Source organism: Panthera onca, chromosome C1 (genome assembly GCF_046562875.1).
Source record: "Panthera onca isolate mPanOnc1 chromosome C1, mPanOnc1 haplotype 2, whole genome shotgun sequence".
NCBI lineage: Eukaryota > Metazoa > Chordata > Mammalia > Carnivora > Felidae > Panthera > Panthera onca.
The window spans coordinates 6,239,192-6,311,070 of NC_138346.1; the positions used below are offsets into that span (position 1 = coordinate 6,239,192).

The window sequence follows — 71,879 nt, forward strand, 5'->3', positions numbered from 1 at the left end:
TCGGTCGCTCAACCGACTGAGCCACCCAGGCGCCCCGTGTGACTTCTTTTTAAACAGACAAGGATGCCCTCCTAGGGGCGAGCGAGGTGTGCGAGTGATTAATAATGTACCACTTTATCTTTGAAATCTTTGTATCATTTGCATTTCTCTCAGCTGTGTCAGGGCCACCTCGGAAAGGCGGGTTTCTGACTGGTTGACAGAAACCACACAGGGGTGGGTGCGTGTGTCCGCTGGGGCGCCCAGCCTCCCCTGAGCGCCTCCCAAGGATGTGGCTTCTGCCGGCAGGTGGATTTCGAAGTCCCAGAAAGGTGGGAGGTGGGCCTGTTCCCACACAAAGCGGGCGGTGGGGGTGAAAGCGGGCGAGGGAACCGAGTGTCTGCCCCTGCCCTCCATGACAGTCCTGCCCGTGTGCATTTGGTGAGGCAGAAACTCCCTGGGAAGCCCGCTTTCCCGCTGAATGCGAATAGTTCCAGAGAACCCGACTCCGTGTGGCCTTCCTTACTTCTTCCCCAGGTGGCCCAAGCCTGGTCTTTCCATGAGGTGGGAAGGCTAAAGGGCAGGGGAAAACCTGGGAAGATTCCAGAAGAAGAGCAGAGTTCTGGGAATTCGGCCCCAGGGCGTCACGGCCCAAGCGCGTTGGGTCCTAGGCCCTGACCAGGACCCTTGGTTCACAGGGAGGCAGTGGGTCAGCCCTCCGCCACATTTTCCCCCCCGCCGGGGGCTGCGCCCCAGGAGGGGACCCAAGGCCTCAGTTCCCCAAACGCACCCCCCTCCAGCCCTCGAAGCCCCTGCAACACCCAGCTGTCCAGGGAACCTTCCGTGGGCTGCACTCCACAGACCGTCCTCGCCCGAATCCCGCTGGTCTCCCGTGGAGCCTCCTGCGGCCTGACCTGCCCTTCCCCCACTATCACCAGGGAGACTTGGGCCAAGTATGACCCTGAGTGCCTTTCCCCAGCCATCTTCTTGCAAGAGGACTCCCCCCTTCCCCTTCCACTGGGGCCTGAGGCCCATCGTGCCAGCGGGGGGCCAGGGGGGGCCTTGGATTCTGGAATGCACGTGGAGTTCACTTGTTTGGTGGCTCAGTGTAGCTCACGTCCACGTGGGTTCCACTTCCTAATTTCGAAGGATACCAGAGTCTACGGGGCAGCATTTATAGTGCGAACTTATATCCCCGCGGATCAAAGCTTCTAGCCCTCTTACTCTCTCTCTCTCTTTTTTTTTTGTTATGTTTTATTTTATATTTGAAAGGGAGAGAGAGCGTGTGCAAGCAGGGGAGGGGCAGAGAGACAGAGACAGAACCCGAAGCAGGCTCCAGGCTCGGAGCTGTCAGCACAGAGCCTCGGACTCAAGGTGGACGCTCAACCGACCGAGCCACCCAGGTGCCCCCTCTTTTCTTTTTTTTGTTTTAACTATTTGTTTCGAGCCCTCTTATTCGATGACCGCGTCCGTCTTTTCCCCATCCGAGAGCTCTTGGCTCTCGCTGGGAATCTCTGCCATCTCCAATCAAAATTCATTTTTACTCCTGTGATCGACTCGCTTTTCTCCCCTGATGCTTTGTGAGCTTTTTGCCACGGCTTCCGAATGTTTCTCTGGTTTCTAAACGTCTTGCCTCTGTTCAGCCATCTTGATACTTCTTGGAACTTTTGAATTTTGAATCGGCGAGTAGGTATCCCATCTGCAGAGAGTCCTTCAAAGAGCAAAGAGAGACCATTGCAAGTCAGAAATATTTTCGATGCACCGTGGTAAATTCAAAACCAGTGACGTGCTTAGAGTTAACGCGTGACAGAATTCCTAAGTTCAAATTTCAAAAAGCGTCGGTAAGAACACAAGCACATGCAATTCACGTGTAAGGTGTCTACGTTCCTCTCAATGTCGGTCCTCACGAAAGAGTGTGACCTTGGCCACGGTCACATGAAAGCCGTGCTCTGCTGAAGATCGGGAAGCATAACTGTCACATGCTTGAAATTGGCTCTTGCGCCCTCGTCGCCACGAAAGCCGTGCGAGTCCACACCTCCTGCGTGCTCCTTGGGTGGCCTTCCATCGTGACTACCCGTCCCTCGCCTGTCTGTCCTTCTTCGTGTCCCATTTCCTGCTATGTGTCTGATCTCTCCCCTCGTGCCTTCTGCTAACTGCTCTGTTGATGGCTTCTCTGCTCTTGACCCCTAAGGAGTAAATTTGTCCCAGTGTCCCGAGTTTGAACTGGCCTCAAAGAAGAGCTTCATGGCTCCATCGATTGTCGACCAGTGTGGGCAGAACTTTGCATAGGCTGCTGGACTGAGAGACACGTACCTCTGGAACTTTCTGCCCACTCTCTGGATTTCATCTTATAAGAGGAAATTAACGTTCTTGGGGCTCCTGGGTGGCTCAGCCGGTTGAGCATCTGACTTCGGTTCAGGTGATGATCTCACGGTTGGTGAGTTCGAGCCCTGCGTCGGGCTCACTGTTGTCAGGGCAGAGCCCGCGTTGGATCCTCTGTCCCTCCCCCACTCGTTCTCTCTCTCAAAAATAAACAAACATTTTTTTAAAGTCTACTATTAAAAAAAGTTCACGTTCTTATGGCTTAAGCCATTTCAAGCTGGGGTTTGCTCTGATTGGCGAACAAACGCATCCCGCCGGTGTGATATTTGTTTCACGGCTATGCCTTCCTGTATGTGGGTCCTGCTGGGGTGATCGTGTACACAGGGGGGTGAAACCATCCTGGGGGAAGCCCGGGGAAGCTCAGTGTTCACTGTCAACGCGAGGCAGGGTGGTTATCACTGCTCACGCACCCCCACAGGGAGGGAAACTCCAGGGATTGCTGGGGAAATAATGAAAAGGAGTTGCTTTTTATGAACTCACCTACCACTTACACGATAGTGCCAGGGTCTCTAAGGCTTCCCTTCCTTTGCGAGTAGACTCTAGCTGAAGGGGATATTCTGAAGTTACATTTCCATCCACCCAGACAGGCCCCGACCTTCTCCCAGCAGGGGAAATGGTGGGGGGGGGGGGGGGGGGGGGAGGAGACTTCTTTCTAAAAATTACCTCCTAGTAGCCTCTCTATTGCAGTCTGGCCAAAGTCACGTTTGGTTTGCAGTTAATAAGGAACAGTATAACTGGAGACCCATAGCCCTGGAGTTCGGAGGCTACTGCTCTTCCTTCCAGTCCACCACTCCTGCTATTTGGTTTGGGGGCCAGTCTTCTGGGTATCCACCCCACCAGAAGTGATGAAGCATTTCTATCCGGTTAATATTATGTGACAACTTGGGTTAGGCTATGGGGCTCAGATATTTGGTCAGACAGTAGGGTAGATATTGCTGCAAAGGTATTTATTTAGGTGAGATTAACATTTAAATCAGTCAACTTGGAGTAAAACAGATTACCCTCCAGAATGTGGGTGGGCCGTGTCCAATCAGTTGAAGACTTTAAGAGAAAAAGACTGAGGCTCCCCCAGGAAGAAGGGATTCTGCCTGCAGACTGCCTTAGACTCCAACTGCAACATCGACTCTTCCCTGAGTCTCCAGCCCACCCTGCAGACTTCAGGCTCGCCAGCCCCCACAATCACATGGGCCAATTCTTTAAAATAAATCTAACTACATACACACATACACTCTCCCCCCCCGACACACCCACCCACACACACTGTATTCATTCTGTTTCTCCGTAGAATTCTAACACACTATCCAACAACATTTTCCTTCTTGAAATTATATTTAACCTGAGTTAACCATGAGAATAACATCAGACAAGCCCCAGTTGAAGGACATTCTATAAAATGCCTGACCACTAGTCAAAACCGTCAAGGTCACTAAAATCAAGGAAAGTCAGAGAAACTGTCAAACCAAGAGGATCCTAAGAAGACTTGACAAATGGACGCATTGTGGGGTCCCGGATGGGATCCTGGGGCAGAAAAAGGACATTAGTAAAAACTAAGAAAATATGAATTAAAGTCTGGTCTGTAGTTAACAATAGTGTTTAATATTAGTTCATTTGTTGTGATAAACAAATCATAGTAACACAAGTTGTTCATAACAAAAGAGGGAGTGTAGATTATATGGGAATTCTCTGTGCTTTTTTAAAAATATTTTTATTTTATGTTTTTATTTGAGAGAGAGAGAGAGAGAGATCAAACACAAGCAGGGGAGGGGGCAGAGGGAGAGAGAGAGAATCCCAAAGAGACTCCATGTTCAGTGCAGACCCTGACACAGGGCTTGATCCCATGACCCTGGGATCATGACCTGAACCGAAATCAAGAGTCAGATGCTCAACCAAGTGAGCCACCCAGGCACCCCTAAAAAGCAGGTCTTAAAAACGTATTTATTACTTTAGTTTCCATACATGCAATTCGTTAACAAATGTGCGTGAATAATAGAATACTGTATTTTAAAATTTATTTACTACTTTACTTTTTTCACGCGTGTAATTTGTCCAGAAAATGTGTCTTGAACACTTGGCCGTCTGCCAGACATGATGCCAAGTGCTGACGGTTGCGATGGGCGGGATGAACAAGAGGCCTGCCGGCGGGGGAGGGGAGGCACTGACAGTCGGCCAGAGACAACAAACTCGGGAGCACACAGGTAAAGGTGTGAGGGGGCTGGGAAGGCAAAGAACAGGTGATCTTCTACAGAAAGTGCTCCAGAAGGTCCCAGGAAGGAGTGTAAGGCTAAGAGGAAGCAGGGCCACCAGAAGTGTTGGAGCGAGGCGTTGGGGGGGGGGGAGTTTCAGGGACAGTGATCCAGGCAGAGGGAACAGCATGTGTGTGGCCTCTCAGCAGGACAGAGAGGGCCTCTTGGGGAAACTGAACAAGGCCTGTGGGGAAGGGAGGGTGTTCAGAGATGCAGAGAAAGCAGGCAAGGGCGAGGCTTGCACTTGACCTTTCTGAGTTTGGAATGTTTTTTTCAGCTGCACAGGAAGCCATCCTCGGGTGACACAATCCGACTTACCTTATAAAATACATATTCGTTATTGAAACTTTAGAATATACAGAAAAAGATAAAGAAGGAACGTCTGTGGTCCCTCTATTTTGAAATAACATTTGTTAACCTGTTAGGATGTTTCCTGCCATTTTTTCTTATTCTGTTGTCTTCTTGGTCTCATTTTTTTAAGTATATATTATTATACTATGAAGGATTTCCCCAAACCTAAAATAGCCTACAAAATCATCCGTCTGCATAATATTCCAATACATACCTATGCCCTAATTTATCTAGCCGTTCCCCTGTTTTTGTTGGTTTCTTTTCTTTTCACCACTGCAAATGGCATTAGGCTGGGCCTTCTTGTACGCAAAGCTGTTCTATCCATGGTAACTTTATGGTGGTCACTGTTAGTCCTGCTTGACCAAATTCTGGAAACATGTTTTTCAATGTGTAATGATATATGCCCTTCAATAGCCCCCACCAACCGGACTGGCATCTCGTTTAGGCCCCAGATCTCGATTCACAAGGCCATGTACGCATGGCCACGGCAAAGTCCCATCAGCGATTCTTACACGGCCCGGAGCCTAATTACTTTGTGAAAAGCTGTAACCATGGAAAATACATTTTCTTTTAGAAAAAAAAATTTTTTTAATGTTTATTTATCATTGAGAGAGAGAGAAAGAGTGCGAGTAGGAGAGGAGCAGAGAGAGAGGGAGACACAGAACCCAAAGCAGGATCCGGGCTCTGAGCTGTCAGCACACAGCCCAACAAGGGGGTTCAAACCCCTGAACTGTGAGATCGTGACCTGGGCCGAAGTTGGACGCTTAACCGATTCAGCCACCCAGGCGCCCCCAGTGTGATTCATTTTCATGTGGTTGCTTTGGGGCAGATGACAGTGGATGGGGAATAGACAGGTGGGCAGAGACAAAGGGTAATGACTCTGTCAACCCATGAGGGATGTCGGCAGGGCCACCGTTATTCTACACGTGATGTTAACATCACGAATGATGCTGTGCTTGATGTGGAAACCCGAGAAGTCCCCCCACTGCGCTCACCAGTTGTCAAGAAGCTAAGGCAGGTGTTGGTGAGGAGAAAACTTCCCAACAAAACCATCAGCCGTGCAGGCGTTGTTACCCCCCGCCCCCCGCCCCTGTTCCAGGCTCTGCTCAGCTCCTGGCACAGAGTGGCCGGGAGAGGCGTGGCAGTCTGTGGGGGGCACCGCCGTGGCCAACCCTAGAACGGCCATCCCTGCGTTCACTTGCCATGTTACACGAGGGACGGTGTTCACACGGGGGACACGGGAACATGTTCTTACGGGTCCGCTCAGATTTTCTAGGTTTGCACTTGGGCAAATCACACCATGTAGATTTTATCAAGATTATCAAGACATGAAGTACTTTCACTTTAATTTTTTTAATGTTTATTTTTTTGAGAGAGACAGAGCATGAGTGGGGGAGGGGCAGAGAGAGAGGGAGACACAGAATCGGAAGCATCTCCAGGCCCGGAGCTGTCAGCACAGAGCCCGAGGCGGGGCTCGAACTCAGGAACAGTGAGATCATGACCTGAGCCGAAGTTGGACCTTTAACCGACTGAGCCACCCAGGCGCCCCTGACATGAAGTACTTTACAAACATAAGACTAATTATGATGTTTCAAGGTGTGTGTGCGTGTGTGTGTGTGTGTGTGTGTGTGTGTGTGCACGCACGCATGACTAGGCTTTTCCGGCTTTTCGAAGTGAACTTTTAAGGAAATATTTTTCTTACAATTTGTCGCTCTTTTCCTGTTTTACCAAATCCGCACGCAACAGGTGGCATGAATAAAGAAAACAGGTCTATGCTCTTTCGAAGGCTAAGCAGATATCACCCTCAGGTTATGGTGAAATTACACACGGGGACTTGACCAATCTTGTTTTATCAAACGGCCAATGATACATTACTGTCATTGCGTCCCTGGCTTGGCTTTTCCACCACTCGTGGCCGACATTACTTCCTTTCCTCCTTGTCTTGGCTCCTTCTCGGCACTGCCCTGGTTCCCCCTCCTACTTACAGGATTGCTCCTCGGGCCAGGACTTCGAAACGCATCTGCTGGCAGCGACTTGCCAACGTGTCATCTCTAACTTCCACAACTCTGGAGCCGTGTCCCCTACGGGTGCCCAGTTGTGATCACAAACGCAAGATGGCCAAAACACAGCCCCCGACTCCCATCCCGCCAAAGCTCTCCTTCCCCATGTGTGACCGCCTTTCTCTCCTCAGTCCCGCGTCCCACCCGTGTGCCTTCAAAACATACCCAAACTTACCCAACTTCTGTCTTTGTTACTTCCGTCCTGGTCCAAGGCACAACCCGTTCACCCTTGGCCGAGCGAAGTGGCTTCCTCCTGGTCTCCTGGATCCATTGTGCTTCCCACAACCTGCTAAAATGTGGTCTCCCCCAGCCCATAAAAACCCTGGAATTAGAGTCTCCCAGTCCTGGGCTTGTATCCTTCTGATGGGCCCACACAGCACGGACAAAGCCAAACTCCCACCTGGCTTCCAGAGCCCTGGCCCTCCCTGGCTGCCCCTGGCCTCGCTGAGCCCATCTCATTTTTCCTCTCCAGCCTCGCTCTGTGCTCTGGTCTCTGGCCATCCACGGCTCTTCCCCCACGGCAGGCTCTCTCCCTCCAATGGACCTTTGTATTAGCTCTTCGCTCCGCCTGGAACGTTCTCTGCCGCTTCCTTACTCGGCCGACACTGTCCTCTGGGTCCGGCTCCAGGCTGCGTGCTCACACTTTCTCCTTCACCGCAGCCAGGGTAGCACTGTCACATGCCTTCGTTTTAGTTCCCTTACAGCCCCCCTCACCTCCTGGTGTTTTGACCGGTTGGTTGGTCGGTCGTATATTTACTGGCGGTCTTACGGCCAACAGAGCTTGTTCACACGGAGCAGGGCCCTCCTAGACGCCAAAGTCAACGCCTAGAGGGTGACGGTGAAAGAAACGGAGGGTTTCGTCTTCATGGATATGTTTTCACTGCCACGGAAATGTTCGTGACGTTGCTGGACTCAGCAGCCCCTGGCTCCTCCTGCATCGGAAGGCGGACCCAAGGTGAGACCAAGAAGAGAGGCCATAGCCGTTCCTTCCCGTGGGCTCCTCCAACACGGAGGAAATGGGTGGGGGTGGGGGAGATCTTGGGCTGGCGTGCAAGCCGTAGCTCCGTGTGTCACACAAGCAAACCTCTTGGCACCGGGGTAGAGCATAGATCGCTGATTTAGAAACGTTCTGAATTACAGCCTTTCTAATTTAACATGGTATTATTGGGTGCGTCCCGTATACCACCATTTGGTCTGTTCCTGAAGAGCTCTTTCTCCACTGTTACTACTGGGGTTTCTTTGACGTCACACCCCACAGCGATGTAGAAAATCCACATGACTCGTTCAATTCTATCAGAAGGGGACAAAATCTCTCAAAGTCTTTCTTGGACCGATCTATATATTTCCACTTAGCTAAGTCATGAATAAAATAATAATTTGACGGTTCTTTACAGAATGTAAGAAATTGAGTGACACACAAGCACCCCACGATTGTGCTCTGGGATAATAGATGCCTTTTAAAAGTTGTATTTGTCCTCTTGGCTTGTTTGGGGTTTTATTTTTTTAACGATACAGGCAACCTCTGCCAAAGACTTTTTCTGTTACATTTTGTAATCAAAGTAAAACGATTATAGGTGTTTATTTGCTACCATGTACATGGTCAGTCTTTTTAAGCCACATCTTGGTCCATCTTTCATCTTTTATTTTTTAGGGGCACCTGGGTGGCTCAGTCAGTTAAGCACCCGACTTCGGATCAGGTCACGATCTCGCGGTTCACGAGTTCGAGTCCCGCATCGGACCCTGTGCTGACAGCTCGGAGCCTGGAGCCTATTTCCCATTCTGTGTCTCTGTCTCTCTCTGCCCCTCCCCAGCTCGCACTCTGTCTCTCAAAAATAAATAAACATTAAGCAATATTTATTTTTTAATATTTTCAATATTTTTAATTTTTGAGTCATCTTTGATCATTTGCTTGGGAGCTTAACCAAAGGCTCATTATTTGAGTCCTTGCGCACCTGAGACTGACCAACAGAGGACAGCTTGGTCGCGTGCACGGCTCTTCAATCAGTTTGCAAAAAACCAATTATATTGTGACTTTGAATTTATCATTTTTGTAAAGCCCAGAGCTTTGTGATTCTTTGTCTGGGTTTCTTTTTTCTTCTATTCTAGCCCTAAATTAAATCATTCCAGAGATAAGTGGACAGGGACAGAACAAGTTGGCCGCTCGTGTGCAAGTTAGCATGCTTGGGGTACCGCTTAAATCATTTATCACATTAGCTACAAAACATTGTTGTGACATTTCGGCAGCCTTCCATTTGACTGGGGTCCAATGTACAGCGCTAATTAATCCATAGTTGATGCTGATCATTTCCCATCTGTCTCTTTTGCTGGCACTATTTTTTAGAGACAGAAGACCTTGCCAAAGGATTAGGTTATACCATTCTCCCTCTAATTCCATGCATAGAGTCTTTGACCTATGCCTCCGGATACACCTCTGGCAGCCTGTGGACAAATTCGGATGGCCCTCTGTGGTTCACTGTTACCCACTGTGGCCCCAGGACGTGTTTCTCTGTACAAACCGTTCGTATCTGCGCATAAGGAGAGACCACGTAGGAGGTCATCCTTGGACTTGGAATAAGATCCAACTACATGAGAAGAAGCCAACAATTTGGACAGGATTCATACTCAGTGGCTTCTGTGGCCAGTGTCCAGAGTTTGGGCTGTACCTCCCCTCCAGGGTCAGATCCTCTCCCATCAGATTTTCATAAACTGGTTTTCCTCCTACGTGCCCCACCTCCACCCACCTCCTTCCTTAGAGATCAGCAGCTTTTCGAATTATTACTTTTATGTGCTACTGTTTCTTCTCTGCCTTTCCTTCCTATCGTGAAAATATTAGCCACGTACATTAACCACGTACGATCCATGTACCTGTCGCCTCCCCCCAAAATGCGGCGACTGGGGAAAAATCTCTCATCAGCTTTGTTCAGGGATCATAGCAATGAAACGAATCAGCAGAGGACAGCAGGCATGTCCTCCCGACGGAGGTCACGCCGACCCAGAGACCCAGAGACCCAAGTCCAGTGGGTTGATGTTGGGGCCAGAAATCCGCCTTTTTTGAAAGCTTCTGGATATCTTGATCATCAGTCCCATGGGGGGAAACCAGAGAATTTCTGCATCTGAGGTCTGTAAGTGCCTGAGGGATTAAATAGTTCAAGCCTCCGAAGGGAAACAGAAGCCCAAGACCACATAGCTAATGGCTTTGTTAAAACATACAGAGACTCGCTCAGTATTTCCAGCACACTCACTTAAGAAAGACTGGAACGTTTCTGTTACATCTTAGGAAAATTTGCATCAATGTGGCTTAAATTTAAATCTTCTAAAAATTGCTCCCGAAGAGGCAAACCCTCTCACACCATGAAAATGCCATCACTCCCTCCGGAGATGATTTCCCGGGATTCCAACGAGCGTGGGTTTCCCCAAGAAGTGAGGGTGGTGTCTAAATCGGTGACCTCGCTGCCCCAAGTAATCACAACATAATTATTTGCATTTTTACTTTGATCCCCGAGCATCAGTCTGAAAACCTAACGTGGGGGTGGGCCGTGGACAGTGAAGTCTATTTGGAACATGGCACAAAGTCTCAGAAAAAAATGACTGGCTAAGTGTAATCCTACCGAGAGCACTCACACACTGGCCAGCGGCTGGATGTTTTTCAGGCCACCTGGAAACCCACTGAAATAAGAGGGGAAGTACGATCTCTTCTTTGTTTCTATTCTGTTGGGTGATTGAATCACACACGTTTACCGTGGGGGCCAATCATTTCTAGAAGGCTTGTTGATGTTTTTGAGAACGTAACGTTAACTGTGGTTTGTCATGTGTGGCTTTCTTCTTTTGTTCAAATTGGATTCTTAACTCACATCGGGGTCAGCATGGGCTTGCAAATATCCATGGAGGAGTTGAACCAACTCTAAAAAAGATAAAAAGCAAACAGTTAATGTTTGGAACGCATCTGAGCATGCGTGGGTTGAATTCTTGCATTTATCCGTCAGCCACAGAAACAAAGTGACACCGGGTCAAATTTTTAAAAACTCACGCGTTGCTGGGCGCTCTCGTGGGACCAAGTCTCTGGCAGCCGTGATTATATTCCTTTCTAGAGTAGGTGCTCCAGCGGGGGGAATGCTAACTATGCAGACAAGCAGGAGAGGAATGTGGTCACCTCTTAGCCCTGACCTGGGGGGTCAGAGGGAGACATCCCGGGAAGCAGAGCTTTGAAAGCAGAAGATAAACGTGATGGATGGTGGGGGACTTGAAAGGGAGCAGAGGCAGCTGGCCGCCCTGGGGGTGCACAGACTCCCCTTACTCAACGCCTTGCCTGAGCCCCCAGGCTGTGGGCCCTTTGTGCCCGCTTGCGCAGACTTTCCCGACAGGGGAACTGGACGCTTGTAGGGGAAGGGTCTGTCCAGGGTGCAGGGCTGGTGACTTGGTCTGTGGTTGATCTGCCTGCCCGTCTCGCTGTCACCATTCAAAATGCCTAGAAGACTCTCAAATTTTTAATCTCGAAATCTAAAGGCGATGGAGAGGGGCCTCGAGTTGCAACAAGCATCTCCTGTGGGGATCAGTCAGGGCGCAGGGCTTTGTTTCGAAGGCGGTAAGCTGGGGCGGAACCTGCTCACGCTGCTGGTTCAGGACCCGTTAGGAGAAGCTGCAGGCTCTGCCCTCTGTCTGTCACTGCCCGGGCCAAGGGCAGAAGGGACCCTTGAGGACTCCGTTGAAGCCCACCTGCTCGCACGGTCATTCCGGGCTCTTGACGCTGTGGCTTCTGCTTCTCCTCTTAAAACTCCCTGCACGGCCACCGCAACCCAGAGAACCAGACTCCGTGCCGGGTTCCCACGACTTCCCTGCACGCTTCCTCCCTCCGACATTTGTCCAGGACCCATCCCTCCCTCCCAGCCCTCCTGACGAATTCTTTTTTGATATAATTCTTTTTAACGTTTACTTATTTTTGAGAGAGACAGAGTGCGAGCGAGGGAGGGGCAGAGAGAGGGAAGCACAGAATCCGAAACAGGCTCCAGGCTCTGAGCCGTCAGCACAGAGCCCGACACGGGGCTCAGACCCATGAACCGTGACATCACGACCCAAGTCGAAGTCGGACACTTAACCGACTGGGCCACCCAGGCGCCCCATCTCCTGAGGAATTCTACCCTGTCCTTCAGAGCCCAGCTCGTTCACCTTTCGAGGACCCTGTCCTCAGACCCCCCGAGGGCATGCTGTTCCCATCCCTTTCCACTCTCTGCCTCCTATGGTTCATCCACCCAATTAATTCCAGTGAATATATTTACTTACTCAACAGTTATCATGTGACCCTCGATACATCCTCTAATGAGGATCGGTTAGCCTTTGGGGGCAACCCTAAGAATCCGTGGATTGATGAGTTAATCTGTTACCGTCATTGTTTTCATCGGAGCGCAGGTGGCTGCCTCTGAGGCAGGCGGGGGCCTCCCCGGGGGTGGCGGTGAGTCCTTGAGGCTCACTTCTGGCCTTTAATAACCTCCTCGCTCTTTTGCATGACGCCATGTCCCCGAGTCACTCGCCTGCCCTGTACCTGGGTCAGCCATTTCTCCAAGCATCTCTGCTTTCCTTTGCTGTCACACTTCCGAATTTCCCTGAGCTGGAGGCTGGAAAATGGTACCTTGTCTGCCTACGATCTAGATCTCTCGGATACTCTATAATATTGTGACGTCTTCATGTATTTGTTCAACAGTCATGCTTTCTCCCTCGCGATGCCTGGCCATGATTTCGTCCAATTTACACGAGTGATGCATATGCGTGTATGTTAACGGACTCATAGTTCATTATTTATTCCACACGGCAATCCCTCGATAATTGCGTGTTTCACGAACATCTTCCCCTACTTCGCGGTTTCTCTCGTCTCTTTATTAGGGTTCCTCTCCCGGGACAGAACATTTTCATTTTATGTGGACAAATTAAAAACATGTTTGTTGGGGCGCCTGGGGGGGGGGGGGGGCTCAGCCGGTTAAGCGTCCGACTTCGGCTCAGGTTATGATCTCACGGTTCGCGGGTTCGAGCCCCGCGTCGGGCTCTGTGCTGACGGCTCAGAGCCCGGAGCCCGCTTCGGATTCTGTGTCTCCCTCTCTCTCTGCCCCTCCCCTGCTCATGCTCTGTGCCTCTGCCCTTCCCCCACTCATGCTGTGTCTCTCTGTCTCTCTTTCTCGCAAAAATAAAGCAAAAACATTTCTAAAAATTAAAAAAAAAAAACACCTGAGGCTTAGTCTTCCATTGTATGGACACCCCACGACTTGTTCATCCGCCGTGTGGTTGATAGACGCCTGTTGTTTCCAGTTGACGGCTACCATGAATCAATCCTATAGGACACACCTGTGTCGGTCTTTCCAATGGACGTGCGCACATCTGTTTGGGGTTCGTGCCAAAGAGTGAAATCGCCGGCAGGGTAGCTGTATGTAGAGTGACCACAAGTTCCCTTTGCATCCAGATAATTCATGTCTATGCCCAGGATTATGTCCCAGCTTCCTATGTTGCCTTATGCGCGAGGGGCACACCCTCTCTCATTTGTCCCACGGCAAGGGGACTGCGGCTTTGCTAGGTGGTGAGGTCCCCGAGCCGGACCCGGTTCAACCCCTCCTGCCCACCCCCCGTCTCCAAATTACTGAACGAAAGGGGGTGGAATGAATGGCCTTCACCCTAACCGTGGGGACGTTCCCCAAGCCTGGCACAGTCCTTACGAGCCCTATGGAAACGGGCACTTCTGGTGTCCTGTCCCTCGAAGGAAGAAGGAAGCCCCTTGTCCACGGAGGGAGCCGGGAAGTGGTGAGAGCCCGGCCTGAACGCCGTCCCTCCGGTTCCAGCGCCAGCAGCTGTTGCGATGACGGTCACACTTTCCCTTCCTGAAGGTGGTGTTGCTGGGCCCGGCCCCCCTGAAGCTCTCTGTGTAGACTCCTCCGTGGTTGACCCTCCTTGACCGGTAGCAGAGCACACACACTGTTTGGACTGACCCTGCCTTCATGTGATTCCACTGCTTAACCCGCTTAGCGGCGTGCAGGCGCCGTGTCCCCACGTCCCCCCCAGCCGGCCGGAGGCCGCACCGACTTCCCCTACTGTCGGGGGCCGATCGAGAGCCGTTTCTTTTCTGGGCTCTGGGTCAACACAGTACAGCCCCCTGCTTCCTCTCCCTGGGACTCCGTTTCATTTCTTATTGTGTTCACACTTCCTTCTTTTGTGTAGGGATTCCCCTATTTCCAGTCAAGCCCTTAATTTTTCCTTACCTCCATAACCGCTTAACCAGCCAGCGAGAAGACGAGGAGAGGTCCCTGCCCCCCTTACGGCTACGCCTGGAACCTCACAGAAGTTCCCCTAAGAACAGGGAAGTGCAGGGGCGCCTGGGTGGCTCGGTCGGTTGAGGTTCAACCCTTGATTTCAGCTCAGATCATGATCTCACAGTTTGTGGGTTAGAGCCCCGCACTGGCCTCTGTGCTGACAGCTCAGAGCCTGCTTGGGATTCGCTTTCTCCCTCCCGGTCCCTCTCGGCCCCTCCCCAACTCAGGCTCGCTCTCTCGAAAATAAATAAACGTGAAAGAAAGAAAGAAAGAAAGAAAGAAAGAAAGAAAGAAAGAAAGAACGAACAGAGAAATGCAGCTCAGGGACTTCCACAGGCCAACAGCTGCCTCGCCATCCTGATAGCACCTTCTGGAATCTACCCCAGCATTCCCAGATGGTCGCGGGTCATTTTCTTTTTCTTTTCTTTGTTTTAATATAATTTTTTTTAAATTTACATCCAAGTTAGTTAGCACATAGTGCAACAATGATTTCAGGAGTCGATTCCTTAGTGCCCCTCCCCCATTTAGCCCATCCCCCTTCCCACAACCCCTCCAGCAACCCTCTGTTTGTTCTCTATATTTAAGTGTCATGTTTTGTCCCCCTCCCTGTTTTTATATTATTTTTGCTTTCCTTCCCTTAGGTTTATCTGTTTTGTCTCTTAGAGTCCTCATGTGAGTGAAGTCATATGATATTTATCTTTCTCTGACTAATTTCACTTAGCATAATACCCTCTAGTTCCATCCACGTAGTTGCCAATGGCAAGATTTCATTCTTTCTGATTGCCGAGTAATACTCCATCATATATATATATATATATATATATATATATATATATATATACACCACACTACACCTTCTTTATCCATTCATCCATCGATGGACATTTGGGCTCTTTCCATCCTTTGGCTATTGTTGATAGTGCTGCTATAAACACGGGGGTGCATGTGTCCCTTCGAAACAGCACACCCGTATCCCTCGGATAAATGTCTAGTAGTGCAATTGCTGGGTCGTAGGGTAGTTCTATTTTTAGTTTTTCGAGGAACCTCCATCCTGTTTTCCAGAGTGGCTGCACCAGCTTGCATTCCCAGATCGCGGGTCATTTTCTAATTAGAAATCACCTCAATCTGGTCTCAACCTTGATAGAAAAGGTGGATAAGACTCCCAGAGAATGCATTTAATTTGAATTCCTTACCCAGGCAAGTTTTCAGAAGAGAGCTGCTCTGAAGGCTCATGTGCTCAATGGTTTATCTGGAAGTCAGAAAGCTCTTCATCAACGGAAACTGTGGAGGCTTGGTGGTTAGGTCCACAGAAGCTGTCTAATATAACCTCAACTCATCGACCATTTTAATGCAAAAACGCAGTGCGCAACAGGGTCCTCCCTAGTAACAACAGCACACCTCCAGTGACATTCAGTACAGAACCCTGACGGCCGGGGAAGGCAGGGAAAACGAATCTCGACTTTTGTGGGGATGTTACCTGAGACTGCTCAACACTTTAAAGAGCTTTATAGAAATGTGATATTCTATTTGGTTTCACTTAAAGCGGGCTTTACTTTTTCTTGAGCCACTGAAGTGATAGAACCACTTCGGCGTACGCACCAAAGATTAATCACGATACCGTCAGGTTCCGGCTTTGAAGTGGAGTAGATATCCAGTTACCCGCTAGAGAGCTGGAGAGACTGAATCCAAGGGCTTCTCCATGCAGTCCCCCCAACAACTTCACATTTTAGATGCTTCTTTTATCACCTCCATTTTCTCTGTGAGGAAACTGAGGCACAGAGAAGTTAAGCGGCTCGTCAGAAGCCACGTCGCGAGCAAGCAGGGAGGCTGGGCTGTGCACTGAGCCAGCAGGCCCACCATCCCTCATACGGCACAGCCCCACTCGGATGGCTTCAGACAGGGAGGGGCGCTGAGAGACAAGAGACAGGACATGACAGTGTCGTGGGGTCGCCGGGGAGCAGGACTCTTCAGCTACAGGGTCTCTCTCGAGGCTAGAATTAAGAGCGGGCAGAGCAGGGGATGCCCTGGGAGACGGGCTTCCTAGGGATGGACAGTCAGAGCCACTCGTGCTCCCGAGGGAGCCGAACCCACCACCTCCACTGAAATTCAGCCTTTCCCTTGTCCCTTGGCCCCCCGCATGGGGGAGCCCACGCCGAAGGAGACGACGGCATTTGTACGTTGGGGGACTTGCCAAGATCGGGGCGACGCCCCAGCGTCCGTGTGATGGGAAAAGCAGACAGAGGTTTGAGCAGACGGGATATGATGGTTCTGTATTAGTCAGAGTTCCCTCGAGAAACAGAACGAGAGGGAGAAAGATGACAGACAGACAGGCAGGCAGGCAGAAGAGAACCAGGAAAACGGGTGGGGTGGCTCAGTCTGAAGGCCCAAGAACCAGGAGTGCAGATGGCTGAGGGCAGGGCATCCTGGTTCCTGCAGGGAGTGTATTCCCTCGTCCTCCACCTCTGTTCCAGGCAGGCCCTCCTGGGATCGGGTGATGCCCACCCACACTGCTGAGGGCATCATCTTCATTCGACCGATTCAAGTGCCAGTATCTTCTGGAAACACCCTCACAGGCACACTCAGCTCTCTGGGCAGCCCTCAGGCCCATGAAATCGACCGATCACGTTAGCCATCACAGGGCGCCTGGGTAGCTCGGTTGGTTAAGCATCTGACTTCGCCTCAGGTCAGGGTCTCACAGCTCGTGGGTTCAAGCCCCACATCGGGCTCTGTGCAGACAGCTCGGAGCCTGGAGCCTGTTTTGGATTCTGTGTCTCCCCCCCCCCCCCTCAAAAATAAAGAAACATTAATTTTTTTTCTTTTAATTAGCCATCACAAGTCCCCTAAGCCTGGGAGAAATAAGACAAGTTTAGGGACCTGAAAGACCAGAGACTCTGTGGACACTGAAGGAGATAGAGGAAGAGACAGAGACAGAGAGACAGAAGACAGAGAGACAGAGGCAGGGGCCAGGTCGTGCAAATATTTCCCATTTCCATGGAGTGTCACTGCATGATTGACACAGGGTGGTAACTGGACCTTAGTAACTGGACCTTGAGTAAAGTTTTAAAAAGACCCCTCTGGGAGGAGAGAAAATCTCCTGGGGCCGCCTGCGTGGTCCCTGCTGTGCCCTTTAGCTCATGAAGTGAGAGAGGAAGCCAGTGTAGGGGGGCTGCTGGTGATGCGTAAATCTATATCTCTCTTTTTTACCAATTTTTTTTAAAGATTTATTTATTTTTTGAGAAAGAGATTTATTTATTTATTTATTTATTTATTTATTTATTTATTTGAGAGAGAGAGAGTGTGAGTGGGGAAGGGGCAGAGAGAGAAGGAGACAGAGGTTGCAAAAGCAGGCTCCAGGCTCCGAGCTGTCCGCACAGAGCCCGATGCAGAGTTCGAACCCATGGACCACGAGATCATGACCTGAGCCGAAGTCGGATGCCCAACCAACTGAGCCACCCAGGCGCCTCCCCACATCACTCTTTAAAAGAGTGTATTTGACTCTGCACCATATTGGTAATGCAGAAACACATCTACTCCCATACCAGTTTCCCAACAAATTCTGGTGCATTCGATGGGGTCTGGTTTCCTCCGGGGGAAGCTAACTTGTGAGTTCCGCGTGGTCTTTCCAATCTTAGAAGGAAACAATGAATGTTAAGGCCAAAACCAGAGAACAATTAACCGCGGCAGGAAATGGAGGCTATTCTTGATGTAGTCTCCATATGTCGTCTTGATTCTAACTCCATAAATGTTCAATTCCGTCATCATGAAATCAGTCACTGAGGTGTATTTCAGAGCAATAAAACGGCCCCCAAACGTTTGCCTTCTGGTTGGCATTGCTCTGCATGAAAAACATGCCAACATATTAACATACTTCCCAAATGGACGTTCGTTAAACATCAGAATGAAAGAGGCACATCTCGGGTCACAAAGTTCCCGATATCTTCATGACGGTCCCGGGGAGGTCTCCATCTCTAACGCTCTTCTTGGCTCGTAGCATCTGTGGCTGTAATCGTGTTTAAGCAGTGGCATTTTTTACTCAGGAATCTGACTGCCCACATTGATCTTAAATTCTGTGCTGAAAGCCCGAGGAGTGGGTGTGATGGTGCCGTAGACATCTGTAGCTGCCATCGAGAGGAGGTTCCCTATGAACTCCCAAGAGATGACGTCATACAGTCTCCTGTGTGTGGGCCCTGCTAACGCGCTTCCAGAAACAAAGGCAAGACTCGAGAGTTAGGGTGCCTTCTCACCTGCTGGGCGTTGGGCTCCGATAACCTCATTTAACATCACTGATGGTGTTATCACCACCCCTCTGGCAATTGTACAGATGCGGATGAGCCCGGGGAAGAGGGTCAGAGCCAGCCTAAGGCCACGCGGCCATTGCACAGAAGACCCAGGATCTGATGAACCCAGCCACGCTGACTTCAGACCTGGATCCCCAGCCCCTACTTTTTACTCTGCGTCTCGTAACTCCTTTCCCAACGGGAGAATGATGACTTTTCCAAGAGAGGCTCCAGACGTAGCTCTGAGCCAGCTCCGATGAGTCCCTTCTCTTGGGCACTGGGGAGTCCGAGGCCCTGGGCTAAAGTCCTCGGGTGCTAAGGGTGTGTCCGACTCCTCGGACCTTGGCTTCCTCATCTGTGAAATGGGCATATGAACGCAAAAATAGCCACCGCCCAGGGCCTGGCTCACTTACCATGCAGGTCAGGAAGTCACTTGTTTCTGCACAACATGGGCAGGAAATGAGTGAAACGAGCTTGCTGTCATTTTTACGAGCTTGCTCTTGGCTTTCCTAAGCTGTGTCTGCCTGTCCAGGAACGGCATCGACGCTGCAGGGCCTTGAAGAAATGCTGCTTTGGGTAAGAGGACACTGGGTGGCTGTCCCTGGCCCCTTTTCATTGATCAAAGGCTATTTAGTGTCACTTTGAACCACTTCGAGTTCAGATCCTTCATCTGAAGCCCCAGGATAAGGATTAGAAAGCTGGGAGGACCCAGTGGGAGGAAGAAGGCAGAACTCTTGGGCCAACTCTTAGGAAACTCAACAAGTCAAGTTTATTACTTTAATTTTTCTGGCTGTCATCCGCCGGGTAGGTTTGGGGCGGCATCTCAGAGGGCATTTTGCTTTAACCGTGACGTGGGGGAAGGGGAGGGCCAGCTATGGTTACTTACGTCGGGGCACCAACGCCTGGCAGGCTCCCCGAGCCCGGGAGGGAACACACTGGCCTCCCTCTCTGACCACAGTCCCCCTCCTTACTGCCCTGACGCGACCCCAGGACCCGGGACCAGCTTCTCTGCACCCTTTCTGCGTCAGGCAGATGCCGAGACCACGTATTTGTCTTTCCGTCTTTGGTTTGGATCTGGGAATGCGGATCTACATTGTGGTTCTCACGGGCCAGCGTTAACCAGAAGCCCTCAGAAAGGTTTTCAGGAATACAGATCATCGGTTCGTGCTTCAGATATTCCAAATGAGCCGGCGTGGGGTGGGGCCCGGAACCTGCATTTAACCAGCACACCAGTCATTCTGCGACCACGTGGAAAGCATGGGCCTTAGGAGTGAAAACCCCAGGGCATCCCCAGCCTGGCTAGATGCAAACAGAAAGTCACGGTCACATCGGCTTGCGCTCCTGAGCGTTTCCAGGGTGCCCACTCTGTGCCAAGTGGGGCTTTTGGACGTAGGGCCCCATCTAATCCCCAGGACAAACCATGGCAGGGCATCTTCCCGAGCTGGGTGAGGTGACCTCACAGGCCTCCGATTCAGAGCTGGTACCACCCACCGCGGCGACCGTGACCCCTCAAGCCTCTTGCCCAGCTCCGCGGTCTCCGGGCTCACCTCCTTCCCTCATTTGTCCCCTGGCTGTCCCAGGATGACTCGGCCCACACAGCCTTTCAATCAGGTCCCAGGTATTTTGCCACAAGCTCCTGGAGCACCAGTATAGTATGTTGCCTTCGGGGCGGGAGACGGGGGGTGGGGGTGGGGGGTCACGGGACTGGTCCCCAAGTTTGCTGTGGCACCCGTGTGATTTTACGGGACGTAGGCATTTTGCCGGGGAAGTGCTTTGGAAAATGCCTGCTGGTCCTGGGCTGTAGGGCTCAGATTGGTGTCTTTGGTCAAACTCTGGTGTCTGAAGACATGGCAATGGCCTTGCAGCTCTGATGCAGAGAAAATGATACCCCCTGGCCCGCTTCTGACAGTGGGTACACAGAGCAAGATTTCTATCCCTTTTCCACAGAGAAAGTACCTAGTAATTATACTCAGGCTTGGGCCTTCGAAGGACACAAGATGGGTCCCCTCCAGACCTTCGATGGTGAGGCCGAGCTGTGATTAGAGAGTTGGCCGGTCTTGTGGCCGGTGGGGGTGGGACAGGGCCGTCAGCTTCCCCCTGACGGGAGCCTCCTTACGTCTCAAGGGAATGAATAAGGCCCTCAGCAAAAGGACAGAGAGAAAGCTCCGGGAAAATAACACTCTAGGGATGAGATGAGGCAAATTTGGTCATGGATTCTCAAAAGGAGCAGCCAAAGGGATCGAAGAAGTTTCCAGAAATGAGTGGTAAGCCGACGCGCCTCATATGTCCTGGGAATGGTTGAATTCCAAATATTATGCTTCTCCTCCTTTAAACCACTAAAATTCTCAGATGCTGTGATTCTCTGGACGGCAAACTCCATTTGCCAGAACCATCTTTAACACAGGAAATAGCACCAAAGCCTCCGTCCTTTACGTAGGAAAAAAAAAATTAGGTTCACTCTAACTTAACTGGGAGGTTCCCACAACCTGGAAGAGGTAGGTCCCCCTGAGAACCTTGGAAATCCTCTTTGAGATTTCAAGGGTCAACGGACACGTGTCCTTACACAGCAAGACTCAGGGGAGGCCCCTGCCCATCCCAGCCCCCGGGACAGTTCCCTCATGGAACAAGTGTACTCATCTAACATCTCGCCCAGCCTGCCTTGAGCATGGCGGACCGAGAGATGGGGAAGGTGGGGCTCTTCCTTCTGGAGCTTTCTGAATAGCCGAACTCCTGACGGTAAAAGTGAGCACGGACCCTCAGACGTGGCTAAGACCCTGGCCGGTCTGTCCCTGGCCCTCCATCCACTCACTGTATTAGTCTGATCGGGGACAACCAGGGCCACGCATCCTGCTCGCAGCTCCCATCTAAGGGGGGAAGCATTTTCATGTGACACCAACACACAGGATGCTCAAGGCGGGTTTCCTGGTGCGGGACCTCAGCCAACGGAGATTCTCTGGGGATGGATACCAGGCAGGCTCTTAAACTTAAAAAGTCTCTCCTTCTTGGTGACACGTTGCTTCGGATACACCACCAAAGACTTGCTCTTTGAGTAAACACTGTTCTCCCCAGCAACGTGTTTCAAAAGTGAGACGAGAGTGTCAGGACATATGTATGCTCATTTATCTTACTTACATTTTCCCCCTTATTCAGTATGCTCCTAGGGGCTACTAATAGAACAGCCTGGGAGGGGTTTAGTTCACCAAACCACACCTCAGATAATTAAAAATAGATTAGAGGGGCGCCTACGTGGTTCGTCGGTTGAGGGTCTGACTCTCGATTTCGGCTGAGATCTTGATCTCACAGTTCGTGGGTTCGAGCCCTGCGTCGGGCTCTGTGCTGACAGTGTGGAGCCTGCTTAGGATTCTTTCTCCCTCCCTCCCTCTCTCTCTCTCTCAAAAGAAATAAATAAACTTTAAAAAATTCAAAATAAATTTGAGTTGGAGCGCCTGGGTGGCTCAGACGGTTAAGCTTCCGACTTCGGCTCAGGTCATGATCGTATCGTGCATGAGTTCAAGCCCCATGTCGGGCTCTGTGCTGACAGCTCAGAGCCTGGAGCCTGCTTTGGATTCTGTCACCCTGTCTCTCCGCCCCTTCCCCACTCATTCTCTCCCTTTCTCTCTCTCTCTCTCTCTCTCTCTCTCAAAAAATAAATAAACATTAAAAAAAATTTAAAAAAATAAATTTGAGTTGATTTACAGTGAATTATAATGAAGGAAATGAAATACCAGAAGTTAGTGGACCCATTCTGATTCTTACCTGTACACTGGCTGACCCTGGCCGTTGGAGAGGGTTTTATTTCCCTGCTGCTCGTGTAACAAAGGACCACAATCCTGGTGAGCTGAGGAATGGATTCAGCCGTGTGGTCAGCTTGCACTCATGAGCACAGTGGACGAGCAGCCTGTGACGCTGTCTCTCTCCTTGGTGGCATTTTGAACTTGGGGAAAACGTGTGTTATCGATGCATAGTAATGATTAGTTACATGTACACCTGCGTGCTTAAAGGCAGATATTTCAAAGAAATGGAAGATGTTGGCAAATCGGTGCTACGTGAGTTGTGATTAAATAGGATTTCCAGTTACTTCTGACCGACTCTTCTGTGTTATTTAGATTTCCAACAAGGAGATATTTTGTTCCGCGGCCACAGATAGCTGATGCAATGACTTTCTAAAGTTGTACAGGGCCAGAACATAACAGAGTTGAGCCTTGAACTTGGGAAATCTACTCGAGAACTGCGTTTAATGTTGTCATTGTTCTGAAGAGGTCAATGTCTGTCTTGTGACAGAGGATAAAGCGTCAAGGGTGGGGTGGGGGAAGATATGGAGGAAGGACCTGAGGGGAGCGAGCCTTGGGTTTCCAATGCCTACTAAGCAAAGGGGCCTCTTGCCTGCACAGCTGTGGCCACTAAGATGTCTGGAATGTCACGCTCAGCCATGCCCGATAGCTATTGTCATTGGAATCGGGACAGAGGACAGAAGTAGGACCCTGCCACCTCCAGACTGTCAAGTTCAGAGTGGTCTGGCTGCAAGGACCCAGCCCTTGTGTGCTTGGGGTACAGCTGGGCACCACCTGCAGCTGGCATTTCACATGGGTCCTTATGTCCAGGCTCGTGTCTCAGCCCCTTTTGAAACTCTGATGCTAATCAGACACCCCACATCCATGGCCAGGCCTGGCGCTCCCTGCTTCTTGCTGGCCTATCTCCCCACCGTGAGGCTGCTCTGGTTACCCTGGCTGGGGGCCAGCTCGGAACCTCAGACACTACTACGTGCCTGGCATAGAGTCCAGCCACTTCCCAAACCTCCTGCCACCTGATTAGATCTCCTTTGATGTTGCGACAGGAGGTGGCGGGGTAATCTCTCTCTCCCCAGCGTGGACATAAATACCGCTTCCTTTCTCCCGGGGGGGGGGGGGGGGGCTGAGAGAGCCGCCTCTCCCGCCCACGGGCCAAGCTTACTTGGCTCAAAACCCCAAACACAGGCACCACGTCGTGTGTCTACCGCAGGAAGTACCCCACCCTGATTCCAGAACCCAGCACCCCAAAGGCCAGAACCGGTCCATGTAGGGACTGCTCAGCCTCTGGAAAGTCAGCATCATTTTAAAGCAAATCGGAGGACGGATGCCAACCCAAGCAAAGGCCAAATGGACCCAACCCTACGACAGTCGATAATGGCTTCCAGGCTGCCCCTCCCAGCAGCAAACACAGTGGGCCCATCTCTTCATATCTCAAGAATCTCTCTGGAGAGCTTGTGTCAGGGAGGCGGGGTGCTCCGGCTGGTGATAGCCCAATACCTCTTTCTGACAGGTGATTCCCAGACAGGAAGGGTTCAACCTTTCATAGCGTGTCGGGAGAGGCAGCTGAAGGAGTAAAAAGAAAGAAGCGTACGTAAATGGCGGACGCAGTCAATGGGAACCTTGAGCTAACTTCATCTCCCCTGATTCCTTTGCCACAGTTAAGCTGTGTGAGAAGGCTAGGGTGCTACTAACTTGCTCCTGCTTCTAATAAACACTGGACACATTTATTCCATGACAGAAACTGTGCCCCCGCTGTCAAGGGGTCAACCCTACCACTCCTTGTGTGCTCAGTGCGCCTACCTGCTCTCCTCCTCCCCCCCAGCCCGCAGGAGCACAAGGTTTGAAATGAATTTGTTTGCATGCAAATGCCGAGCCACCCAAGTCCCCAGCCGCAGGATGCATGGGCTCCAACAGGGAACCACCACAGAGATGTGACCTTCGTGCCCGGTGTTTTGTGAACTGCCGGTGGCTAAAGCCGAGACTTAAGAGCCATTCGCACCCGAGCGAGGCCAGGAACTAATTCCCTCCCGTCTTCCATCCCCTTCTCCCCAGGTGCCTCCAAAATTAAAGAAAAACACAAACGAAACTTCAGTGATATCAATGATACCACGTTGGGATGGGTAAACACACCAGAAGTGCCCGACTCTGCAATCACATAATCATTTGAGGTTTTAAATGCACAAACGGCACTCTGAATTTTATTAGGTAAGATCACGGAAGTTAAAAGTTTGCATCTTCTTGAGATAAAGCATTGAGGTGAAAGATATCATGTTGGCTTGAAAATATTTCAACAAAAATAAAAGATATTTTGAAAGTTTTCGTTATTTATTTATTTATTTATTTATTTATTTATTTATTTTTGAGAGAGAGAGAGAGAGAGAGAGAGAGAGACAGAGAGAGAGAGAGGGTGCATGCATGTGCGAGTGAGTGGGAGAGGGGCAAAGAGAGAGACAGAGAATCCCAAGCAGGCTCTGTCTTCAGCGCTGAGCCTGATGCGGACCTCGACCTCATGAACTGTGAGATCACAACCCGAGCTGAAACTGAGAATCAGACGCTTAACAGACTGAGCCACCCAAGGGCCCCTAAAAGATGGTTTTTTTTTTTTTAATGGCAAAATGACAACAATGGTTAAACCAGGATTGGCGGGTGATAATTACATTATTTTCTCTGCTTTTCTCCACAGAAGACAAAATCACAAGGAAAAGCGTTTTGTGCTTTTTTTCAAGCAGTTTTTGTTTCCTTTAAGAAGAGAATTTTTGGTGCCTGGGGTGGGGCAAGGGTTGATCTTTTTTTTCTTCTTCTTCTCCTGATTACAAAATTATACAGTCTGTTGTAGAATTTTTAGGTTATCCTGAAGACCCACAAAGAAAATGATCAAAGTCACTCATGAGATGAGCACTCAGGGACAGCTCAAGGGATGACCACTGCCATCACCCAGATGCATGTCCTTCTTTCTATGCCTACTACACACCATTAAGAATCACTCTACATAAGGACGAGCCCATGCAAACTTGCCAATATTTGACCACGTTAACTGACAAAACAGAAATTCACATCATTCAGCTTAATACAAAGAAGGTTGGGAAAACCGTATACCATGCACAAAAGTCAACTAGAAATGGATCAGACTTCCGCAGGAGACCTGAACCCATAAAACTCTGAGATGAAAACACAGTGGGTCAGCCCCTCGACATCACTCTTGGCAATTTTTTAGGTTCTTTGGATTTGACACCAAAAGCAAAGGCAACAAAGCAAAAATGAACAAGCGGAACAACGTCAAACTAAAAAGTTTCTGTACAGTGAAGAAAACCATCAACAAAATGAAAAGGCAAACTACGGAATGGGAGAAAATATTTGCCAGTCATATTTCTGATAAGGGGTTAATACCCGAAATATATAAAGAACTCATAACTCAATAGCAGAAAACAATTTTTTTGGATTAAAAATAGGCAGAGGGTCTGGGGCACCTGGGTGGCTCAGTCGGTTGAGCATCCGACTTCAGCTCAGGTCATGATCTCGCGGTTCGTGAGCTCGAGCCCCACGTCGGGCTCTGTGCTGACAGCTCGGAGCCTGCAGCCTGCTTCAGATTCTGTGTCTCTGTCTCTCTCTGTCCCTTCCCTGCTCATGCTCTGTCACTGTTTCTCAAAAAATAAATAAATGTTAAAATAAGTTTTTTTTAAATAGGCAGAGGGACTGAATAGACCTTTTTCCAAAGAAGACATACAGATGGCCAACAAGTGCATGAAAAGGTGCTCAGCATCAATAATCATCAGGGAAATGCAAATCAAAACCACAAGGAGAGATCACCTCACACCTGCTAGGATGGCTTTTATCAAAAAGACTAGAGGTAGCAAGTGTTGGCAAGGATGTGAATGCTTCAGCCACTCTGGAAAACGATACAGAGGTTCTTCAAAAAAATTAAATAGAACTGTTATGTGATCCAGCAATCCCACACTGTATCCAAAAGGCAATGAAATCATGGACCCAAGAAGGTATCTTCACCCCCATGTTCATCTCAGCATCATTCACAATAGCTAAGATACGGAAACAACCTAAGTGTCGGTCAACGGACGGATGGATACAGGAGATGTAATATAATGGAATATTATATTACAGCCATGAGAGAGGAGGATATCCGGCTACTTGTGACAACATGGATGAAATTGGAGGATGTTATGCTAAATGAAACAAGCCAGACAAAGATATTATACGATCTTACTAATATATGACTTGAAAAAACAAAAAAGTCAAACTCATCGAAATAGAGATTAGAATGGTGCTTACCAGGGGCTCAGGGGTGGAGGAAGAGAGATATTGGTCAAAGGTTACAAGCTTTCAGCTGTAACACAGGATCTGGGGGTCCGATGTCCAGCATGGTGACTACAGTCAATAATATTGCATTGACAGTTGCTAATACAATAGCAGCGGATCTTAAGCGTTCTTACCATCGTAACAGAAAAAGAAGGTAACCGTGCGAGGTATTAGATGTGTTAATTGATCTCATTGTGGTGTCCGTTTCACAATGTATACGTATATCAACTCATCACATCATACACCTTAAATATATGTGATTTTACTTGTCAGTTAGACCTCAGTTCATCCGGGTAAGGGGTGCACGGTATGGGGAACAAGAATCTGCCCGTCCAGCCTTTCCCACTGACTTTTCCTGATAAACTTTTATATCCTATTGAAAGTTCTAAAACAGAACCCCATGGGGACTTTGAAAGTGGTCAAATTAAAATGACAGCATCCTTGGGGCACCTGGCTGGCTTAGTTAGCAGAGCAGAGGACGCCTGATCTCAGAGTCATGAGTTCGAGTCCCATCCTGCGAGTAGAACTTACTAAAAACAATAAAACTAAAGGGGCGCCTGGGTGGCTCAGTCTGTTGTGGGGTCCGCCTCTTGATTTCGGCCCAGGTCATTCTTGATCTCACGGTTCGTGAGTTTGAGCCCCACATCGGGCTCTGTGCTGGCAGTTTGGAGCCTGCTTGGGGTTCTCTCTCTCTCTTTCTCTCTCTCTCTCCCCCTTTCTGGCCTTCCCCTGCTCATGCACACTCTCTCTCTATCTCAAAGTAAAGTATCTCTTTGCTTTGCTTCTCAAAGCAAAGAGAAAGCACACTTTTTCTCTATCTTTGAGTAAATTTTTTATCTCAAAAAATAAATTAAATAAAAAATAAATAAAACTTAAAACATGATAACATTCATTATGTCATTATTCAAATCTTTTTGTGTCCCTTAGCAAAGTCTGATGTCCTTCCTATAGGACCTAATAATATCTGATTTCGGCTACACCATCAGTAGTTACAAATGTTTTGAGATAGTATTCTTTACGTTATGTTTTAGGTGGTCACAAACACACATATACACACATATACGTATATTTTTTTTATTTTTGCCTTTTGTGTACCATAATCCTGTCACCCTTATTAAGTTTTTCCATTGCATCACAGCTATGACTAATGATAATTTTGGCTTCTTTCCAGTGGTTACATCTTGCTTACGAAATTGGCTAGAACTTTCAGAAGAGTGTTGAATAATAGCAATGCTTTTTAGATAGCAAAAGGAACAAAAGGAAAAGAATGAAAGAGATAACGGTTAGTTCCTTTCTAGATTTCCATGTGGTAGGCTCACAGGCGATCATTCATGGGATATTGGAAAATAATATTTAATGCAATGGGAATTTGGCCATCACATAGTTTTATTTTTTTTAATGTTTACTTATTTATTTTGAGAGAGAGAGAGAAAGTGGAGGAGAGGCAGAGAAAGAGGAGGAGAGAGAGAGAAGGAGAGAGAGAATTCCAAGCAGGCTCCGCACTGCCAGTGCAGAGCCTGATGCGGGGCTTGATCTCACAAACTGTGAGATCGTGACCTGAGCCAAAATCAAGAGTCAGACACCCAGCCGTTGACTGAGCCACACAGGCAGCTCTATCACACACTTTTGAATGAGAAAATTTAGTCCCAAAGTTTATGAAATGATTTCCTGATTGCTTAAAAAGAAAAAGTAGAGAGGGGCGCCTGGGGGGCTCTGTCGGTTGAGTGACCAACTTTAGCTCAGGTCATGATCTTTGGGTTTGTGGGTTCGAGCCCCATGTCGGGCTCTGTGCTGACAGCTCGGAGCCTGGAAACTGCTTCGGATTCTGTGTCTCCCTCTCCCTCTGCCCCTCCCCCACTCGCACCCTGTCTCTCTCCCTCTCTCTCTCTCTCTCTCAAAATAAGTAAACGTTAAAAAAAACTTTTAAGAAAAGGAAAGAAAAAGTAGAGAAACGTCGATTATAACTGGGTCCCAGCTGAATTCATCCTGGGTTTGCTCATAAGGAGATCTCGCTCGAAGAACAGAACTTGGTTCTGGGATCAAAGACCAGCCAACAAATTACATCTTTTCAGTTACAGTGGCATCGTCTCTGTCTACGAATCCTTCACAAATGCGTGTTTCTTCATCAACTACTCTCCCAAGTGCATCAGATAAGTGGACTTCTCTGTTTCACTTTTAAAATAAGAAACCGGGCTGCCCTTGACTGCCATCAAATGCACCCTCCTCAGCCTGGACACACCCTTCTGCATTCAGCAGGATTCAGTAAAACAGGCAGACGTCCTGGGGCACCCACTGGTCAGCAGCTGTTTGGCTTTTGGTCTTAGAAATCCGTCCCGAGAAATTAAGGGCCATCTCTCCAGGTCACACGTCGTCTCAGGGAGCTGTTCGCATGCTCCCCTATCAGGATCTTGCCCTGTCACACCTTGCCCCAGAAGTTTCTCTTCTGCCCCTAGGAAAGACATTTAGGAAGCTGGTCACATCTGTCCCCTTGGCTGGTGGCGTGGGAGAGCTCCTTCTCCCCCGGTTCTGTCCGGGGAAGTTGAACAGCCTGTGCTCGGTGCCCATTCTTGATGACGTTGTTGGCTGTGGGCACTGCTTAGATTAGAAGCCTGGTAGAGGTTAGGGTTTGCGGGCGCGTGGAGTTGACGCTGTTACCATCTGCAAAACACACAAATTCAAAAACATGAAGTGACTGTCCTAAAAACCCGTAGGACACACCTTCCCGCCCCCTCGCCGGTATATCTTGTTCGTCACTGCTTTTCGGAGCGGAAAATCCACCGGCTCCCCAGCACGGGGACCGTCCGTCCCCTGCAGAGACCGACTGTTGGTCAAGGGTTCACCGCCGAAAGGGGAAAAGACCTCTTGATAACCCCGATGGGCTCGTCCGTCGCCAACAGAAGTTTGACAACATTTAAACAATCACAGAGGGAGCCGGAGTCTGCCAACAAAAGTTGGAAAAGTTGCGAAACTGGCCCCGTGGAAAGTTTTGAAACCTATAGAGGCTCAATCAGACTCCATTGTGGATTTTGCTCAACAAATGTCCTGACTACAAAAATGACGTGAAATAGAAATCTGAGCCTGCGCACAAATTCGAGTTTTGTATTATTCTTTTCTTTGCATTCACGTGTTATTGAGATTGAGGCCCCAGCAAATACTGGGTAATATAATATAATATAATATTGTAATATAATATAATACCTGCGCCCCTTTGGGGAGGGTAATCAGGGTGTTGCTTCAAGTACTCATTTTTGTAATACAAATACTTTACGGCTGATGAGTATTTCAGCTTTCATCCATCACTGGGATAGTAGAATAAATCTGGCAATCAGATCTGCTGGAGAGAGGGAGATGTGGTGTGCAGAAAGGCAGGAGCAGAGAGAGAAGAGGGGGATCCTTGCCTCCAGAGACTTCCCACTTGGGCGTCTTCAGACCAAAATCCCCTTCCTGCCCTTCCTTCTTTTCTATTTTCTTCCTTTTTAAAGCTTTAGTATTTCTTGCCTTGTATTAACTTTTTTTAACACCTCTTTTTTTTTTTTTTGAGTCCCCTTGCGGTCCCTAGAGGAGGAGGGGGGAGGAGGGAAGGGGGGCGAACACCTCTGTCCTCTCCTGGAAATGTACCCATACAACAGGGTCCTCAGAAAACCTGGCGAAAACGGAACATCAAGCTAAACCCAAATGCAGAATAAAGGGAAGAAGGGGGGTGTTTGGGCAGAAAGCCAGAGTTCCATCATTTGAGCGATTTGAGAAGGAAAGCATGAGCCACCCGCCCTCACTGCCCTCTGGTAACCCTCCTGCCCCAGCTTCCCTCCACTGGAAGGGAAGCTTCCCTCCACAGGAGGAGCCTTCATAGGAGGGGCCGCAGCAAGGGTACCTGCCCCAGGGTCTCGTGTAGCCCTCAGAGACACCAGGCAGGGCTTCAGGAAACTTCCAGAGACCATGGGGAATGCCGAGGTGCCTGGGTGGCTCAGTCAGTTAAGCACCTGACTTGATTTCGGCTCAGGTCGTGATCTCACGGTTCCTGGGTTCTGGCCCCGAGCCCGGCTCTGCACTGACAGTGTGGGGCCCGACGGTGATTCCCTCTCTCTCTTTCTCTCTCTCTCTCTGCCCCTCCCTCCTCCAAAATAAATAAACATTAAAAAAAGAATGTGGCCGCTGAGGGGGTGCGCCCGGGTGTCTCAGTCAGTTGAGCGTCCAACTTTGGCTCAGGTTGTGATCTCACAGTTGGTGAGTTCGAGCCCCGCATCAGGCTTGGGGCAGTCAGCTTGTCAGCTCGGAGCCTGCTTCAGATCCTCTCTCCAACTCTCTCTCTGCTCCTCCCCGTCCCCCCCCTCCCCACCCCCTCGTGCTCTCTCTGTCTCAAAAAAAATAAAGAAAAGTTTTTTTAAAAAAAGAAAAAAAGAAGACGTGGGGAATGTTGCCTTGCATAGGTGGTACTTCTCTCTTCCTGCCCTCCTCTCCCCTCCTCCTTCCCCTCCCTCCTCCCTTCCCTCCTCCTGCCCTCCCCCTCCCTCCTGCCCCCACCCAGGGCAGGTCCAGTAATGAAGATTCAGTGGAAACAGATCTTCTATGATTCTGTGCATTGTCTTTCACCACAAATCACAGTACTGGAAAGCTAGACAGCAGCGTAGGGATCACCTTGACCAACCTCCCTCTTTTTACACCTGCATCCCCCCGCCCCGGCCCCACGTAAAAGAGAAGAACAAAAAAATAAAATGACAGACTATTTAGGACTGAATTTAACTCGTCTTCCTGCCAGCGGCTCTCACAATCCCGCGCTGTAGGCACAAATGGCTGAACCAGGACTTGGCTAATGGTGGAGACAATTAGCATTTGTTACTTGTTTTAACGAGCCAAGTGGATAATTGTTTCTGGCCAGAGCCACCGGGGACGCGACCAGTTGTCTGCGTTCCTAATTTCTGGGCTCAAGCTCTTCCGGGGTGGCAAGCCTGGAATTGATGAGGTGTCCCGTCCGCCGCCCAAACCCTCCGGGGACACCAGACCTGAGACCCGCGGTCGCCCCCGCTTCCTTTTCGTGGTGACCCACTGGGTGCTCCAGCTCCCAGGGGCGGGGCCTGTGGCGCAGGTGCTCGGGGAGCACTCTTCCCCCCCACCCCCCCCCACCCCCCCCCCCAGGTCTGGCTCCACTCACACTGTGGGTCCTCAAGCCAGGCCCGCTCCCAGCACCTCTCCGGGGCCAGAGGCCTGAGTCCCGAGTCTCTCCTGCTCGTCTGCATTCAGAGTAAGATGTTCGAAGGCATTTTCTCGGAGCCTCTGGAGCTGTCTGACACCCAGAGTGTAGACTGAATTCAGTTCTTGGGTCTCTGCGCGGGGGGTGGGGAGTGCGGCCCCCCCTATGGATTTGAAGAGGCGGGCAGCCGCACTGGCCGTCCTGGGGAAGTCCTTACTGCCAGCACGCCGATGTTTCTGGATAAAGTGTGGTAAACATCATACATTCTGTGTTGGACCGTGTTGAGAAAACTGGGAGGGTTCAGAACGTGCCTCCCCCCAAAAAGGATGACATTTTGGCATGTGGATTATTTTGAGGCCAAGGCGGGGGGTGGGGGTGGGGGGGGGGAGAACCAGAAGGCACAAGAAAAGCTCTTTACCTCCCCCGAACTCCCTAAAATAAAGTCTGTACTTACCCTTTTGCAGAGGAAATTTACATTTGTAGAGGAAGAGAGCTCCCAGCCGGCATCTTTCACGGCAGAGGCCCTCCCGTGCACAACAAGGCCGCTGCGATTTAGCAGCTATTTGCACTTCCTTCCCTCGCCCACCCCTTAATTTCCCTCCTTCCACGCCCACCCCCCACCCCCCCCCCCCACCAAGCCCGACCCCCCTCCCTTTCCTGCCTTCGGGATGGTGTGTAAATCTCCGCCAGCGGAGAGTCACCTTGGGTCCCCTATTTTTGTGAGCCCCGGTGGGCACATACATAATTAAAGCTGGGGGGCTTTCCCCCTATTAAACCGTCTTATGGCAACTTAATTCTCAGACCAGCCTCCCGTGCAGTTTCCGGGAAGCCAAAAATGCCAAGTCCTTCTTATTAAGTGAGAAGTCAGATTATTCATTTAGGCCAAACACTGAGAAAAGATTTGCTACGAACCACGTCAAACTCCAGACCTGTTTTTAAAAGGTCGGCTGGAGGATAGAGGAGTCAGGCGGGTGCACACGCGCGTGTGAGAACGAGGAACCGGGATTTCGGGTGCACAGGGGCTCCGCCGTTTGCCCGTGTAGCTACATCTGCCCTCGTGACTTCATCCGGTTCCCCTTTTCTTCTCGACCGCAGCCTGGAAGCGATGGAGAGACAAGAAGGGAGGCTCACGGCAGCGTTTGTGATTAGTTTCCAACCCTCTGCACTTTTCCGGCACACCCGTCTCCTAGAGATAGTGGAAACGAGACAAAGGGGTCAGGGAGGGACAAACTTTTGGAAACGACTCTTACCCCGACGGGTACGTTGCTGCAGTGTCTTCCTGAACTCTCCAGGACCCCTTGGATGCAGGTGTTAACATTCTCTTTTTAGAGGTGCGGGATCTGAGGATCAGAGAGGTTAAGTCATCTGTCCGAGGTCACACAGCTAAGTAGGTAGTTGATACAGGATTTGAATCGATGCAGGTGGATGCCTTTAGAGACAAGCAGGCCTCCGCCTACCCCCAAGCGGTGACCCGACGTCAGAGGGACGGACCTTCTGGTCCTTCTACCACTCTCTCCACCTCCGAGGGTCTCCCCTCTCAGGGTCTCTGCCGTTTAAGTGCCCGGGGGTCTGCGGGAGCTGCTTTTCTCCAGCTGGGTGAGCCCTCTAGTCGCACCAAGCATTTCTCGGGTTTCGCAACTTGACTGACAGGTTTGAGGGTGGAATCGGGAGCCCACAAGCCACAGCTCTTTCCTCCTCCACCCCACCCCGGGAACCCCCGCGCCCCCCGCCCCATCCTGCTCCTCGAAACCCATCCGCCAGGGTCTGGATCCAGGCACTTTGTCCACACTGGAGACGAGAACGTTCCAGATCTTCCCTTGCTGGGCTCCCAAGCAGCCTCACCAGAGTAAAAACTGTCCTGTCCTCGAGAAAAGCAATTAATGGGCTATCTGTCCAAACCGGCAAGGGCGCGGTCATCTACACCCTGCGGCAATAAGGCGCTGACCCGACTTGCCCTTCCCGGGACCGGCTGATCCGACCGGAAGTCAGGGAGCGATTGGCTTGGTGGAGAAAAGCAGGGTGCACTGTTGGAGACACTGGCATTAAAATGTTTTTGTCGTTTATCTGAAAATCAAATTCGGCTGGATATCCTATATTTTATCTAGCAGCCCTAAGACAAAGACGTAAGGAGGATAGTTTAATTTCATGGAGGTATTTTTCAGGGAGGGTAGACTTAGAAACTCAGAATTTGACTGTGCTGCATTGCATAACTGCCGGGAGGGAAACCGTTCCTTCAATCTTTTCAATTCATCTTCCGTGAATCCACCACTCCAAAAGTCTTAAAAATATGGCCGAGGGGCACCTGGGTGGCCCGGTCGTCAGTTAAGAGACTGACTCTTGATCTTGGCTCAGGTCATGATCTCACAGTTCGTGGGATCGAGCCCCAAGTTAGGCTCTGTGCTGACTGTGCAGAACCTACTTGGGATTCTCTCTCTCTCTCTGTGTGTGTCTCTCTGCTCCTCCCCTGCTTGCTCTCTCTTTCTCTCTCTCAAAAATAAATAAATAAACATTAAAAAAATATATATGGCTGAAAGGGTTTCACTGATTGGAAACATTGCTATCACAATATCCCAGTGCGTTTTTAAGTAAGCTGGGGAAATTGCCTTTTCAAAACGCTGTTAGCATCAAGCAAAATGGGAAAAGAACTCAACACCCAGGAAATGCCCTGCACAGGCATAGAGGAGAAAAGGGGGGAAAAAACGAAACAGGGCAGTCTGCCCTAGAGCTCCCATCAACTTTTGGCATCCCACAAAGCAGACTCCCCGCCCCTCACCAGGCAAGCCTCACTTGCAGCCACATCCAGCTCCTGGTGAAAACACGGAAACAGACCAGGCCTGGGAATATAGACAGTATCCAAATGTTGAACGTGGCTGCACTCACCACACAAAGGAGGCTAATGCTTTGTCGACAAAATAGCCAGCATCTAATGCGTGGCAGTGATCGGCAAACTGGTGAATTTTACAAGCGCGTGTGCTGCTGTTTCCAATTTCCTGATGCCATTAAATGGTGCTGGCCGCACACAGCATGACCTTCCCTCGCATTTCCTTTGGCTTCCGAAGCTAATGGTTTTTCCCATTAGGTTTATAAAAGTAACGCACGCTCATTTACTGAAAATACAGAATGTTCAAAAAAAAAAAAAAAAAAAATGGGAGGGCGCCTGGCTGGCTCCCTTGGTGGAGTGTGCAACTCTTGATCTCGGGGCTGTGAGTTCGAGCCCCATGTTGGGTCGTAGAGATTACTTACAGTAAAATCTTTAAAGCAAAACAAAACAAAAAAGACTGTTCAAAAAAAAAAAAAAAAACACCTCCACGGAAACTAGCTTGGCAAATAGTATTATAATCCCGCTACTCTACACGCTTTTAACCTCAGATGCATTTCTTTCCAGTCTTTTTAAAATGCTACTTTGGGGGCGCCTGGGTGGCTCAGTCAGTTGAGCTTCTGACTTCGGCTCAGGTCATGATCTCACGGTCTGTGAGTTCGAGCCCCGCGTCGGCCTCTGTGCTGACAGCTCAGAGCCTGGAGCTTGCTTGGAATTCTGTGTCTCCCTCTCTCTCTGACCCTCCTCCGTTCATGCTCTGTCTCTCTCTGTCTCAAAAATAAATAAACATTTAAAAAAATAAATAAATAAAATAAAATAAAATAAAATGCTACTTTGTACAGTGTGTGCATTATGGTGTTCTGCTTTTTCTTCTTTTTTGTACGTTGCTTGGCACTCTTTTTATTTTATTTTTATTTTATTCTTTAATGTTTATTTATTTCTGGGAGACAGAGACAGAGCACAAGCGGGAGAGGAGCAGAGAGAGAGGGAGACACAAAATCCAAAGCAGGCTCCAGGCTCCGAGCTGTCAGCACAGAGCCTGACACGGGGCCCAAACCCACAAACCGTGAGATCATGACCTGAGCTGAAGTCAGACGCTTAACTGACTGAGCCACCCAGGAGCCCCATTTTTATTTTATTTTAGAGAAAGAATGCACACATGAGCAGGTGAGAGGGCCAGAGGGAGAGACAGAGAGAAGATCAAGAAGGCTGTATGCTCACCACGGAGACTGACGCGGGGCTCGATCCCAAGACCTGAGCCAAAATCAAGAGTCGGACACTCGACTCACTGAGCCACCCAGGCGCCCCCTAGAACTCTTTTTTAAACATCATTTAAAACAGCAACAGCATACTGGAAATAAAGTTAATGGTGAGATTAGCCAAGAAACGTATAACAAATTGTTAAAAATAAGACGACATGCCCCAAACAGAGTCGCTTATGCTAAGCCCCACATCACGAAACTGAAATTTGACTTAAGCCTCACATCGCCACACCGAGACCTAGTTACAGTTTCGACGCTCCCAGAAATAGAATCTTAAACCAATCCATCAGGAATCGCCTGATCCGCCCAAGTCAGATAATCCACCGTCCGTCCTCTAACTGAAAGTGACCTCGGAACAGTCAACCTGATTTTGTGTCCAACATAACTTCCTTGTCCCCACTCTTTTCTGCCCAGGACTCTTTCATTTTGCACAGCTCCTCGGCGCTCCTTTCTGTCTGCGAGATGGGCTGCTGCCTGACTCATGGAGGGCTGAATAAAGCCAGTAAGATCTTTAAAATTTCTTAGTTGAATTTTGTTTCTTAACAGTCCTTTTAGGGAGGATCCATTTCCCCCCCAAATAAGCATGCATAGCTACGAAAGAAACTTCATCCAAGTTTTATTCTGATAACATCTTCCGCTGTAGGCTGACGTTGTCGTAAGCTCTTGAAGGGGTCAGTCTCATTTCCTACAGATTCCAAAACATACAAGAAAATGAACAGTTTTCCTTAGGTTTCTGGAAATGGGCAGTTCCACTTAGCTTCCTTGCCTAAAAAACTCAGAAAGCCACAAGCTTCTGTTCATGCACAAACATGTATAAATGTATAAATATGTTCGTAGGCCCCCCGGGTGGCCCAGTAGGTGAAACATCTGACTCTCGGTTTCGGCTCAGGTTGTGATCTCACGGTTCGTGGGTTCCAGCCCCGAGTCAGGCTCTGTGCTGACAGTGAGGGGCTGCTGGGGATTCTCTCTGTCTCTCTTTCTCTCTCTGCCCCTCCCCAACCCATGTTTACACACTCTCAAAAAAATTTTAAAAAATGTTCACAATAGTGTTCTTTATAATTTCAAAAGTATAAAATAAAAATCACTAAATGTTCAGCATGAAGGGGGTTGGCTAAGTAAATTACAGAACATGGGAACAATCCTTTCAGTAATGGAAAATTATTCAGCCATCAAAAGCAATGATTACAAAGAACATTGATTGACATTAACTTTTTTCTTTTTTTCCTTTTTCTTTTTTCTTCTTTTTTCCTTTTTCTTTCTTCTTTTTCTTCTTGTTTTTTTCTTCTTTTTTCCTTTTTCTTTCTTCTTCCTTTTCTTCTTTTTTTTTCTTCTTTTCTCCTTTTTCTTCTTCTTCTTCTTCTTCTTCTTCTTCTTCTTCTTGGCTCTATGCCCAACATGAAGCTTGAACTCACAACTCTGAGGCCAAAAACAGGATGGTTGTTCTAGGGAGAGGCGCCGTTACCAATGTTAACTTTTTTTTTTTTTTTAACTAAACACCCAAGTGTATGTAAACAAGTATTTAGATTTTATACACATACGAAGAGGGATTGGAGCCAGGCGATGAGATGATGGGTGGTGTTCTCTTCTCCTTTCTTTGATTCTGCCTTGTCTAAATTGCCTTTCTTGTTTGTAGCGATCCTGTCTTTGTTGGTCTTCTCCCCTTACCTTCTGGTTGTGGGTCAGAGGGTTAAACTGCCAGACCCCTCGACGGGCACCCCAGCTTTCTCATTCTTTCCACACCAAGTACCCTACACGTGAGGGGGGATTTTGCCAATTGCAAAACACGGTTTGTTCTCGGGCAAGCTCCTGAGGTCCGTTAGCGTTAGGAAATTTGTTTGCACAGACCTGGCTGTCGCAGCTCCTAACGGTGACTCTTGCTAATAGGACATGGAAAAGAAGGAAAGAGCACAAACAGTGCAGAATTAGAGATGAGCTCTTGACTCCACAGGTCCACCCAAGACGGACGGGGGGCGGGCACGGCCCCTCCACCAGCCATGCCCTTGGATGGAGAACTCTGGGGAGATGCCCTTCCTCGGGGGGACCCGCCCTCATTTCTTCCCTGTGCTTGCCACGTGGTTGCAAAGCATGCTGGGAGCTCACAAGGGGGTGATGGAGAATTGGGAGAAGCTGGAAAGAGTGAGGATCCCCGTGGGAGCGACTAAATGTGTTGGAGATCCAGGGAGGGTGAGTCAACAGCCCAAATTAATCCATCCAGAAAGAAAGCTGAGCCTGAACTGGGTTTGAGTCACTGTTTTCGCCCCGGTGGGTTATTCTGCTCTTTGAGGCCCGGTCCAGAAGCCTGGTGTCGCTAAGTGGCCCTTTACAACATGGAACCGAAATGCAGATACGGGCTAGGAGGGTTGCCTGGGTGGCTCGGTGGGTTAAGCGCCTCACTTCAGCTCAGGTCCTGATCTTACAGTTCATGAGTTTGAGCCCCACATCAGGCTCTCTGCTGTCAGCACAGAGCCCGCTTCGGATCCTCTGTCCCCGTCCCCCCTACCCCCTCTCAAAAATAAACATTAAAAAAAAGAGAGAGACTAGGAGAAAAAGGCACAGGTCTGGAATCAGAGCTCCGAGCGGATGGGCCAAAACCCTGGGTAGGGTATGGAGAGGGAGTGTGCTGTAGTAGAAAGATCCAGAGCATCGGAGCCTGCCGGAGAGGTGGGCGTTTGAATTTCAGTCCCCCCCAGCCACTGGCCCCACCGCAGCCTGCACGATGGCTCCCCTGCCCTGTCCGAAGCTTACACAGTCCCTTTGCTGGGACCTCAGCTACCCATGCCCCTGACGGGGGGCCGAGGCCGGGACTTGCTTTGCTGAAACCCTGAGAAAAAGCTTTCTTGCTCTTTCCGCTTTGCCCCGAGCACACCTCCGCCCCCAAATCAGCTACACCCTCAGAATCTGGTTTGTAGAAAACTGTGGCGCCACACCCAGCCCTCTGCCAACACAGTAACTTGTGTGAGAAAAGGAACTTTGTGGTTACAAGGGGCTGGCTTGGGTGTTACTTTGTCGCCAAAGACCAATCTGAAAAATGCTAAACCCTGAGACCAGTTTCTTAAACTGTCAAAGACCTGTTTCATGTGGTTCTTGGGGGAAGGGAACAGTGATGGGCAGAGTGGTGTTGGGCACACATTTGGCTGAGAGACACGGACAAATAGAGGGTGACGCTGTCCCCTGGACGTTGTGTTCTGGCCACCGAAAGAGAGGGCCAGTGGCCAGAGTTTAAACTGTTTCTGTATCGTTTTCCCCTGAGTTGTAATTTCTCTCTCTCTTCCTTGGAAAATATTGATCCAGAAATGAAACACTTAAAACACATGCTTTTTTTTTTTTTTTTTTTTGATGTGTTGGACAAATGCAGTCCTCCTGTGGGAAAAGGCAGTCGCTGTGGTTGAAATGGCCTCTCTTTGCTCGCCTGAGTGTGACCTCTCTCGAGTGAGAGATTGCACAACACGTCCAGGCCTTGCACCCGGATTTATTTTTGTGCCAGCGGCCGAACCAGGAAAACCTGCTTACGTTGCCTAGAGCTGTTTCTGCAAAAAGGCAACCGGGGCTCCCTTGCTTCTGTCAGGTGCAAGGCTGTGTCCCAGAGACCGAGCACTTGGCCTGCATCGTGTTCCGCTGCGGGTGCCCCCCTGTCTGGCCCCTTCCTTGGGTGTAGGGGTAAGTCTTCCTTACCTCGGGCCAGGACTTGGGACCTTGCTTTAGGGCTGGACTCTCTCCGGAGAGGCATCGCTGCTGGAGTGTTCTTCTGATACCCGGGCCCTATCACAGTCTTCTGGGACCAAAATCTTTGCTGGCTCCCCATTGTCCGTCAATATCTCCACCTGCCTCCCTGGGTCTCGGGTGTGTGTGGGGGGAGGGGGAGAGGTTGTCCTCAATTACAGGGTGTTCCTGTCCCTAAGGAAATTCTGCCCACCCACTAGGAGCTGGACAGTCTCCTGCATTCCAATCTCCACTCAACCTTTTCTAATCTCTAATGGTATGGAATCCCTCTCAACCACGACAACTGGCCCTCAACGTTCATTTTAATAAATTTTATTTCTCTTTATTTTAAAAAAAAGTTGTTTTTTTTTTTTTAAGTTTATGGATGTATTTTGAGAGAGACAGAGACGGTGTGAGCCAGGGAGGGGCAGAGAGAGAATCCGAAGCAGGCTCCACACTGTCAGCACAGAGCTTGATGTGGGGCTCGAACCCACGAAGTTGTGAGATCATGACCTGAACTGGAAGAAAGAGTCGGACGCTTGACCGACTGAGCCACCCAGGCACGCCTCATTTTAATACGTTTTATAGTCATGGTCGAAAACTCGGAAATTAAAGAAAATTACGGAGAAAACAGTAATACAGAAACAGAGCCGCTCCTCGGAAGGGGATTGCTGTTAACACGGGGTGTATTCTTCCCCTGCAGGTGGATAAGGACCAAACAGAATGATAATCCTTAGGGCTGGCAGAGAAGAGCGAAGTAAAAACTATCAGGCAGAGTGGTACATTGGAAGACAACAGGGAAATAAGAAATATCAAGCATTCAAAACTGAATATTGCCCATAGAACTTGGTGCAATGATTTTATACCTCAGAATTTATCCTCTGGAAATAATAGCAGAAATCTGCAAAAGTATTGCTTTGAGAGACCCCACTGCACCATTGTTTTCAGTTGCCTAAAAAAAAAAAAAATGGAAACAATGTAATGGCGCATCAGTTGGGAATTCATGTAAACAATTACGAAACATCCCTCCCATGAAATACTACGAAGTCAGTAGCAAGAAAACAAAGTGCAGTTGGGATATACAGCATGACCCAGATCGCGATATTGTAATTTTTAAAAATGTGTCTTATTTTTACTTACCTAACGTCAATTCCAAAGTCCTTTGCTTCGATTATTGACACAAACAAAATGTTTCATGTGCATAGAAATATTTTTTGGCAGGGGCGCCTGCCTGGCGCTGTTGGTTAAGCGTCCAACTTTGGCTCAAGTCATGATCTCATGGTTCACAAGTTCGAGCCCTGCATGGGGCTAGGCCTGCTTGGGGGCTTCTCTCTCCCCCGCCCCCCCGCCCTTCCCCCAACTTGCACTTCCCCTCTCTCTCAAAATAAATAAATAAACAAAAAAATGTTTTTGGGCATGAAGCATGTCAACGATTAATGGTGGTTCTCTCAGAGGAATGAAATTTAGAGACATCCTTTTTTGTGATCTGTACGTCCCTGTATTTTGTAATAATCAATAAAACACCACAGTCCCGTGCTAGAATAACAATAACAAAAATTCATGACTGGAACTGCCCGAGTGTGATAACTTACAGGGATTTCAAAGGCCTTAAATCAAAAAAGGAAAGCCTCTGCATACACAAAACTAGATATTTAAAATTGCACCCAGAAGTAAGCGTTAACTGGATAAGTTATAAACAAGGAAATCCACAACGATGCACAAATGAAGAAGCAGAATGAAGAAAAGCAATGAAATCCTAAAAAAAGAAAGAAAGAGAAAGAAAGAAAGAGAAAGTAAGAAAGAGAGGAAGAAAGAGAGGAAGAAAGAGAGGAAGAAAGAAAGAAAGAAAAGAAGAAAAAAAGAAAGGAGAAAGAAAGAAAAAAAGAAAGGAGAAAGAAAGAAAGAAAGAGAAAGAAAGAAAGAAAGAGAAAGAAAGAAAGAAAGAAAGAAAGAAAGAAAGAGAAAGAAAGAAAGAAAGAAAGAAAGAAAGAAAGAAAGAAAGAAAATTAAAGTAAGTAAAAAAAACAATGAAATCCTAAGCGGACCTCGTAAACCATGTATAAATGCCTCCTCGGGAACTCTGTGAATCGCATTGCTAGGCAGCAGAAGACCTGGAGTTGTGAAGGGGTCAATGCTGACCCTCTGGGGTCAGCTGCCCCTTCCCCGTACCCCTGTGCCCCCCTGCCCCCCTCCCCACCACACTTAGGGCACGTTCTTTGATGCATCGTTTCTACTTGGCTAAAGCAGTCACCCCCTTCTGGTCACCTCCCCCCCCCCCACCCAATCATCGCTCGCTTGGACAAGAATTTGCATCAAGATACTGGAAAGGTAAACAGCAGCCCTGTGCTTGCCCCCACACAGATAACGGGAGGGAGTGGTGTGGACTTTCTCAAGAGGCCTTATCACTACCGGCCGGGCATTCGCACCGCGGGCCTCCCTCATCTGCAATCGCTCAAACGGTCAGTTCTCCAGCCACAGAGACTTCAAAGAACAGCGTCATCGGCCGAATCGACCTGGCACAGTGTCTACACCAGCTGGGAGCCTCAGCAGGGCCCGGGTTCGCTAATTTAAACCCGAAGTTAGTGCATGCACTTCCCAGTCCGTAAAAGAGACGTCATTTTCTCCCCGCGCCTCTGCGAGCTTTCAGACTCGTACTTTCTATGGTGGATGGTCTTTTCTGGGTCACCCCCCACCCCTGCGGCTCCAGTTCCTTCCTTAACGAAGCATTGGCTCAAAGGGCAACACTCAACGTTCACCGCAGAGACTTTTCCAGATGCTGTGCCTTGTAGGGCTGGTTGGCTCAGTTCCCAAGGCTTGCTAACGATCTAGGCAAAAGCAAAGACGAGAAGCAAACTGACTTCCCGAGGCTTGTCTGGCACGGCCAGAAGCTACAAAATTAATTGATGGCATTTTCTCAAGGGAGCCGCTGAGAATCCCTCGCAAGTTTCTGGGTTGCGGGGCTTTCGCAGATGCTAAGTAGGGCTCAGCCCCGGCCCTTTGAGGCTCATTCATTCAGAGGCCGGGGGTGGGTCACCATCCTGCTCGTCTGGAGTCCCAAGGAATTCCTCAAAGCACCCGCCTGCCTTCGCAGAGGCAGAACGTCGTGTCGAGTCCGGGTGGACGCGGCCCTAGGATGTTTCCGACCCTGGGGTCAGTGCCTGGACGTCAGCGGTGTGCGTTGTACAAGTGGGGTCGTAACCCGGAGAGAGAGGCTGAAACTCAGATCCAGAGACAGGAAGCCACCCAAGTGTCGGCTTTGCCGTGACTTGGGCACGTACGTCTATCGTAGTGTTTCTCAGCGGGTTGACGGGAGACTCTCTACTCACCCCCGCGGGCAGCCCACGGTCACACTCACACACACGCACACACGCTAAGCACTCCCGTAATACTCATCCCGCACACATAAGGTTTCTGTGCTCGGGTAAGGCGCTGTCTCGTGATTGACGACGCACAGCAAAGGCTCTGAGAAGTCCTGCAGTCAAGAAACTTGAGCAACTAACTTGCTCACCGGCTGTGCCCCACGTCCACTGGGCCACAGCCCGTTTCCACACAACCTCTGCGGTTTCGGTGAAGCGCACTGAGCCCATGCCGGTGGTGCAGCTGCCTGCCTTCGTGGACTTGCCCTTGGTTTTCAGACTTTAGCGACTACGTCATTCTTCTGCACCCAAGGGCCTCTGGCCCCTCATCTTCCACCGTGCTCCCAGTCGGGCCAGTTGGGCCCGTGTGTGAGGTGGGGATCTGTTCCTCTCTGTGTTTAGTGGTGGAGGGAGGCCTCATAACTCTGACGGAAAGACCCGACATTCCCCAGCCTCGGGGTCACATAGGTCGGCACCTTGTTTCTTTGGTAACAGTGTCCCCGCCCCGCTGAGCCTCCCGCCCCTGGGGGGGAGAATGTGGAGAATCCTGCTGGGTGCTTTTCTCCCTGCTTCCTCTTTCTGAGGCCAGGCTCCACTACTTTAACTGGATGCCTGATGGTCGCACTGGTGTGGTTACCCCGGGGGGGGGGGGGGGGGGGGGCGGGGGGTTGCCAATGGCTTTGCGGGCACCAGTCCGAGGTCCTGTCTCTCCTGGTGGTGGAAAGAGGTCTCCTCTGCCTTCTGAGGACAAGCAGGCTCTAGAATCAGGATCAGGAAACCAGGCTCTAGAATCAGGATCAGGAAACCAGGCTCTAGAATCAGGATCAGGAAACCAGGCTCTAGAATCAGGATCAGGAAACCAGGATCTAGAATACCCACTGTTGGGCAGCACGTGCAGGCACTTAAATCTAAGGTTGGGGCGCCTGGGTGGCTCAGTCGGCTAAGCGTCCGACTTCAGCTCAGGTCATGATCTCACGGTCCGTGAGTTCGAGTCCCACGTCGGGCTCTGTGCTGACGGCTCAGAGCCCGTAGCCTGCTTCGGATCCTTTGTCCCCCTCTCTGTCTGCCCCTCCCCTGCTCGTGCCCTCTCTCTCCTTCTCTCTCTCTTTCAAAAATAAATATTTAAAAAAAGAGAGAGAGAAGAAAACATAAAAAAAAAAAAAAAAGAAGCTTATAAATCTGTGACCTGAAAATGCCACCAGCCTCGATTTTCTCGGCTGTAAAATGGATATTCTTTTATACTAGTTCCTCCTCTGGTTGTCGTAAGGAGTAAGTGAGATAAAGATGTAAACTCTCAGCCGGTGCCCGTCACACAGTAAGTAAGTGCGTGATAAACGTAAACGTCTGTACATGCGTCGCTCATACACAGCACATAGCAGGTGTCACCAAATGCTTATTCTCGCGCGTCCGTAAGTAGGAAAACACTCGTAGAAAGAGCCAAAGCCCTTGCCTCCGCCTACCAACACGCTGACATGTGAAAGCTTGTTTGTTTTTCTGCTGATATTTTTGCATTTATAATTCATGAATGGATGAAATGATCCTGTCTGCCTTTTCCCTTAGGAAGCCAGAATTTAACTCGAGGCTGTGCTTACTCACTCTGCTCTGTGTGTGACGTGCCCTGAACACCACGGGATGGCATCACAGTGAGACTGGTCTGGCATCCCCACGGCTTCTCTTTGTTTTGGGCTAGTTGTTTGGAGCGGGTTGGAGGACACAGGGAGAGATAATGGCCCAAGGAAGGCTTAGGCGTCCCTTTGTTCCGGTTTATTTCAAGCCACTTGAAGAGGCCCTTTATTCTTCTGTTTGCTCCTAGTACTTCAAAGCTGGAGGGTTTTTCTGAGGGACGGAAGAGGGGGTTATCTGAGTCCTAAGCAGCTGGAGGGAGGTTGGAGGTTGCCAGTGAATGGGGCTCAGGGGCTGCTTATTGAGAAGCAGTTAAAAAAGAGGAAGGAAGAAAAAAGAAACAATTTGGTTTTGTACTTACAGCGACAGCCGTCCCTCTAATAGTTGAGTTGCTAAGACTTGGTGAAGAAAAAGACAGTTTGCGCTTCTGGAAACAGATCGTCTCAGGCTTTCACGTGCCAATCCATCACCTGGGAGGCTTTTTCCCAAAGGCCCTTCCCAGGACTCACTGGAGGGGGCACGGATATTGAGCTGGGCCTGTAGGAATCTGCACTTTAATCTGAGTGCCCTAGGAAGGAGGTGTGGGGCATCCCCCTGACGAGGCTTCCGAAGCCATTAGAGAAATTCGGGGTCCTGGGGCACCACGGTTGCCTGGCCAAAGGCAGCTGGTAATATTCTGGATTACTTTGCTCTGGATTCCTAACCCCCTGTGGCTCCCTGGGAAATTCTGGGAAATTCTCGCCCGGCTAAAGGGGAGATGGAACAAAGGAGGATTAAAAAAAAAAAAAAAAAAAAAAAAAAAAAAAAGGAGGCAGACCTTTTTATCCCTTCTGGAAAAATAGCTGCAAAGCACTCTGGCCAGTTGGCTAGCTGAAGTCAGGCACGCGTTGTTGAGCCCCAGGAAGGAGAAAATGGAATTGGTCCCCATAGGTAAAGGACTCAGGGCACCTGCCTCAGGATCCCTGGAAGCGAGTTAGCCCTGTGAGCCTGCGGTGTCCCCAGAAGGAAACGTACTCCCCGCAGCAGCCCTCCGCAGGAACATCGGCTCAAAGGGGCCAGGACCCTTCCTGAAGCGTCAGGTGGGTATGTGCAGCACAAGTGCCCGTAACAAGTGTTCGAAGTTTCAAGAATAACCGGAAAGATGCAGGGTTTAGGAAAACAAAAGCAGAGACTGGCTGAGCTCACATGGAGGAAAGATACAGGGCTCCTTGCACATGACAAGGTTGTATTTACACACATATTCCACCGCGAACTTTGTCACAATCACGAATAACACGACGCGGTTCACATGAGGCTTTGATACAGTTTTCAATTCGCTGCTCACCAGGGCAAGGGTGAGACTCTTCTGTGACAAGTGGGTAGGGGCAATGTGTCTCCCAAGTGTTTCGCTGCCCTGATGTGTCGTTTGGCAAGGAAAGGATTATACATATGATAAAGTTGTCTGGAAAATGTCGGGGCGAAACGGAGTGAAACACGGTTCCCTGTGGCAAAAGTTCCCTTTGTTCCTTACAAATCTGTGGACTTGGCCACCAGACCCTCCGGCAAAGATTGTCGTTGAAAATTAGCGTGTGCTGAACAGGGTCGGGGAATGCTGCGTCACACGATTCCAAGGGTCCCCTTTGACGCTTACAACCCACAGGTGGCATAGAAGAGGAAGTCACACAACTGCCCCCGTTTAGGCAGCAGGATGATAGATGGGTGTCTGAAAAATTGCAAGCACCTATTGACATGCTAAAACATTAAATGTAAAAAAAAAAAAAAAATCCATACCTACCAGTCGCAAAATAATTGCCTCTCCAGAGAACACAAGGGTGGGGGGGGGGGGGCGGGGAAGAAAGAAAGAAACTGGTTTGACGTGTCCTCAAGAATCTAAATACAAATCGGCCTGACTCAGTCTACAAACGACAAAAAGAAATTGCACTACCCTTAGCCAAAAAAGACCCCTTTTCGATAGATAGCAAGTCTCGTTGAAGGAGAGAATAATCATGGTGACCTGTGATTTCTGTGTCCTGAGCCTCAGGAAATCATACATGGTAACACCAGCAGTGATCGGACCCCAGAGAGTTAGGGGGCCGCCCCTCAGAAGAGCCCAGACAGCACCATTTCACCTACAGAAGCAAGACCTGGGATTCCAGGGAAGCCAGATAAGGGAGGCGAGAATGGGCACCCACGAGAATCCCTTTTACTTTCCTCCTTTTTTTCTTTTTCTTCTCCATTTTTCTTTTCTCTTTAGAGGCAAGGATTTGGAAAACTCAGAATCCCCGTCAATAAAAGGTGACAGGTCGGGATCACCACATGACAAATTCAGTACAAATAACAGTGAGAGAAGACAGTTTGAATGAAGCTAGAGTCCCCGGAGGGTTCATTTGAATTTAGGGAAGAAAGGAAAAGCGCAGACCTCATTTTGCCAGGGAGACGAGAATATTAGGGCTAGCTTAAAAATAGGCAAAGCATTTCATTTTGCAGAGCCTCTGATCTCTTCTTTACCTTATCATGTGAACACATGGCAGAAAGTCGACAACTGGTATGACTTAAATACGAAATCATATTTTACTGTAAGGGAGAAAAGCTATTTGCTGCCAAGGACATTTAATGTCAATCTCAAAGCAGTAATTAGCATCATACTTAGAGCTGAGATGCTCTAGGAAGACCCATTAAAGAGAAGACCAGAAAAGGGTTCACACGGTCACCACCCCTCTTCAACATGGTCCTAGTAAAGGACTGGTATCCAACATATACAAAGAACTCTTAAAACTCAACAATAAGAAAGCAAACAATCTGACGCAAAAAAAAAAAAAAACAAAAACAAAAACAAAACGCATCAAAGACTTTAACAGACACCTCACCAGAAAGTATACGAGAGCTCTGGATTTTCTCTTCAATATCTCTGCGACCCTAAAGCTGCTCTAAAAAAATAAGGCCTTTTGTAAAGCAGCTTGTGAGATATAATTAAATGAATGTGAACGAATTCTTAACCTCCTTCTTTCTTTTCAGTTTAAAAAAAAAAAATCTTTTTAAGTCTGCTTATTTATTTTGAGAGAGACAGAGAGAACGTGACGGGGGGAAGGGTGGGGGCAGGGGCAGGGGGAGAGAATCCCAACCGGGCTCGAGGCCATCAGAGCACAGCCTGGCGTGGGTCTTGAATCCACAAAACCATGAGACCGTGACCTGAGCCGCTATCGAGAACTGGATGTTCAACCAACGAAGCCACCCAGGTGCCCCCTTCCTTATTTTTAAAAAATTTTGTTTATTTATTTTAAGTAAGCTCTACCCCCAACCTGGGGCTCAAACTCACGACCCCGAGACCAAAAGTCACATGCTCTTCTGAGACAGCCAGGTGCCCCTATTAACCTCGTTATTAATGGCAATACCTAGTAGGAGAAAGAGCCACTGTCTGTATGTGTCTACATATGTGTGTATGTATATATAACTGTGTATATTATGTATATATGTACAAATATATCTATAGCATATGCCCAGGAATAAACTTATCAAAACAATGTGAGATTCCATTCAAGAAAAACAAAAATAGACTATAAAGGACATGTAAGATAAACAGGATGGGGGCACCTCGGGGCTCAGTCGGTTAAGTGTCCGACTTCAGCTCAGGTCATGATCTCACGGTTCATGGGTTCGAAACCCGCGTCAGGCTCTGTGCTGACCGCTCAGAGCCTGGAGCCTGCTTCGGATTCTGTGTCTCCCTCTCTCTCTGTCCCTCCCCTGCTCACGCCCTGTCTCTCTCTGTCTCTCAAAAGTGAATAAAAATGTTTTAAAAAATTAAAAAAAAAAAAAACTGGAGAGGTTTAGAGAAAGTTGTCATGTTCCTGGAGGATAAACTTATCAGTTGCAAATATGACATTTTTGCCCCAAATTAACTACAGGTTCAATGAAAGTCCGCGAACTTTCTAATGGATTTTTTTTCTAATATTGAATGACAATTCCAAAGATAATCTGAAGAAAATAAATAGGTAGGTGTACTCATTTCTTCTAAAGATGAGTGATGATGAAGGCTTTAACACATACGATAAGCCTACAGTAATTAAAAAATAAACACATCCAAATCAAGGAAACTGTTCCAAGAGAAGATGCAGAAGGCTTCGCATGAAAATGGTGATACAATAAATTCGTGGGGAAAGAATCATTTGATAAATAGTACTGAGAACATGGTTAGCTGTAGGAAATCAAATAGCGATGTCTTGATTAAGGAGATTATAGGGAACACATCACACTGCTTTCTGGCCCTGCTGAAAACAGCTAACCAGTATCTGGTTAATGCGTATTTAGGGGTTGGGTCCCGCCTGCGCTCATGAATTCCTTAGACCGCGTTATCCATGGAATATCTTATCTTGCTCTCCACCCTGCTTTCCGCATCTGCTTGTTTGTAGTCTTGGGAACACCTTGTTTTTTTGTGTGCTTTCTATATGTTCTTACCCGCACGTAGCCGCTGACGTATTGCGCAATGTTTTCCCTAACGTATGCCTAATAAATACGGGAGCTTGAGAAGGAGACTTCCCCTAGCCTCCCTCTCACCTCCCTTGACTTGCACGGAGTCTTGAGTAATCCTCTCTGCCGCCAAACCCGCAGTTGGTGACCCTGACCTGATATGATAGCCTTGAGAGGAAAATTTTCAGGTGGCAGAATCGACAAGTTCAGAAGAAAGTGAAACTGTCCGGACTCCAGACAGTCCTTACCCAGATAAGGGACAGCAGTACCTGTTGGGGAGAGCTGCCAATGTGTCTAGTTTTCAGTAAGAGTATTGCTCTCCTCTTTCTTAACCATGGGCCAAAAAATGACAAAGGAACACGATTCTATTTAAAAACCTTACAGCAGCTTTTAAAAGGCGGCTCATTGTCCTGTTACAAAAGATCAGTTAAGTAAACTGTTAGGAACAACACGAGGTGCCCGCCCCTGGTTCCCCGACCATGGTACAGTTGACTTAGACCTACGGGAACCAGTGGGAAAAAATTTTTAAAAAAAAACATGAAAAAGTAGAGAAGGTTCCCGCTTCCATTTTAATGACCTGGAGTTTAGTCTGTATGGCATTATGTTTGTTGTATGTATCTCCAGAGGGGGAACAAATTAAGAAGGAAAGCCTGACCCCCACCTCTCTTACGGCACCTCCTACAATGGAGGATGACTTCTCTCCACCGCCCTTCCTGTCCCTATTCCTCCCGATCGCTTAAAGCCAATACCTAGATGGGAAGGATGCAAACCATCAATTATGCCGTGATGTTTACAAGAGGGATACGCCGCTGGGAGTTTCATGAATTCCCCGTCATTACCGCTGCTGGACATCAGCCTAGGCACGAGTCCCTCCCTTTTACCGTCTTTGAGGAATTGAAACGAAGTGTTGCTGAGAATGGTGTCCAAAGCTCCTTTCCTAAGGGGAACGGTTATGAAATGACCCCTTGGGATTGGAAGGCATGAACAAAACCCACACTTTCCCTCGCTGAGCATGCTGTGTGCACTTGAGACTATCAAGAAGATTGTGCCACACAGGCAATTCGTAATCGAGATTTGGGTATTCTGATAGGAGTAGATTGCAGCAGAGGACTTCTGGGCAAATTGATAATGAGGAAGATGTTCAAGTTGTATTGCAGCAACTGGCCAAGACAACGGTAGTGTGGACTGCCAGGCCGTTCTCTCTGGCATCCGTACTCAAGCCGGAGGTATCACTGAGTTCATCATGGCGTGCCAGCATATGGGAACTGACATACATAAATCACAAATTCTTGCGGCTATTATGAGGCCATCTCTAGCCTCTCATGCCTGCTTTAAATGTGGAAAACCAGGGCGCATACAAAAGGACTGTCACCAACGAACAAGGGGACAAACCAACATGGATGGTCCCAGAAGTGGAGAAGGAAAACATTGGGCAGATCAACACGCATCTAAATTTGATAAGGAAGGACGACCCCTCTCGGAAATGAGGAAAGGGGCATCAGCTCCCACGCCCCCAATCCCAAGGGGTGGGAAACCACTATTCCTCAGGTTTTCTTACACCAGGTCAAGGATGGGTTACAGACTTGGGGGCAGCCACCACAGGAAGTGCAGGATTGGATTTATGCACCACCTCGGAATTCATTTGAAAGGAACAAGATCGTGCGTATGCAACACCCACTGGGATATAGGGTTCCTTACCTCCCAATACAGTGGAGATTTTTTCTAGGAAGGTCCAGCCCAAGAAGAAAGGGAATTTTTGTACTGTGTGGAGTCATCGACTCAGATTTTACCGGGGAAATTCATCTTATGCTAAAGGTTAATGGGTTACAAATTACCCCGTCTGGAACACGATTAGCACAACTACTCCTCATCCCTCTGAAAGTTCCGGACGCTTTAACACAACAAAGGGGAAATAAAGGATTTGGTGGCATGGGATCCGAGGAATTATATTGGACTCAGATCATTCAATCTGAGGAAACTTTTAAAACTATTACTGTGAACGGAAAGCGATTGACAGGGCTAATTGGTACCAGAGCAAATATCTCTGTTCTTGCTTCCCATGAATGTCTTAGAGTCAGAAAAAAGACCTAGCCTCTTAGCTGTTACCGGAGTGGCACCGGAGGCCCCAACACTCCATTACAAAGCAAAAGGCTCCCCAGGTGTATTGGGCCAGAAGGACAAACAGGTTACCTTCAACTCTTTATTCTTCCTGTCCCTATGTCTTTATAGGGAGGGGACTTACTTAAACAATGGAAAGTAGTCATTCAGTCTTTGTAATAGGGCCACTGTTACAACTCTTCCCCTTCCCCTGGTATGGAAGTCTTCCGTGCCTATTTGGGTTGAACAGTGGCCCCTAAAAGGGGAACGATGAAAACAAGCTACAAATCTGGTTTCAGAAGCCGGTCATACCGAACCTTCCACCAGTCTTTGGAACACACCCATTTTTACAATTCCTAAAACATCAGGTAAATGGAGATTGTAACATGACCTCAGGACTATCAAGGCCATTATCCACCCTTTGGGGGTATTACAGCCAGGCTTGCCCAACCCTGCCCAACCCACGTGGCCTATTATAGTCAAAGATCTTAAGGACTGATTTTTTACTATACTTTAGCCAAAAAAAGGTAAAGAACGTTTTGCCTTTTCTCTACCTGTGACTAACAAGCAAGAGCCTTTGTCTAGATATCAATGGAAAGTATTACCTCATGGAATGGCTAATAGCCCAACCGTATGTCAATATTTCACTCAACAAGCCTTACTGCCCACTCGTAAAAAAATTCCATCCTGTCTAATTTATCATTATATGGATAATATTTTTCTTGCTGCTCCTACACAGACCTTACTTTTCACGATAGATCAACATTTACAACTTTCCACAAAAGACCATGGGCTTCAAATAGCTCCTGAAAAGGTTCAAATGCAGGAGCCTTGGCAATAGCTAGGACATATAGCCTTTGCTCGGACAATACGGCCTCAACGCATCTCTTAGATACTACTCGATACCTACCTTAAGTGATTTTCAAAAAATTTTAGGGGCTATTAATTAGATTCATCCCACTTTGGGAATTGCTATGGAACAACTTTGTGATTTATTCACTGGTTTAAAAGGAGACACTGCTTTAGACTCTCCTCATAGTTTAAGCCCTGAAGCAGAAAAAGAATTATTATTGAACAGGCATTTAGAAACAGGCAACTGCATCACCAACAGTTGGGTTACCCCATTTATCTGTTTTTATTTCCTACCCTCCATATGCCCACCAGACTTCTCGGCCAACTTATAAAGAAACCAATGTTTAGAATGGTTTCGATGAAGGAGCGTGAGGCAAACTGAGGACCAAAGTCCAAGCTAGCACAGCCTGCTTCTGGGTGGGACATGTATGATATTCCTTGGACACTCCCAGCTACCCCAAAACAGGGAAGGACAAAAAAACAAATGGTTAAACTGGTAAGAGTCTCTACCAGTTTACCAGAAAAAGGCCATCCCATCACAGCCTAAAGTCGAAGCAACTCTCTACTGTCTTAGTGTCAATGCTTTGCTAGAGGGAAAAACGACCTCAGCTTGACAATAGCTAAGCCTCCAGTAAGTCTTTGAAAGTCCCTTTGGAAACTCTCTTTTGCCTTTGACTCCGTAAAAGGGTCGCTCCTCACATCTGCAGTCAGCTCTTCCTGCCTACAAGTCCTGTCCCCGTGCTTTAACAAAATCACCTTTTTGCCCCAAAGACGTCTTCAAGAATTCGCCGGCTCCAGATCCCACAAACCCCACCATCACCTCCAAACCTCATCCTTTGGTGACCAAAGGTGGGGCTTCTGGTCTTTTCCTCTGGACTCTGAGCCGGTGCAAATTTGGAAAGTAGACTTTCTGTTTTCCTCCTTTACTCTCATTTCAGGGGCTTTTCGAGAAGTATGGCTGATTGGAACACTTTCATGTCGATCGCTCAGGCTGTGATCCTCTAGCTTGTGGCTACTTCATGGGGAGGAGGAAGCCTGGCTTTTGGCTGGAAGCTAGTACCCTGCCCGGAATGGTAATAAGATCCAGGAACTTGATGCCCTTTCCTGTCCTGATGTAAAGTTGTCTGTCGTGGGCACAGGATAGCCACCTAAGCCCCCAGGACGGCCACCAGTCAATCTTAAGACTCCCGTGTGAGGTTTCCCCCTAGTTGGTGTATTGTGACTCCCTCCACAACTCTGGTCTAGCCACTTCTGGCCAAGGGACCTCCACTGGGAGCCAGCCGAAACCAGCACCCAAATGAGTGAAAACCCAACTGGGGGAGGGGGGCGTTTCCTAGGGAAGTTGGCTGTAAAGACTATATGTGTTGGATTGTGGCTTAGGCCATGATGGATTTTCGTCTCTACCGTTTCCTGTCAATGGCCTCTACTGACTACTACTTAAATTACAAAATTGGGCAATTCCCCCCTTGTAACTTTCCCAGTGTTTTCCATGGGTTAAAAATGGTGGTTCCTTGGCTTTCTCAGCAAGGCAAACTCAGTCCATATGCCAGGCACCCATTTGTAGCCTAGGATGCAATGGGGAAGTGGGGAGATGTTGGCATCGGTCCTTTGGGAGCCTTTAGTCATTTGGGCGCTCTGATTTCTTTTGAGGGACGCCTAGGGTCGCTTTGACACCAGGAACCTCTGACATAACCTGCGCAGGGGATGCCACCCAGGAGTCCCGGATGATTCTTGGGGTAATGGACTCTCTCGCTCTCTCTCTCTCTCTTTTTCTCTCTAGGAGGAGCACAGAAGCTTCTCTTTGGTCCCCAAGGACTCTCCCTTAGGATGCCTTTTTGACCCATTGGAAACTATTTGGATTGCAAAATTTAGGAAAGGACTGATCCCTGTAACACCGCATGGCCTTTAATAGGATCTAGTGGGAAGATCTCTTCCGCAGGAAACAGGGCAAATGGATGGAGGTACCCTGGGTCCAGGCCTTCCTGGCTGTAAATCAGGACCCAGAACTAAGGGCCTTTTGCAGAAGGTGTTTGCTTGAATGTGTTTAGCAGGTAAACTCCCTCCTGACATTGGACATCTAAACAGGCATCCTCCTGATAGAACCCAGTCTCTGGAGGAAACACAGGCCATCCCTAATGAAGGATTGCTCATTTCCACTCATTCTGTTCCTCCTCAGATAGATGTGAGGGCTCCTCCCTCATTCATTTCCTGGGTTAAGGGCTATAATTAAAACCGACTGTGGGTACTCTACCTCAGGATGGGGACTTGAAGGGATATTCCCAAGCAGCTGCTGAAACTCCAGTTGTTTTGGAGAAATTCCTTATCTTCTCTGGCCTGACGTGGACTGGCTAATTCTACTAGCTGGTGGGAAAAACAGAAACAAACAAACAAACAAAAAAAAAACGAAAAACAAAAACCCAGTGTCTGCTCATCTGTCTGAGTTGACAGGCTTTAGGACCAGGAAGTGTCTCTCTCTGCCCTCTGGGCTTTTTACTCCCTTCTGGCTTCTTGGCCAAACCTCACCTCCTCAACCTTCCCCTCCCCCTCCTCCTGGTGCCTGAGGCACCATCAGGTCCTCCTCCCACCCTCAAGGTGAAGAGAGAAGAGCACCTCCTTGGACCGCCCACTTCAGATTCCCCGGCTGGTGTCCCGTGTAAAAACCAACAATGGGGAACAAATTGACTTTTAAATGGATGCAGGTGAAACACATTCAGTATTTAAACTAATTGAAATTTTGGTTTGAGAGAGCCCTATCTTTAGAGTTATCAGCATTAAATATGAAGCTTCTATTCTACTAAGGTTCACCGAAGGTTGAATAAGCTCATGTGATCTCTGTTGCAATTTGCTGGCAAAAAGATGACTTAACATAATGGTTAAGTTTGCACGTCTCAAAGTTTTCACGGATAATTGTAACGGAATGCTAAAGTATTGCTTACTGAATGTAAGTTTGTACTTGTGACTTCTTCCTGCAGAGAAACTAAGGCTATTTGGGTCTGTCGGTGAACATGCTTTGTGCTTAACTGGTTCATGAATTTGCCATCCAAAGAATTCTGATGGAACAGACAGTTCACAATTGGTTACTACTTAGTTTTCACTGGAGACTGAGGTTTCTAAGAGTTAAAATTCTGCTAAATGTAATTAAGACTGATGGGACATTAGGGAAACAACTTTGTATGGAAAAGTAGGCGATGTGTCAAAAAGATATAAGGAATGGAAATATATATTTTTGTTGAAGGTAAAAAAGGTATTTTGTCCTAAATGAGATTGGTTGTTTGGAGAGAAATGGCTTGGGACAAAATTTGAATGCAGAGGAAAGTTGTAGAAGTTTCATGAAGGGAAATCTTTGGAAAGGAATTTTACGTGTGGTTAACATGGACTAAGGTTGCAATGAATGGTGGTTGTTTTTTTTAAATTTTATTTTTTTAAATTTGCATCCAGATTAGCATATAGTGCAACAGTGATTTCAGGAGTAGATTCCTGAGTGTCCCTTACCCATTTAGCCCATCCCCCCTCTCCAGTAACCCTCAGTTTGTTCTCCATATTTATGAGTCTCTTATGCTTTCTCCCCCTTCCTGTTTTTGTATTATTTTTGTTTCCCTTCCCTTATGTTCATCTGTTTTGTCTCTTAAAGTCCTCATATAAGTGAAGTCATATGATATTTGTCTTTCTCTGACTCACTAATTTCACTTAGCAAAATACCCTCGAGTTCCATCCACGTAGTTGCCAATGGCAAGATTTCATTCTTTCTGATTGCCGAGTAATACTCCATTGTATATATATATATACCACATCTTCTTTATCCATTCATCCATCGATGGACATTTGGGCTCTTTCCATACTTTAGCTATTGTCGATAGTGCTGCTATAAACATTGGGGTGCATGTGCCCCTTCGAAACAGCATTCCTGTATCCCTTGGATAAATACCTAGTAGTGCAATTGCTGGGTCAAAGGGTAGTTCTATTTTTAGTTTTTTGAGGAACCTCCATACTGTTTTCCAGAGTGACTGCACCAGCTTGCGTTCCCAGCAATGAATGGTTTTTAAAGGTACACTGGTATAAAGTTGAAATTCTGCTTTTCTCTGTTCAAAAGATTTAAGTTTTCTTGGATTGTTGGTCTGCTCTTGATAAGAAAATGTAAACAAAGGTTTTTCTCTCTTTTGTCTGCTGGAAAACCAAGGTTTATGTTTTGTCTTTATCAGGTCTTTGATTACTTAGTTAAAACTTCTCAATGTTAAAGGAGATTTGCTTTGCTAACAACTATATAACCCTATATATTTGCCTTTGGAATCTCTTATTGCCAACTTGGTTAAATAATTTAAAGTTTTAAGATTTGTAACAATCCATAATCCTATTTAGGAAGCACTCTATAACTTTCTAAGGTTTTAACAAATTTTCCCAGGATTTAAGTTGTAAATGGAGTCTGTGAGCAACTAGGCCTTTTATTATTATTATTTTTCAATGTTTTTATTTTATTTTTGAGAGAGAGAAAGAGAGACAGCATGAATGGGGGAGGGACAGAGAGAGAGGGACACACAGAATCCAAAGCAGGCTCCAGGCCCTGAGCTGCCAGCACAGAGCCCCATGCAGGGCTTGAACCCACAAACTGCAAGATCATGACCTGAGTCAAAGTTGGATGTTCAACTGCCTGAGCCACCCAGGTGCCCATAGGCCTTTTTATTTAACATGTTTAAGTTACTCTAGAAACACTGTCAAACAGGGACACCTGGGTGGCACAGTTGGTTGGGCGTCTGACTTCGGCTCAGGTCGTAATCTCACGATTCGTTGGTTCGAGCCCTGCATCGGGCTCTGTGCTGACAGCTCGAAGCCTAGAGCCTGCTTTGGATTCTGTGTCTCCCTCTCTCTCTGTTCCTCCCCCACTCACGCTCTGTCTCTCTCTCTCTCTCAAAAATAAATAAACATTAAAGAAAATTAAAAAAAAAGAAACACTGTCAAACAAATAATGATAAACCTTAGGTTGTATTGTTTGGGTAAATGCTCTAACTGCTCAAATATAAGTGCAATTCCTGAAGTTTTCATATGTTTTGGTAATAAGGTCATCACCTGATACTCCAATTGTCAAAGCGATGCACCCAAGAAGTAACTGGAACACCTTGTCAACTGCGTGATAATGAACTCATGGGACCGTTAACCATGTCCGTTTTTGAGTTTTGTTGTTTGTACTTAATTGTTCTGATGCTCTTACATCATCTGAAGGTGCTTCATCTTCTAAGAGATTCATCAAAAGGACTTTTAGGACAAATACAGGTATTTGACATCTGTAAGATTAATGCTAAAATGGGTAAACATTTCCAGAACTAAAAAGCTGCATTCAAACGGAACAAGAATTAGGAACGTGGGACAAAATGAACTGAGGAAGAGTATCGTCTTTGTGACTCTTGTGTTAAAGTGTTGCTGGTTCTCTAATGTTTGCTCTTCCAAATTAAGGAAACATTCTCTTAAGATGCCCCTGATACACAAAAATAGGATAAAGTATTCGTTTGTCAAGAAGCTTTAAAGTTTCTCTCTCCCTAAACCCTCTAAAATTAAAAAGCTCCCAGTAAGTGTTCTTTTTTTTTTTTTTAGGGCAGTTACACTTATCAGCATAAGTTCAATAAGAATCTGCTCTTCCTATAACGGGACACCATTGGAAACATTGGTTATTTTACAAGGCTTTGTCTGGAATGTCATCTTTGAGAGACCCGCATGGACTCAGATATGACCATACAGCTCTATGGAACTAAGGTTGACTTTATGTAACATGAAGTCAGTAGAGCCCCTTGGAACTGTTGGGCTGATCCCTTGCTTACCGAGTTCCCAGCAGCCTCACTAGGTGATAAAGAAGGTCACTTCCTGGCAGGTGCAGGAACCTCAGGACATCTTGGGGACCCCGTCAAGAGGAATTCGCCCAAATCTACAGGTATTGTGGGCATGTCTGTTGGCAAGTATTTGGCTTGGCTTCTGGCCTGGAGAGGCTCCTGAAAGTTCTATCTAGGTTCCTTATAAAAAGTGCCAGCAAAGCAAATTTTAAAAGATCTATATGGGGGTGCCTGGGTGGCTCAGTCGGTTGAGCGGCCGACTTCGGCTCAGGTCATGATCTCGCGGTCCGTGAGTTCGAGCCCCGCATCGGGCTCTGTGCTGACAGCTCAGAGCCTGAAGCCTGTTTCAGATTCTGTGTCTCCCTCTCTCTGCCCCTCCCCCGTTCATGCTCTGTCTCTCTCTGTCTCAAAAATAAATAAATGTTAAAAAAAAAAATTTAAAAGATCTATATGACCAACCGCTATTCTTGCTGAGCTTATGTAAACAATGAAGCCAAGGTAAAATTGGACTTATTCTACCAAGGAATTAGTTTTGATTTAACGATCGCTGAAAATGGGGGTTTTTAGAAAGAAATTATATTTCAATAACGTACCTTTATAGATGTTGTATTCTAGTTCTAATCGTCTTTAAATGTTTGCTGTTTGCCCAAACTAGACAACTTGAAGTAAACTTAAGAGATGCTGTCACTATATCACAGGTATGGACAACCTTCTTGCTTGTTACTCTGTGATGATAGTAACAAACCCCATGGGCATAGATTATAGATTATTTGAACGCCTGGAAAATGGGATGGCTCTCCCAACAATTATATATAAGAAGTCTTTTCTCACCGTAAACCTATAAGTAGATAAAGACTATGGTGCTTTATTAAATTATTCACTTGAGGTCGGGTTAATTCATGCCTCTAAACGTGCAAACCATTTCATCCCTAAACCTGATCTGACAGTTACCAGAAACCCACCCGTATAAACCCAGGAGACGTGGTTTATTTAAAGGATTGAAAGTCTAATACAACAGGGGATTTAACTCCAAAATGGAAGGTTCCCTACAGGGTCATATTAGGTACCCCCACTGCAATAAAGTTAGAGGGGCACTCTTCATGGGCTCCGATATCTAAAATAAAACCTGTTCCCCCTTCTGGAAACCAGTGAGCAAATTAATATGCCCTCTCATTCCCGTGAGCCTCGAACTTCTCTTAGGTTGGTTGTACCTTTCTCTTTCATTCTCCTTTCCCCGATTTCTACTACCAATTCCTTCTTACAATGGGCCATTCAAAAGGATCACCACGGACATTTGAGTTACAAATCAGCAAGACCAATCTAATTCCTGCTGCCTGTTCCCACTCTCATCTGAGGAGGCTCCAAGCCTGACATCTAAATATCTCACTGGCAGCACTGGGAGACACGGGGTTTGTAATTTGCTCTAACCATTAACCTCTATTTTTCTTACTTCTATAAACGTACCTCTTATTAATTACCTGATTGCCTACTAAACAAAACACAGCGGAGGCCTTAAATGACTCTCAAAATAACATTATATAACAAAGACTGAAATAACTCAAATGCATAACACAGTTCTACAAAATAGAATGGCTTTAGACTTTTTAACTGCCGCACCAGGGGGGACGTCCGCTCTCATAAGAACAAAATGCTGTGCATACGTCCAGGATGACCCCACAGATATTTCTGCATTTCCAACTGACATGAATACTCAAATTGGCACTTTTAACCATCCCTCTTCCCTTTAATGACTAAACTCTTGGACTGGAGGATTTTTGTCAGCTACCAAAGGACTTTTATTTGGGTTAATCTTTCTAGCTCTGCTACTTACGTTTTGCCGTTTTCTCCCACGTCTCTGCCTGGCGCCAAGAAAGACCCCATCGCCACAACAGCTTCTCAGCCACAGATGATCCTTACCTACAGAGATACCCGCTTACCGTCCACATTCGATTCAGCTGCCTCTGCCTTTTGGAACTCCTCTCTACCTTCCCCAGTTGATCAACATTGACCCATAGGTAGGGACGTCTCTACACCCCTACTCTGCAGGAAGAAGCTACAGAAAATGATACCTTCCACCTTCAACAACCTTAACTATTTAAGGGTCAAAATTGTTCAGGGAGGATACGATGAGGGAGCAAGAGGCAAGCTGAGGGCAAAGTACAAGCTAGCACACGCCCCCTCCTAGGTGGGACAAGTACGATATTCCTTGGACACTCCCAGCTACCCCAAAGCCAGAAAGGACAAAAAGCAAAGGGTGAAACTGGTAAGTCGCCACATGTTTACCAGAAAAAGGCAATCCCATCAACGGTCTAAAGTCCAGGAACTCCCTACTGTCTTAATGTTAATGCTTCGCCAGAGGGAAAAACACCCTTAGCTTGACCATAGCTAGGCTAGGCTTTCAGTCAGCACGTGAAAGTCTCTTTGGAAACTCCCTTTTGACTTTGACTCCATAAAAGGGTCACTCCCCACACTTGCAACGCAGCTCTTCCTGCCCTCGGGTCCCGTCCCCGTACTTTAACAAATTCACCTTTTTTGCACCAAAGACGTCTTCAAGAATTCTTTCTTGGAGCAGATTCTCAATATGCAATTTATGTGATACAAAATGTAGACCAGGCCTCTATTCGGGAATTAAAGGATACCTTTCTGTCGTGAGCTTTCACTTCACAAGCCTCACCTGTGAAGGCTTGTGAACACACGCTCTTTTTGTCACTCACATAAGATCACCTTTAACAGAAGGAAGCAAGGTTGCAGACCATGGCTCTCAAAACTGCTCAATTATCTCATGACGTTTGTCATCAACATTGTAAGTCCCTTATTAAGCAATTCCATCTCACGGTTACTCGAGCTAAACAAATTGTTGCCGCTGGCCCTGACTGTCAACAGCAATCAGGACACAAGCGATGGGGAATGAACCCCAGAGGTCTAAATGCAGATTAGCTTCGGCAAACTGATACTACACATTATGCCCCATTCGGGCGTCACAAATACATCTGTGTGCTCATAGACACCTTTTCAGGGTTTATTACGGCCTCTACTCACCACCGGAGAAAATGCAAAAAATATCATTCGCCATTTTTTAGGTAGGGACGTCTCTACACCCCTACTCAGCAGGAAGAAGCTACAGAAAATGATACCTTCCACCTTCAACAACCTTAAATATTTAAGGGTCAAAATCGTTCAGGGGGGATATGATGAGGGAGCACGATGCATTTTCACGAGCCGGTAAACCTCAACAATTAAAACTGACAACGCCCCGGATACCTTTCCTCCATGGTACAGGAATTCTTCCAAAATTGGAATATACAACACGTTATGGGCATAGCATATAACCCTACCGGACAAGCTATGCTAGAACGTGCATATGCACTTTAGGACGAATGCTTCCTAAACAAAAAAGGGGGAACATACATGATGCTTCCCCTCGGAATTCACTCTATAAAGCCTCATACACAGTAAACTTTTGGCCTCATAGCTGCCGCACGACATTTTACTCCATCTACCGGCTCCGATACCAACCAAGGTGTTACTTAAAGACATACAAGGTGATAATTCATGGAAAGGGCCCTACAAACCATGGGGACGGGATATGCATGTGTCCTTCTCCCATCAGCACCTCACTGGGCACCTGCCCATCTGACTAAACCGTACCATGGGTTGGAAGGATCAGCCCCTCAACCCTCCGCTCAGATGGCCAGTTTGTCCTCACAAGGACCACAAGGGAGACCATGCCCATGAATGACCAAGGCAAATGATGTCACCTGGGGACAACTGACTACAGGATCATCATGCCATCGAAGTCATGTGCCGTGTCGGAGCGCCACCAACCCCAGAACACAGGTTTTTGGCGTATTTAGCTGTGGTTTCCCAAAACTCGACTAAGGCAATGATTTGCTTCGTCTGTTTCTTCTCGCAGACTGCTGCTGCTTTTTCATCACTGTAGCGGCCTCAAATCATAGACCCCACCCCCACCCCTTTCTTTAAGGCAGTTAAAATAACATTTGACAACCCATATTATGTTTTTGAAGTACCTCCTCCAGCTTGGTACACAGCCCATCTCAGCCATTATAATATCACCGAACTTTCTATCTCACATATGTTTATCTTAAAAAGACAGCCTCAAACTTGGCTGCCAGTAAATCTAACAAGGCCCTGGGAAGGGTCCAATGGTCTCGTGGAATTAGCCCAAACCATTTCTAAGCAGAGACCTACAAGATTTGTTGGATGACTCACTGTCTTCCGTATCTCGTCGACTGTCATCTTACCACGGCCTCTGTTGCAGCGGTCTCCCGGACAGAGTCTGTCCACGCTGCTAAAGTAGTCGATCACATAATGACTAATATCACCAAGGCAATGATGACTCAAACACAGAGTGACAACGGTGTCACGCGAGGACTGTATGCAGCAGGCGCAGCGAATCGATGGGGGACTGCCAAAACACACAGCGTGAACGGCAACATGACAAAATATGGGTCACTCCCTTACAATACGCTATGTCTCAACACTCCTGGGATTTGGTGCAAAAACACCTACACCGAACTTTCTCCACCAACTTACAATCTGAGGTTAAGGCTCTGTCTTTCCAGCTGCATCAGCAACTGTTAGACACTCAACAGGAAACGCAGATACAAGTTGAACAGCAGTTATCTGACAATGTGAAATGGTTAAATCCAACCAACTGGCTCCATGGCCTCAGTTTACATATTTGGATTATTGGAGCTCTTTGTCTGTTGATCTTTTTTTTGTATTCTCGTAGCCCTCTGAATGATCTATATACCATAGTGGCCTCCCCAAGACATCATGAATGATGAGTGATTGTCCTCCTCAACTCCCATGAACAAAAGTCTTCAAACACAGAAGGGGGATATGTGGGAAATCAAATAGCTATCTTGGTTAAGGAGATAATAAGGAACCCATTACACTGCTTTCTGGCCCTGCTGAAAACAGCTAACCAGTATCTGGTTAATGCGTATTTAGGGGTTGGGTCCCGCCTGTGCTCATGAATTCCTTAGACCGTGTTATCCATGGAATATCTTATCTTGTTCTCCACCCTGCTTTCCGCATCTGCTTGTTTGTAGTCTTGGGAACACCTTGTGTTTTTGCGCGCTTTCCATACGTTCTTACCGGCACGTAGCCGCTGACATATTGCGCGGTGTTTTCCCTTATAACGTATGTCTAATAAATACGGGAGCTTGAGAAGGAGACTTCCCTTAGCCCCCCTCGCACCTCTCTTGACTTGCACGGAGTCTTGAGTAACCCTCTCTGCTGCCTTCAGCTTTGCTGGACAAAGCCAAAAGCCAAACCTACAGTTGGTGACCCTGATGTGATAAGCCAAACCCGCAGTTAGCGACCTAAAATTATTTTTTTAAAGAGGAATTCAGTCCTTATCTGCTGTAGCCTAAAATAAACTTTAATTAAGGTAGCAAAGAGTTTTAAAAATTGAAAACTGTAACATATTTTCTTGTTCTCCAGTTAGGAGAAACTTTTTGCTATAAATGCATGCAAGGATTTACAAATGTAAAGATCGATACTTATAGAATCAGAAAAAGTTAAATTCATAAAAAAAAAAAGTCTGCAAATGAACTTAGGTTATACGTAGAACCCATTTTACAGCCTAAAAGTCTTTTAGTATCTACTAAGAAAAATTAAAATAAAGACACTAAGCATTCAGGAAAGAATGTTAGAACAAAATTCAGGAAAGCAAATATGAGAAAATAGGAGGAAGGAAATCATGAATACAAATGCACATATTAATAAATCAAGAGAAAAGGTTGACGAATACATCTTTCTCTGAGAAACAATTAACACAGAGAACACTAGACCATATTTGTACCACAAGGGTAGGAATCCTGCCCATTTTTTTTTTTTTTTTGCCCATCACATCCTCAACACCTTAGAAAATGCCTAGAATTTGGTAGGTCCTTCATAAATAACTTCTGAAGAAATGAAAATAGATATGCCACTTGAAAAATAAAATGAAAAGATTAGAGAAAGTAATTATGGAACATTAAGACGGGAAATATGGAGATAACATGACAGGGAGGTTAAAACTTAAAATATTTCTTAAATTTGAAAACCTTCATGGAATTAGAAAAAAAAAAATGTTTATTGAAATGAAGTCAGTAAGAAAAAAAAATCCGTAACTAATATCCATGGGAAAGTTGTGTCAATCATGGCCCACATAAGAAAATAGGCTAGCCTGGTCGACACGTGACTACTGTTTTAAAGATTTGAGAAGCCTCCAGTATCCGTGAAATGTAAACTGTTCTGAAATATATTTTATTTTATTTTATTTTATTTTATTTTATTTTATTTTATTTTAAAATTTTTTTAACGTTTATTTATTTTTGAGACAGAGAGAGACAGAGCATGAACGGGGGAGGGGCAGAGAGAGGGAGACACAGAATTGGAAGCAGCTCCAGGCTCTGAGCCATCTGCCCAGAGCCCGACGCGGGGCTCGAACCCACGGACCGCGAGATCGTGACCTGAGCTGAAGTCGGACGCTTAACCGACTGAGCCACCCAGGCGCCCCCGAAATATATTTTAGAGAATGTAGACGGGGGTGGGGGAAGGTAGCTGTCTCATAGCTCATGCTTCAAATGTTTTAACTATCACAAAATTCAAAGGTTTTTTTTTTTTTTTTTCTTTAATGTGTCAAGAGATGCATGAAACGTGATGTGTCAAATAGCATCCTCGGAGAGCATTGGCCATGCTGGTAGACAATCAGAGAGAAAATGAAAACAGGAGCTACAGGATAGCGCAACACCACTAGAGACTTAAGAAGTATTAATTTGAGCAACAAGACCACATTTGGAAATGTGAAAATAAAAGATAGTACTCAATGTTGACCAGAGTGGTAGGAAATAGCACTCATATACGGTACTCGTTTCAGGTAAATTTGAACAACTTTTGCAGAGGGCATGTTGGCAGTATGCATCAGTGGCCTTAAAAATGTTCATATCTATTGACTCCCAAGTTCCACTTTTTGGAATAATGCCTTTTATCCAGTAATACCGCCTCTTGGAATAAACAAAGGTGCAGCCAACGAGGCACCGAAGATGTTCCCTGGAGCATTGCTTGTACTCACGAACACGGCATGGCGTCTGACATTTTCTTGATACAAATATTCCAGAATGTTTTCGATCACCTCTTCTCATTCAATTTTCAAAAATCTCTTGGTAATAAATTTTTCATGCCCATTTCAAAATTTCAAAAGTGATAAATTAGGAACTTACTTAAAATCCAAGACTTGAGGGGCGCCTGGGTGGCGCAGTCGGTTAAGCGTCCGACTTCAGCCAGGTCACGATCTCGCGGTCCGTGAGTTTGAGCCCCGCGTCAGGCTCTCGGCTGATGGCTCGGAGCCTGGAGCCTGTTTCCGATTCTGTGTCTCCCTCTCTCTCTGCCCCTCCCCCGTTCATGCTCTGTCTCTCTCTGTCCCAAAAATAAATTAAAAAAAAAAAAAACGTTGAAAACAAAAATTAAAAAAAAAAAAAAATCCAAGACTTGATTGGAGGAGGAGCTCAGACTAAGTCCAGGTCTTCTGAGGTCTGGTCCAGTGTCCTTTCTACATGATCACATGGTTTCTACTATGCTGGGGTATTAGAGCTGAGTCTTAGAAATTACCTGGTTCACACAAACCCCTAAATTGGATGAGTGATGTGGGCGCATAGAAGTAAGTCAGCCTGGTGAACCAATGACTGAACATGGCCATTGTCTTCTCTTCTAATATAGTATTCTTAGGACTGCATTAAGTATTTCTCCCAGAGCAAGGTATGGAATGATTTCAAGGAGTGCCTGGGCCACGAGGAAAAGACCTGGGGGTTAGCTAAGAGACGGTCAAGCTACTCCAGAGCATTGTTTCTACATACATCTGGCTCTGTCGCTACTCCTCTCTGCCTGCACCATCCAAAGTTTCTCTTCCAAATGTCCACTGGGGCATGTGTTTTCTCATCTTTGCCTAGCAAAAAAATCTTTAACAGATTGGCAGAAATACTCCTTAGGACATATGAGGTCAAGGATCGACAGTTCCTTTACACCAGGGAGTCTTAAATTTCTTCGTATGCAAGTGCCACCTGGAAGCTTTGTGAAAAATGCAGAATCCAGGGCTCATTCAGTAATGGCGCTGGTCCAGTGGTTTTGGAGTGAATCCAGAGATGTTTTAAACACTTGGCCAAGCTCAACCGGGGCAAAAAGTCCAAAGAGCCAATGAAGCAATGTTTCATACTTCCTATTACTTCTTGACTTGTAATCATAATTTTAGGCAACTCCCCTGAGCCTCATGGGTATTTCAATCCAGCCATTAGGACTATTTCTCCTGTGTCTTCAATGCATTTTAAAGCATTGTTCTTGCTTATACTTTTTTGGAGACCTAGACTTGGTTGATTTATCGACGCTGCCTCAAGTCCCCGTAACAGCTGGCTTTACCCTACTCTTTCCTTCATTTGGTGTTTGGAGGAGAAATTACATTACGTTCCCATATCGGCCATTAGCTCATGCCATGGGCAATTCATTTATTCAACACATGTTGAATGGCAGCTCCCAGTGGTGCAGAAACTTTATTATAGGACTTAAACAGGCTTTCTTTTCAGGGGACTCAGTTTGATGTGTCTCTTGACCAGTAGAGCACCATCGACTCTTCTGGTGGCCATGGCCAGTTTTATGGGTACAGTACAGTCGCATACAGTCCCCACAGAGGCCTTACATTTGGTTTAATGCTCTGCTGTCATTGTCTTAAAATGCTTACTGCCTTTTGAACAAGAGGCTCTGTTTTCACTTTCCGAGGGACTCTGCAAACCAGCCGGTCCAGCGGCTTATAGTCGGGAGGTGACATGTCAGATGTTCAAGAAGGGAAATTACATCTGGGGCTCCTGGTGCAGCTCTGGTGGCTGGTGGCATAGCACTAGGGCTGCTCAGCCTGGGCTGGCCCATGTCGTGTCTTTGCTACATACCACGCTTCTGGTTGAACGTAACACTTCCTTTGAGTAACTCACGTGCCCTTGGCTACATGCTTTCTGACGGATCAGGGGTGCTGTCACCTTGGCACGGCAGATGAATGCTCAGGAAGGAGGAATGGGGACACCAAAGAGAGACATCAGGTCCCCATTTGTCCCTCGCTCCCCTGACCCACAGTCTGGGCCGCATTCTGTGGCACGGGATGAGATTGAGAAAGAAAAGCTCTGGAATGGAAGAAAGGAAGGAAAGTCACTGGTGACTAGAGGCTCTATGCCCTCCATCAGCCCGTCATCCATTTGGAGGAGCCTGGACGACTCCTTCCTCCTTGATCGCCTGCGTTGTGGAGCGATTCGGGGAGCCGGAGTTACAAACACTTCATTCCCGAGGGTGGCGGCTCCAGACAGGGGAGGGCAACTCGGGGACCAGAGCCGACACGGGGAAGCCTCGGGCACTGCTGTCCCGCTGCCGATGACATGTGCTGGCTGCGGGCCTCACTCACCTTGTTTTTCATCCACCTTCGTGTTTCCTGGTCTTCACCTCAGACGCCAAGAGTGTAACAGCAGGTGGCACAGTGCCTGCCCCAAATATTGGCGGTTGCCGTCCTGCTTAGTTTTGGGGTGTCTACGTCGCTGGGGTGCTGCTGAAAGCCGGGTTCCTGTCCTCTTGCTCACCACGGAGTGACTCCACAGAAGCATGTCCGACGATGACAGGGCACGGGACACAGTGCTGGTGGGTTCCGCCCGAGGACAGGCAGAGCGAGCGACCTTCGCCACCAACCTGTCCCTGCATGTGCCCCTGGACAAACCACACAGGGCATCGCCCTGCCTTCCGGCCTGTTCTTTATCCAAAGGCGATCCGGCCAGCAGACGGCTGTCATGGGTCTAGTACCCTATAGCCTCAAGACAGATGCCACTAAGATACCCATGCAGGCCCCGGGGGGCCAAACAACCTGTGGGCCTCGGCGTGAACTCATTTCTAGGGTCAGAAAGCTCTGGGAGCCCTCCAACGGGGGCCCTGGCTCCCTGATAATTCGGGAGGAAAGACTGCGAATCGTACATCAACATGCTGCTTTGGAAACTCCCATGACTTCAGAAAACAGAACCCTTCCACGGGAAATATTGCAGCCCTCCGCGGCTGACCCCGCAGAGGTCTGATGTTAACCGAGCGCAATCCCAGTAGAGCATTGTAATATCGAAACAGAACTGGAACGGAATGGGTGATATCGGGCAACATTTTTCGTTTTCCTTGGAGTCTTAGCCAGGGATCTAGCAATATATCCCTCAGGGAAGGTAGCTGATTGGCCAAGCACGTCAGTAACTGACTTTGCCACTGTTTTATCTCTGATGTCCGTGGCATTCGAAGACCCCGACCGTCCTTCCGCACCTTTGCTTGCAGAATGTTGTGTTTCCCTGTTGAGGCTACAGCGATCCCGATATGTATCATTTAGGAAGCCCTGGATCTTCCAAAGGGGCCACCTGGAGCAGGAATTATTTAAGACCCTTGACTTCTTTCTGGAAGTTCTATTCTGCAATTAGGGGGCTTGCATTATTTTAACAGTTAATTTTTCCCATTGATTCACCCCCCAAAAGGTTGCACTAATTGTCAGTTGAAAGGCAGGTATTCTAAAATGGTGGCTTCTGTAACGTGGATCATGATAATCTCGCTTCTTGGACCAGCATCCCACCCCAGATTGTGGAAGGTGCCACAGAGCGTGAACACATTCCGCGGGGCTCCGCGGACCAGCCTGCCTTCTCCTCCTGTGAGTTACCCCGGGAGCTTAGGGGGTCTGGGCCGGTGGGGTGAGGGCTCCCCTCGCAGTGAGGCACGGGATCCGCTCTCAATTTAATAATCCAGCAAGAACAAGCACGCAGGCCAAGATGGTGGAGAAAATGGGCATCTCATGGATATGGGGAACCCGTGCAGAAGAAGTTGTCAAGAAAAGCTATTCTTTGTGGCAAATTCCAGTCTACCGAAGACACCCTTTTCCTTGTCCTCGGCTGTGGATGAACCGCTGTAGCTCAGAAGCACCGCCATTGGATTGGCAAGAGACGCATGGTTGCTCTTCACCAATGTGACCTTAAAAAGAGCTACAGCCCACAGTTTCCACGGAGAGATGTGGAGTAAAAGGGTTGGAGACGTTTGGGGCTCACGTTTTAGGCTTGCAAGTTCCCCAATTTCTTTTTCTTTCTTTCTTTCTTCCTTTTTTTTTTTAAGTTTATTTATTTACTTTGAGACAGAGTGCGAGCGGGGGAGGAGCAAAGAGAGAGGGAGAGACAGAATCTTAAGCAGGCTCCGTGCTGTCAGCACAGAACCTGACGCGGGGCTCAATTTCACGAACCGTGAGATCGTGACCTGAGCTGAAATTAAGAATCAGATGCTTAACTGACTGAGCCACCCCAGCGCCCCTCTGAGTCCCTGATTTCTTCAGCTCTCTTAGCACTCAGGTCCCCTTTGCCCTGTATATTTTCTCAAAGCCTTTATGGGTCGTCCTGACCTTTTTTCCTCTCCTGGCCATCATGCGCACTTGACTCTCGGTGACTCTGATGCTAGCTGCCTGCAGCCTCAGCTCGGATAACAATCAGGGGTCCCAGGAGGTCGGTTTTACAGGAAGAAAATGCAACAGTTATCTTGCCTGGGGGAAATCTGGGATGTCACTCATCGGGGGCTTTCAGGCCAAGGAAGAAATTGCTGCGGCCTCTGCTTTTTAGCTTTGAATATCAGAGCAGGGAAATGTGTTAGTTCAGGGTCACCAGCAATCAGCTATCAGGGTGGGGTGCTGGAAAATGCACCAGGCTGACTCAGGGCGCCTGAGCTCGTTTCTGCCCACGGGACCAACGACATGCGCAGGCCCCAGTGAGAAAACGCAGGGCCTTGTTCAGAAATTCTTAAAGTATTTCACGGTGGGAACAGCAGACCGTTAAAACCAAGCGCAGGGGTCTTTTGAGCTCGGGGCCTTATGTGCCTGGACAGGCTGCAGGTCTGTCACATGCCCTTGGTCCCACGGGGTGTGTGACCTTGAGTAAGTCCCCATGCCTCAATTCCCCCACTTGGAGAAAGAGAGCATTGGAGGGAGAGGGCTTCCTGATGAGTGCTCCCCAATAAGGGCTCCTCCCCACTCACGATGCCACGAGGGGCAAAGGGGTCATCACCCTGAGGAGCCTCAGGAAGGGGGACGCAGGATGGTATTCTTAGTGGGGGCGGAACCCAGGAAGTGACACCCTGAGCTGGGAACAACTGAGAGACACCAACCAGGAGCAGGTGGGGACCACGAGGGACCCCTGGTGCCAACACAGCTGGTCGTAGAGAGCGGGGCCGTCTCAGATCAGGCTGTGAGGACACAGTCCCACGGACTGGGGGCTCCGCCAACAGGCATTTATTGCTCACAGCCCCGGGGGCTGCAAAGTCCACCGTCAAGGTGCTGGCAGACTCGGTGTCTGGAAGGACCCTTTCCCTGGTTTGCAGAAGGCTGCCTGCTTGCTGTCCTCACACGGCAGAGAGAGTGATCTCTGGTCCCTCTTCTTCGGTCCCTCTGACTGCGCAGAGCCTGCTTGGGATTCTCTCCCCCCCCCCCCCTTCTCTTCCCCTATTTATGCACTGTCTCTCTCTCTCTCTCTAAATAAAAAAATAAAGTTAAAAAAAAAGCTATTAAAAAAAAAGGACATTCATGCCGTCATGAGAATCCCACCCTCGTGACCTCATGTAAACCTACTCACCCCAAAGGCTTCACCTCCTAATGCTGTCCCGTTGGAATTTAGAGTTTCAACACGCACGTACGGGGGACACGTTCAGTCCGTAACGTGTTTGGGTGTGCAGCCACAGCGACATTCTTGACACTGAGCCCAGCTAAGCACTTCAATTCTTGGACGGTGCACGCAGCCCCCGGGAGCTTGGGCAGCCCACACCCGCTTAGAGAGAGGTGGTCCTGGGAGCCCCAAGCTCTGTGCCTCAAGCAGAGGCCAGTGAGCCCGGGGGTGGGCCTCTGGGCCGGGCAGGGATTGCCTGCAGCTGTCCCCCAACTCTTCAATCAGATAAACCCCTCCACCTTCACTGGAACCCTGGGGAGGGTCAAGACAGGCAGGAACGTTAACTCTGTGACACTCCCTTCTTCTGGAAGGAAATCTCCAAAGCAGGCAACGTGGTCCAAAGGGTGTTGAACAGGAATTGGCGGGATGCACATGTTTTTTCCCTCGGGGACCCTTGGTTTTCATGGCGTGTGGCAACTTGTTTTTTTCAGGAACACCTTGCCCCCCCCCCACCCCATCTACCTGGAGGGCTCCTATTTATATTTCAGGACTCGCTTTGGATCCTTCCCCGAGCGGGGCCCTGTTAACACCCCTGGGTCTCCCGCGTGCAAACCCGCTCAAGGAGCTCTGCGTTCTCCTCATGGTTTTCTTCCCTGACGCCCCGGAAGACATAATCCCATCAGCACATAGACGCACTGTCTCTGGCACACAGGAGGCACTTCCTGATTTTTTGTTGGGTTGATAAATGAACGCATGAGCTTAGAAGCCATCAAGGAGTTTGTTTTCCTGGCCAAACAGCCGAGATTATGTGCTAGAGCACAGTCAAGACGTAGATGAGCAGAACACAGAGACCACTGGGCCGGACAGAGACGCAGATCAGACTCACGGGGCCAGAAACCCCGCCACACTCCCCGCCAGGCTGCTCTGCCCTACACGGCAGTGAATAACTCGTAGCTGCCTCCTTCTTCAGGGCTGTTTCGGGGGGTGCTGAAGGCGGAATGAGAGTTAGCTTCAAAGTAGCCGGCACTCGGGGCACCTGGGTGGCTCAGTCGGTGAAGCGTCCGACTCTTGGTCTCGGCTGGGGTCATGATCTCACGGTTCGTGGGGTCGAGCCCCGCATTGGGCTCTGCGCTGACAGGGTGGAGCCTGCTTGGGATTCTCTCCTGCTCTGCCCCTCCCCCACTCATTCCTTCTCTCTCTCTCTCTCAAAACAAAGAAATAGACTTAAAAACATGTTTAAAAGAATTAAAAAAAAAATAGTTGGCACTCAGCCTTTGAAACATTAGAAGTCATTCTGGAGTTAGAGCCAGCAAGAACTGCTGATGCGTTGGACGTGGGGGGCGAGCACAGTAGAGAAGA

General features: G+C 48.0%; 1 long non-coding RNA gene across 1 annotated transcript; it reads right to left on the reverse strand.

The window, feature by feature from the left end:
- Positions 1-27,698: 27,698 nt before the first annotated feature.
- On the reverse strand, positions 27,699-33,568 carry LOC132672326 (uncharacterized). Its single transcript, XR_013557141.2, has 4 exons — positions 33,113-33,568; positions 32,775-32,958; positions 29,873-30,005; positions 27,699-29,332 (listed from the first exon to the last, which is right to left on the reverse strand). It is a non-coding gene; the product is annotated as an uncharacterized LOC132672326 (long non-coding RNA).
- Between the last annotated feature and the right edge of the window lie 38,311 nt (positions 33,569-71,879).